This window comes from Gastrolobium bilobum, unplaced genomic scaffold, assembly GCF_033153095.1.
Source record: "Gastrolobium bilobum isolate Gb01-03AN ecotype WA unplaced genomic scaffold, APGP_CSIRO_Gbil_v1 utg10601, whole genome shotgun sequence".
NCBI classification, from domain to species: Eukaryota; Viridiplantae; Streptophyta; class Magnoliopsida; order Fabales; family Fabaceae; genus Gastrolobium; species Gastrolobium bilobum.
The window spans coordinates 57,947-130,035 of NW_026900130.1; the positions used below are offsets into that span (position 1 = coordinate 57,947).

Sequence of the window (72,089 nt, forward strand, 5' to 3'; positions counted from 1 at the left end):
CGATTCACAACCACACAACACCAATCACATGATTTTTACATAATCTTTTCCTTATTTCCCTTGCATGGCCGAATTCTTCATGCTTGTATATCTAGGGATTTCTAATTCATTTCAACACTTTCACACACAATACAATACTATAATTAACTCATACAAATACTCCACAACTCAATTACACAATCCTACCACAATTCCATTTCACAAAGTCTTGCATGCTAACTCAAAATTTGCCTAAAGTTATCAATATTTTCACCAATAATTTTTATGAGTTCAATCATCATAAAACATCATTCTAAGACACTTTTATCTAATACACATTTTCAATTTAAAGTTCCTAACCATATCAATTCATGCATGGAAGCCCTAGGTCTTCAAAATCAAATCCAATGAATCAACCAATAAAATGTGTTGAAACTTACCCACAATCAAGGTCTATGACTCCTCCACACAATACCCAAGCATTGGAGGATCAATCAACTCCAAGACATCAATTTTCCACACAATGGTTGCGGGCATGGGTCCCCTTTTTCTCCCAATCTAGCGAGTTTCATGCCTTGAAAATACCATGGTTGTGTTTAGGAGGTTGTTTACTTAAAGTTTGATGTAGTGGAAGTTGTGTTTTGGTGGAGATTTGGTTGTGTTTTGGTTGAATGAAAATTCAAACCAAAACTTGCACAAATTAGAGGAAGCTGCGAGCTGCAAGGGGAAGGAGGAGAGAAGGAGAAGGTGAATAGGAACTTTGCACATGTGGCATGTTATACTTAAGTGGGGTGGGTCCCTCTGCCACGTCACGTGATTCAAATTAATTTAAAACTCCTGCTTAACCCACTAAACGTCCATTAATTCCTAGACTATTTAGAAACTCCAATTTTTAACATTAACAATTGTTCTTAGTTAGATGAATCCGGAGTTTTCCGGTCGTTCGGTGAAATCACAGTTTTAAGTTGTTATGTGCATTGTGGGCACGCTTCCCCAAAATCCTAATTTCAATTAATTTTCACCAGAAATTATAATTCTTAGTCCTATGTATCATTTTTAACTCATTTCCAAACCTAGAGCTCAAAATTCATTTGGCACGCTTTACGATGTAACTGTACCGCAATATTTTTACCTGGTAAAAATACTATTCATCATTCTTCCAGAAACTTGCTCAACCACTCAATTTTTCATTCTGAATCCATTTCCAGTGTTAGTTTTCCTATTTGAAACCTTCTACTCAAATTTTCTTTCCTAGGATTACGTGTTTGGAAATTACCATTTTACCCTTTTTACATATTTTGGTTCTAAATTCAGGATCTTCACTAATCCTACCCTTTAATCCATATTTTAAATTATAATAATATGTTTTAGAATTACGAGGTGTTATCCATATTTTAAATTATAATAATATGTTTTAGAATTACGAGGTGTTATACCATGGGTGTTCCTTTATAGTGTCTTAGTCTTGCCTCCATGAAAGCTTGCTATTTTCTCACTGAACTTCATCAAGTCTCCATCTTTATCCACTTCTATGCCATGGAATCATCCTCAACCCGCCACAACTTAGGTCTTGTAGAAGAAAAATGTGTCTTTTGAGGTGTTTAATTTCTGTTTGGTGAGGGTGTGAGGGTTGCCACCATTCTTTCTTAGTTAAGAGTAATTCCCTCATTTCTTGGAGCATCAAGGTGCCATCTTGGAGGGGAAAGAACCAAGCTTTCTCCTTGGATTTTCGTGCACCCTTTGGTCAGTGGTTTGGAGCAACTTCAAAACCCTCCAAGTTCCCTTATTTTTCTATTTGGTGAGCCCAATGTATATATCAAACATCCCTCTTGTGTTCATGTGAAAAGAATGACCTTTCATTTGTTCTTCATGATAGAAAGCATGATTTAGGTTAAAATCTGAGTCTTGAAGTTGTTTTGGTGTTTAAAACGTGTTGATATGTTAGTTAAATAACTAAGCAAGTTTGGGAGATCATTGGAGGACAATCATACCTTAAAAACTTAGTTTTCGACATTCTGTGGAAGAAGAATTTGAATACTTTTTGGGCAGTATTCGAATACTTTTTGGAAAAAAAGCAGTAATCGAATACTCGTTGAGGCAGCAGCGATTTAGTTTAGTAAAATCTCGATATCTTGAGCTACAGAGCTCCAAATTTAGTGAGGTTTGGACCTATGTGAAGCTAACACATAAAGCTACAACCCTGTAAAATTGCAGATCCATTGGACAAGTGGATTGATCTCGGTTTGAGTTTGAAATTATTGTTTTGCTGTGCGAAATTCAGTTTGTCACAGTCACTTTGCGAAAAATATAACCAGAGTAATAAAACTCAAATTAAGACATAAAATATGTCCTTGGAAATTTTGTGATGTCTAGTTTAACATAGTAAAATCTTAGAATTTTGGTAAAGAGTTGCAATTGCAATTTTAAAAATGGTAAAGATGGTTTGTGCTTGGGGGCTTTGGGAGAAGCCTGCAGTACGCTAAACGAAAAAGAAAACATGTTCCATTTGACTTGAAATTGTAGGATATGATTATTGATTATGTGTTTGCCATTACACCAGATTATGACTCGCTGGATTGTTTGGTTGTTGGTGACTACATTGATACTGAGTTGGTATTAAATGACTTTACCGATACATGTAAGCTTTTGGTTCTCGCTTTTATCCATTGCTTGTTCCGCCAAACCCCATGGGGGATTGGCTTATGTGCATGGTATGTTTTCTATAAATTATATCTGTTTATGTTATAAGCATTGGATATGCTGTTGAGCTGGATTATAGAATTATATCTGTTTATGTTATGAGTATTGAATATGTTGTTGAGCTAGATTATGATATAGCACATTTTCCATATGTATATGTATTTGGGGTATTCCACGCGAGACGGTAATCCCTGAGCATGTTGGGCCACATGCAAGATGGTAACTCCATGTGTGAAGTACATGGTGGACTCCTTGTACTGTGGGTTGTAGACGTGCGTAATGCCTACATTTTATTCTCTGGCCAGTAGGATACATACACACATGACATGGACATATGCGTCATTGCACATTCATTTGATATATTGCATGGCATGCTATACTACATTGTTTACATCTATAAATGGTCCAATATAGTCATTCTCCTTATCTTGTTATTAGTCTGTTTCTTTATATACTGTTTGCACTATTTTAGAACTTATATTATATATGTAAGTTAGCTTGGGGTGGAGGATCCCCTGAGGACTCCTTGTCTTACTGAAATTTCTGTTAGAAAAAGTTAATCCATCATGAGGATTAGCCTTGTTTATTTATATAAAATAGTATATTGCTTCCACGATTAATTCTTGCAAGCTGTGCTTAAATATCATTTGTGTGTTAATACACCGGCTGCAAACAGGGTGTTACAAGGTTTATATCTTACATCTCCATGTATAAGTAACCTATTGTCGTGCAAGTTTGCTTGAGATGACCAACACCCTTTATTGGTGACTCTAGACTATGAATGGTTTTAGAGTATAGTCATATAGTGAATTTGAGTCCTCATGATCATAATCTTATCATAGATCCTCAAGATACACCTGTACTATTCCAAGACATAACATGAAGTAGATATAATATACTTTAAATGAATAAACGTCAAATATCATAAAATACTCAATAGTATTTAAAATGTCTTCTGACTCTAAGATTGTCTCTAAAACACTTACTAATACTAAAATATATAACTCAAGCTTTTGAATTTAGTAAGATTTTTTTACAAAGGATAATTCGTATGGAAAAATCAAGAGTTCCATTTAATTGCAAACAACTTTATCATTCTCTTTTAAATGGAGGAATTAATTCTTAATTTTAAGTAGAATTTTCTTTTTGTATTTTTGTTTTATTAGAGTATTTCTATCAGTATAAATATCACGATGTTGTCTACTAAATATATATATATATATATGCTGTCATAATAAAATAGTAAGGGCACGTTTGGTTGAAGAGAAATTTTTATGAATCATAGGGAAATATGATTAGTAGAGAATGGTTGGAAAGTGAGTTTGGTAGGAAAATATAAAAACAGTTGTTTGGTAGAAAAAAAATTTACTGAAAAAATTAGGTAACTTTTGTAAAATCTATGTTTGGCTTTTGGTAAAATATAGATGGACACCCAATTTGGTTTTACATAGATAACCGGAAATACCTCCTCAGCAAAGGGTTTTTTTGGCCGGCTATCTGGCTTCAAAATCATGGACAAACTGGTTTGCAAGCAAAGGAATTTAGGTAGGTAAATTATGAACCTCTCTCAACCAAACATGGACATTCAATTTTTCCACTTCACATTTGCCTATCAATCTCCTCAAAAACCTCCAATTGTTTATCTAGAATTATGTGTTCCACCGATATCGTATGACACAGAATACAGTATATCATACGCATCGATATCTTAATTTTAAAAAATATTACATTTTAATATATTAGAACATATTTTGAAATTAAATAATATTTTTAATATAAATAATATAATTTTCATTCGATATACATAATAACCTATAATAAATCATATAATCAATCAAATATTTAAATTACATAATATAAATGTAAAACAAAAATAATTTTTCATGCCTTGTTAAATTTTCATTTCAAATTTTATAACAGAAAATATTTGATTTATAAATTAATTTTTTATGTTAAGTTAAAAAGATAAAATAAAATAAGTTTTGGATTGGAAAAAAAATGTCAGAAAATATTGACCGCCGCGTGTAATTTCCAACACATATTTTTCTTTCCAAATAATGTGTCCGTACTTCCCAGTGTAGAACTACCGTGTATAATTGTTCTGTTCTGTTTTATTTCCTCAATGTTCATCATCGGATTAGATTTTTAGATTTTTTTTATAATAATGTTATTTATTACCGTGTACATTCTATTTTTTCTTTTGTGATTCAATGTATTTAAGACATGAATAATGTGGAACGGTAAAATGCTCATCTCATTAAAGAAAAAAAAAATACTATAACGCGATGATGATTTATTTATCAATTAGCTAATAATTTTTATATTTCTAATTGATTAAAATAGTTTAATTTTAATTAAAAGGCATATACTGAACTTAACAAATTAAAACCTAAACTAAAATATCAAAGGTCTAAAAATTACAAACATCGTATAAACTTACGGGGTATAATCTTTGGGTCCCTCTTTTCTCATGTTGTAAGAGAAAGAATTCTCTTACTATAGACACAATAAGTGATGGGTCTCACCTCTCATTACAAAACAAAAATAAAAAAAGTTGTTGCACACATTTCGATGTCTCTCTAGTAGGAGAAAGAATTCTCATGTAACATGAGAATTCTTTTCCCCATAATCTTTTTAGTTTATGAGATTATATTTTCTTATGCAACAGGAGATATTTATCTCATGTTGTACTCACAATTTTACGTGAATCCCATTGCACGGGAAAAGAGAAAAAAAAATAAAATAAAATGGGACTCATATCTTTTTGAGTGTGTAGGAGATACTTGTTATCTCGTATGATGATATTAATATTTTTCTTAGTTTATTCGTCCTGTGAGATCGTGTACTTCACTTTCACATGCATCATGTGCACATCACGTGACTGAGCAACTTTTTCTTTCTTGGCTAGTGATTTATGGCTGATACCCGAACATTTTGCTTTTGATTCCTTACCAATAATATCAGCCATAACTTCTTTTCTGGTTACTTTTACATGCTTGATCCACTTCCATTATTGGCAATTAAAAATGCATTGTACATTAGATAGTGGATTGTAATGTCTCCCTGCTTCCCACCAAGACAGAATAAACTGTGGAACTACATAACGTATAGAATAAAATAAATTAAATAACAATAAAAATTGGTACCAAACTCAATATTCCCTTTTTGGTTCTCTACAAAATTCCACATGCTGCAAGCTCGAACTTACAAAACTGTATTAACTACACGCACATCAACATCCCATTACATCATTTTCATTCTCTATCCCTAAATTGGATAACTTGTTATCTAGATTCACTTCACTTCAGCATCTCATTAACATGTCTCCATATGTAATCTAGTACATATTTCTCAGTCCCTCTATGTTCTTTTATACATACTGTGGATGAGATGATTTTACAACGGAATAAGTTATATTTTCAATTTTAATTGTTGATTTTAATTATATTTAACTATTTTGATTTATTAGAGTCGTAAGTCGTGAGATGCAAATAAATTAATTACTAAAATTTAATAAATTTCTTATTCTTATACTGGTGTGTAAATAACCCACCTCACACCCACACATAATAGCACGAACTCTCATTTTTCATTACAACCGTTGATTTTCGTATATTTAATAATTATAATTTAGTGAGGTATACTCATAAATTAATTACCGATGCCCAATAAATTGAGTTAAGGGGACGATTGAGAGAATGCAGGTGTGCTTTTAATCTTTAAAGTTCCTTGCAACTTGGCCCTGATCACCTCCACCATGTGCGCTAGATTCTTTGGCACCAATCCGAGGGACGCAATAGAATTATATAAAATTACCACAAGTAAAATGATTATATTAGTCCCTCAAAAATAAAAATTACCACAAATTTTTCAAACATACATTTCGTTAGTCAAATTAGTCTCTGACACCGTTTTGCTCAATAATTTTTTTAATTAAAGGAATGTATGTATTAAAGACATAAGTAATAATTCTCATCTTTCAAGAACTAATATGATATCTTTTAAGAATTAATTAAGAATTTGATGTTTCTCATATTATAAAAGATAAAATTATATGAGAAGAGGGAATGGGTTAGAGTGCGTGCTCAACACACGCGCGCGAAATTATTTCTCTGTTAGGGCAACGCAAAAATGAACGGAACGAATGACAAACACGGTGGATCAAATCTCACTGATACTCTGATGGACTGTATGAGGAAGAGTGTAAAGAGAGCAAAGAACGGGGAGGAGTTTTCCCCTGATTCCTCGAATAGAGGAGCTAGCTTGGGCAATTTGCTGGACCGATTCCCATCGGGTAAACCCAAATCTTTTGCAGAAGCTCTTCGCCAGGAAGGAAGCGTACTAGGGGAGGAAGACTCATGGCATGAAGAGCATGAAGAGGAAGAAGGTGAGCCCCTGGACCCTAAGCTTGGTGTTATAAATGAACTGGGCTTCCAAACCATTTATGGGGAGGATGGATCGGTTCGCTTTCGCTGTACAAAGGAAGCAAAACAGAGACTCAGAGCTCCCTGGAGAAACGCGATTATTGTGAAGCTTCTGGGGAAAAGGGTTGGAGTCATGTACATGAAGACGAAGCTGGGAAATCTATGGGCGAAATCTAGTTCCATTACAGTAGCGGACCTGGGCAACGATTTTTTTTTTCTGTAAAATTCTCAAGTTTAGAGGATCTGAACCTGGCTTTGAACGGAGGTCCATGGGTCCTAATGGGGCATTATTTGGCAATCAGAAAATGGGAGCCTTTCTTCAATCCCCACAAAGCAAATATTCATCGGGTGGCAGCTTGGATTCGGCTTCCAGGTATTCCTCTGGAATTCTGTGTAATTCCTGTTTTGAAGCTTATTGGAAACTCTATTGGTAAAGTCCTAAAGATTGACAAAACTACATCTTTGGGGGATAGAGGGAAATTTGCGAGATTATGTGTTGAATTGGACCTATCTAGTCCGTTGAGAGGAGAATTTATCCTGGAGGAAGAGGTGTTTAAGGTGGAATATGAAGGCCTCTATCTGATCTGTCTTCAATGTGGAAAGTACGGTCATAATTCTGAAACATGCCCGGATGCTGTGGAAATTGATGAGTCCAACAAGACTAAAGAACCGATGACAGAAAAAGAGGTAAATACTGCTAACTATGGCGTGGGACCGTGGATGGTGGTTCAGAATTTTTTTTTTCCAAAGAGTCAACAGAGCAAGAAAGTAGAAGGCAAAACAGATAGAGTCTTTGGAGAGGATATCTCAAATAAAAAAGGTGTTAGTCAAAAGAAAAGAGAGACAGGGAGTGCGTCCGATTCTCTAGGGGTGATGAAGTCAAATATTAAGGTGGCTGAGAGTTCCAAGATTATTGTGAGCAAGGAGAATCAAGGGAATAGTCCTTCCAAAGAAAATCCCAAGCGGGTTAACAGAAAATCCTCATCTGCTCAGAAAAGAGTTGCTGGCAAGGCAACTTACAAACCAAAGATTCCTGAAATCCCAGAATCTTTTATTTTCACATCTGAGGAAAAGTCAGGTGGAAACAGCCCTAAAGCTCTAGAGCTCCCTTCATCCAGTAATTCTTAAACCAGAAACCCCTAAAGCAGGCCCAATCTGTGCCTGTTGGGGACATTGAGACGGTGCCTAAATCCATTGGAACAGAAACAGCGCAATGTGTTCAGAGTTCTGCTTCTAATCTTAATGACAAGACTGAGGAAGTTACTAGTTGTAAGTTGAATGTGGAGGACTGTAAGCCTTCGGATATAGATATTTCCAATTCCATTAGTGAGTTAATGCTGAAACCTGAGGAACCTCCTGATAAAGATTGTGAGGATGAGATGGAGATAGAAGTGAAGATTCCAACCAGTGATGAAGCAGTTCATATGCAAGAGAGTGATCAGGGACTCTGCAACCCTGATAATTCTGATTTAGTTACCCAATGAATTTTCTTGTTTGGAATTGTAGGGGTGCAGCAAAGAAAACCTTCAGAACATCCCTTAGTAATTTCACAAGAAAGCATAAGATTGACTTGGTAGCAATCTTAGAACCTAGAATCAGTGGGGCAACTGCTCAGAAGAAGATCAAGCAACTTGGTTTCAACAGATTCGAGTTAGAGGAAGCTGTGGGTTTTTCAGGTGGAATCTGGATTCTGTGGAAAGATGAATTAGTTGAGATCGAGTTTATTGAAAAAAAAGCCAATTCATTCATATGGCTGTTTCAAATAATGCAGGAAGTAATTTCCTCTTGACAGTGGTCTATGCCAATCCTAGAGAGGATATCCGGGAAGAGCTGTGGCCTAACCTTATGAGAATAAGTAACAATGTGAATGGTCCCTGGGTCACGATGGGGGATTTCAATGAAATAGCTTCGATTAAGGAAAAAAAGGGGGAGCCCCAGTCAATATTGCTAGATGTCTGAAATTCACTGCTTTAATCAGTGATTGTAAGCTTATGGATCTCGGATGTAGAGGGTCTATGTTTACCTGGAGGGGTCCTAAATGGCTTCACCTTGATAGAGTTTTTAAAAGACTGGATAGAGTGTGTGTGAATGCAGACTGGAGAACTGCATTTGAGGACGCTGAAGTGAGAGCTTTGCCCAGGCTCAATTCTGATCATAACCCTTTGCTTCTATCCTTGGCTCCGAAAGAGGTTTTCAATAAAGATAGGCCTTTCAGATTCTTGGTGGCTTGGCTTGAGCATTCGTCGTTCCCTCATTTTCTCCGTTTCATTTGGAAGTCTCATCTTCAAATTAACCAGAGTCTTTAGGAATTGGTTAATCCTTTGAAGTCTTGGAATAAAAGGGTCTTTGGATGTATTCAGCTTAGAAAAGATTTCCTCCTAAAAAAGCTCCAGGAAATTCAAAGGAATACCAATCACCTCTTGGACCACTTTAATTCTGATCTTGATAAGGCTCTGCAAGAGGAATTGAACAGGGTTTTGCTCCAAGAAGAAGCTATTTGGTTCCAAAAAGCGAGGTGCAATTGGATTAAAGATGGAGATCACAATACTAAGTTCTACCATACTACCACCATCATCAGAAGAGCTAGGAATAGAATCCTAGAATTGAAGAATGATGAAGGTCATTTTGTTAGAGAAGAAGAAAATTTGAAGAAGCTCATCCTTGGTTTTTTCAATAACCTTTTTGCAGAAGAGAATGTTCAGAGACCCTGGGTTGACACAAATTTTAATTGGCCTGTTCTTCTTGAAGCTGAAAAGAAGCTGCTCAATGATCCCATCTCGGATATGTTGATTAAAGAGGCATTTTTCTCCATGGGTAGCCTAAAAGCTCCGGGTCCTGACGGTTTTCCAGCTCTTTTCTTTCAGCATAATTGGGAGCTACTGAAGAATCAGGTTGTTATGTGTGTTAACCAGATATGGAATAATCCAACTGATGTGAGAGATCTTAATAAAACCTTCCTTGTCCTTATTCCGAAGTTGAAAAATCCTGAGAAAATTTCCCAATTTCGGCCTATTGCGCTTTGTTCTGTGCTTTATAAGGGCATCAGCAAAATCATTGTGGGGAAGTTGAAACCTGTCCTGACTAAGCTCATATCCCCTCAACAGGTGAGCTTTGTTCCAGGCAGGCACATCCAGGATAACATTGCAATTGCTCAAGAGATGGTTCACTCTATGAACAGGATGAAAGGCAAAAAAGGCTTTTTCACTATAAAGATTGATCTCGAAAAGGCCTATGATCGAATGTCTTGGAGCTTTATTCATAAGGTGCTGATTGAGATCAATCTTCCGGATCAGTTAGTGAATCTTATTATGCAATGCATCTCAACTACTGAGCTGGATATTCTCTGGAATGGAACCAAATCAGGTAGAATATCTCCCAGCAGAGGTCTAAGACAATGGGACCCCATCTCACCCTATATCTTTGTCTTATGTATGGAAAAACTGTCTCATTTAATAGCTGACTGTATAAATGACAACATGTGGAAGCCAATGAAAGCTGGGAAGGGTGGTCCGAGTATCTCTCATCTGCTTTTCGCAGATGACCTCCTTCTTTTTGGTGAAGCTAATATCTCCCAGATTAATACTGTTATGAATTGCCTTTCAAAGTTTAGTGATATGTCTGGCCAAAAGGTAAGCTACCCCAAATCAAATATCTTCTTCTCTAAAAATGTAACACCCCAAATTCTAACAATTTATAATAGCATAAATAATTTCAATAATTTTTGTAAATAACAGCGAAAGTTCAAAATAATCAAATTTGGAAAGTGTTACCGCCGCACTTGTACTATGGACAGGTGCAAGGCTAAATTTATTACATTAAAAATAAAACCAAAGACTAAAGTTTAAATAAAGGAAATATGTCTTATGCATTTATTTAAATCTCATAAAATTTCTAAACTTAGAAACTAGCTAGGAATATAATATCCGAGTCGTGATCCTCGCTGCCCACAGCTAGCCCCATCCTTTGCAACATGCTTCACTGAAAATCTGCTCCCCCGTGAAGGATCATTGCAGTTAAACAAACACAAAAGTCAGCAAAGCTGGTAATCCAAATCCGATATACAAAAATAAATAAATAAATAAATAAACAAAAAGAATATAACTCATGATAATCCAATAAAATAATATAACTCAAAAATTCGAATCAAATGTCAACTTGTTATTAATTATATTAATATTTATTTAATCCATTTAGTCTATTTAGTGGGAAGAGAACCATGGTAGACCCGGGGAACCCTGCCAGTCTACCCTGTGACCCGGGAAACCCTGCCAGTCACAAACAAATCACTTTGGCCATAATCAATTCACATCTTCCTAGTGTGCACACCTCTTCCCAAAGTTGCTACTAGTATCCCGGGGAACCCTGCCAGACACCACTTTGGGAAGAACAGATATAATCATTTTCACATCAGTTTCACATCGGAGGCATAAAGCCCAAAAGTTGTGTTCATCACTTTGGGAGGTACCATCCCAAAGCTATCCTCCCACTATTAATTTTTTTTATACAAACATAACAAAATTCCTCAATTTATTTCAAATATATGTAATATCTATTTTCTGCAACTAACAATTAATTTCTAATTTATCAAAACATATATATATTTTAGTGCCTCAATTTATAAAATAAAGCACAGGATTCAAAAGAAACAATTGTAACTAACAACATATACTGAAAGCATGTATTTGAAATAGGTTGATCACGTAAACCGAGAAAAATATCATTGCAAATATATGCATATAAGCAAAAGTGAAGGACATATTAATTTGCAAATTGAAAGAAACCAATCAGGCATCTAATTTAATGGAAAGTGACGCACAAAAATCGAGAAGGAGAGTTTTGTTTTGTGAACAATGTTTACATATATAAAAGCAACGACAATTTGAATTCAATTTAAAGAATTGCACAGAAACCGAAAGAAATTTGCAACGAAGTGTAACTATGATATATATTTAGGATCATAATTATCCTATCAAAATTCATATAAAATTAACCTAAGACTTCTAAGGATTAGGATTACACATACCAAATTTTACATAAAATAAATATAATCTAAAAATACCTAGGGATTAGGATTACACATACCAAATTTGACATAAAATATAATCTAAAAATACCTAGGGATTAGGATTACCTGGTCTCTGTTTTCGCTAACTTTTAGAAGAAAAGAGTAATTTAGGGCAGAGAACCGGTTGATAAAAAAATATAAAGATTGAAAATAATTAAAATAAACTTTTTGGAGTGAGAAGAGAAAGAGAGTAGCAGAGGAGAGTGAATTGGTTTGGTTAGGCTAGGTCTCTATTTATAGTTGAAGTTTAGGGCTTATACATTACTGACTCAATGCTGACTCATCATATCTAAACAATTTATGTTTGTTGAGTCATCATATCTAAACAATTTATGTTTGTTGACTCATCCTAATCCAATCAAACATTACCAATCAAATAATCAAACATTAAAGCATAATGATCAATCAAATAATAACAATTTATCACCCATTATTATTATTACTAATTTATAATTTATTACTTTTATTAATTTATTGTATTATAAATTACTATTATTTTTCTGGGATATTACAAAAAATGTCTCCCCTGAGCTTGCTAATGCCATTGTTGAGATTAGTGGCTTTGCTCATACGAGGAATATTGGTAGATATCTGGGGTACAGAATGAAACATGGTCGTGTAAGTAAACAGCACTATGGAGAGATCATGGACAGGGTTGATGGCAGGCTGCAAGGTTGGAAAAAAAGCTGCCTGTCAATGGCAGGGAGAATGACACTTGCCAAATCGGTCATCTCTGCTATTCCTAGTTTCCATATGCAGAGTAGCCTCCTCCCAAAAGGAATTTGTGATGATATAGAGAAGATTCAGAGGAGTTTCATTTGGGGGGAGTCTGAGAATCAAAGGAAATTCCATGCTGTTAGTTGGGAGCAACTTAAAATGGGAAAAAGTCAAGGTGGTTTGGGAGTTATCAATCTTAGAAGGCAGAATGAAGCTTTTCTCCATAAGTGTGCCTGGCGGTTAATTAATTCCCCGGACCAGCTGTGGGCTCAAGTTCTTGGGGCCAAATATGGTAGAAGAAAAGATTTGCTGAAAGAGGCTGTCTCGAAACCATATGACTCTCATTTATGGAAGAGTCTGTGCAAAATTTGGCCAGATATGACAAGAAATCTCTCCTGGCAGATTGGCAATGGCAAGCAGGTAGATTTCTGGATGGATGATTGGGTTGGTTGTAAAGCTAGTCTTCTTTCTTTAGCCATCAATCCTCCAACATCTGATACTGTTGACTGCAAAGTAAATCATAGTATGTTTTCCTCAGAAGCGGGTTGGAATGTTCCTTTCCTCATGCACCATTTTGATAGCAGTATAGTAAATCAGATCATGGCTATCCCTCACCCTGATGGTGAAGCGGGAGAGGATTTTGTGTGCTGGAGAAATACGATTCCAGGTCAATCCTTAGTTAAAACTGCTTACAACAACCTTTCTAATTTGAATCCTGGTCTAAGTGTCAATAGTTGGGACCAGATATGGAGCTGGAAAGGTAAAGAGAGAGTTAAAGTGTTTATGTGGAGGATGTACCATGGCAGGATGCTAACCAAAGACTTTATCAGTAAATGGAGTGGATCCTCTAACTGCTGCCCCTCGTGCCCAGAAGATGTAGAAACTAATCTTCATGCTTTCAGAGACTGTGTTAAAGCAAAAAAGGTTTGGTATTTACCTTTATTTCAACCTCTTCCTCTGGGCTTTTTCTCCATGGTTTGTTTCAAAGAGTGGATTTCTCTTAATTTGAATGTGAGGAAGACTAGGGTCCAAGACTGGAGGGATTTGTTCTTTATTGCCTGTAATTTCTTATGGTATTGGAGGAATAAAGAACTCCATGATGGTTCAGCTAAAAGACCTGAGGACCCCTCTCTTGATCTCTTAGAATTAGTAAGGGAATCAGGATGCTGTAGAAAGCTCAAATTACAGTTTGAGAACATGAGCCCCTACATTGAGCCCTCCACTGTTTGGAATGCTCCATCGCAAGCTTTCCTAAAACTGAATGTGGATGTTGCTGTGTCCTTTGAGAAAGCTGCTTGCGGAGGTTTGTTGAGAGATTGGAAAGGAAACTGGATCTGTGGGTTCACTGCCTTCATTGGAAATTGCTCATCTTTACAAGCCGAGCTTTGGGCTATTTTTCACGGTTTGAATTTTGTTTGGAATTCTGGTTGGAAGAATATTATCCTAGAATCAGATTCGTCTCAAGCTATTGGTCTTCTTACCTCTTCTGGTAATGACTCTCGAAAGTTACCTCTGGTAACTAAGATTCGAGCTGCTCTCAATAAGGATTGGTCTGTCTTGTTGAAGCATATTCCCAGGACTTGCAACTCCTGTGCTGATTGGTTAGCAAAGAAAGATTTGGATGATCCTTTTGGTGTCACCACCTTTTCATCCCCTCACTTTGAACTCCTCAATTTGCTTGCTGCTGATATGCTGGACCCGGGTAGCTCAAGGCTTGCTGCTAGTCGTTAACTCTGTTCTGTTTATAGTTTCTATTCTTTTGTTGTCGTTAGTAGTTTTTTCTTTTCTGCTATTTTGTTTTAGTTTCTGCTATCTGTCTTTTATTTTGCTGTTTTCTGTTCGTGGGGTTTTTACCCCATGACTTAACCAAAGAAAAAAAAAAAAGATAAAATTATCTCCTACACACATATAAAAATATGTAAAGTCCATATAGGACTACGTGAAGAGAAAAAAAAGAAAAACATAAAACTCATACCCTTTTATGTGTATGTAAAAGATAATTTTATCAACTATAAAATAAAAAGCATTAAACCCATTAATTAATCTATTTAATCACCTATTACTCCAGTCACATGGTGTAAAATTTGAAAATGAATCCTCTCGTCACATGAACTGAGACGATATTTAATTGATCATAAGTAAATTAATGGTATCAATCAGTCCCAGTGAACTACCAGTGATAAAACCACAACATTCAGAGAAAAGAAGGAACTCTCTCATGAAGATGCTGATTAAGTATTCAATGCAGCAAGAGCCATGCAGAATTACACTGGCCTTAAATCACAAGTCATGTATCCATGACCTTGGCAATGAAGATCTAAATATTTGGTGGAGCAATATTTTCTCCCTTTTGCCTAGCTTGTTTACACCATAGCCTCTGAAAACACCTAATTTACATGCTTCTCGTCCTTCTTCTACAGCTCTTTTCCTCACAGCTTTCAATAAAGCTGAACCTTGAGGAGTTTCCCTGCTTTCAGCTTTTTCAGTTTCACATGCCACCTTGTTTATTTCCTCTGCTCTTTTTTCAAGTTGATTCTTGGCTCCTTCAGGATTGGTGGTGCCTGCACAATCATTATGATCATTACTTCCCCACCATTTGTTTGAAATAGTTGATAAGCCTTCTGATGGAAACCCAAACTTAAATTCATCCATTGTTGTCATTCCTTTGGTCATCCCTAAGTTAGGCGAATTTTGTGCACGCCCACTTTCTACACTCTTGTTTCCTCCTTGCTGATGCGAATTGTGAAGCACTGTAACACCTTGTGCTTTGGCCCTCTCATCATTCGTTTGTTGCAAAACACTGCAGTCAAACATCAGATAAATGTAAACCAGTTATAAAGATTAATAAAACAGGTTAGAGAGTCTATACCTATTATAGTCTATACACAGCATGGATGTTGCCACTGAATACACTACAAGTATAAAGTTCAAATGTATCCATGCTACTGATATAAAAGTTGAAAACATCTCACAATTTAAACTTTTTTTAGATTCAATCACTTCACATTCACACAATAAAACCGGAACAATGAAAATAAGAAAAGCATAACATATGAATAACAAGGAATATATATTGGCTCTTTTATAAAAACAAGAAATTTTATTAGTAATGAGAAAGAAGTATAAGAACAAACGATAAGATAAAAGGCAAACACTGGTTTACAAGGCTCCTTGACTTGCGAGGGTAGGAGTGAGGGTCAATTGATCGTAGCCTTACCCTTGCATTTTGACAAAGAGATTGTTTCCTAAACTCAAACTAGTGACCTTCCGACCAATCTTACTACTATTCCAAGGCTCGCCCTCTAAGAACAAATGATAACATAACCAAGGAAAAAAAAAAAAAACACGAAAGCACAACAGATAAGCAAAGCGCTTTCCTATCTTTGCTTATACAACAAAGAAAGCCCTCCAAAATGACCATTATCTGATTTGTGAACCGCAAAGAAGCCAATAAGACCGCTTTAGCCCATTAAAGAGGCATCCACAAGAAAATATCCTTGAAATTCTAGCATTCTTCTCCAACAAAGGAGCAATAGACATCAGATAACAACATAAATTTCTTATAAAAAAAAGCGTGGCAAGATGATTAAGACATTACGATCAGATCGTGGTGGTAAATATCTGAGCTATGAGTTTCAGGATTATCTGAGAGAAAATAGAATTCTCTCGCAGTTTACTGCACCTTACACACCACACCAAAATGGTGTCTCCGAAAGGAGAAACAGGACCTTGTTAGACATGGTCAGGTCTATGATGAGTGAGACTCAACTTCCAAAATCGTTTTGGGGATATGCCTTAGACACAGCGGCATACCTTCTAAATAGGGTACCGTCTAAATCTGTTCAGACCACACCATATGAGATATGGAATGGTAAGAGACCCAACCTGAGTTACCTCAGGGTATGGGGATCGCCAGCTTATGTCAAAGCGTTGGCATCAGACAAGCTTAGTGCTAAGAATACTAAATGTCTATTTGTGGTGTATCCCAAAGGTACTAAGGGATACTACTTTTACTCCATGGATGAACACAAGGCGTTTGTGTCAAAGAATGCTGAGTTCCTTGAGAAGGATTTGATCTCTCAAGGAGCCAGTGGGAGTAAGATTGATCTTGAAGAAGTTCAAGAACCACATGAACAGATTGAAGAACCCGAGTCTGCTCCGCAGGCGACATTCTCCAATGGAGAAGTAAACACACAACTCCGTAGGTCAACGAGGGTCATCCATCCACCTGAGAGGTTTGGGTTTGTGATTGAGAATCAGCAAACCGTCGAGGATGATGAACCAGGTAACTACGAAGAGGCAGTCAAGGATGTTGACTCTTCTAGATGGCTTGAAGCCATGGAATCTGAAATGGATTCGATGTATCAAAACAAGGTATGGACCTTGGTTCCTAAACCGCAAGGAATAGTTCCTATCGGTAACAAATGGGTCTTTAAAAGAAAGACTGATGCAGATGGCAACGTTCAGACCTACAAAGCTAGGTTGGTTGCGAAAGGGTATCGTCAAAGACAAGGAGTTGACTATGATGAGACTTTCTCGCCTGTTGCCATGATCAAATCTATTAGGATCATGCTTGCAATGGCGGCATATCACGACTATGAAATTTGGCAAATGGATGTCAAGACCGCCTTCTTGAATGGGTTCTTGAAGGAGGAAGTGTACATGACACAACCTGAGGGCTTTGAAAACAAAGATCAGGAGCATATGGTATGCAAACTTCAAAGGTCGATATATGGGCTAAAGCAAGCATCAAGGAGTTGGAATATTCGTTTTGATGAAGTCGTTAAGAGTAACGGTTTTATCAAGAACGAGGATGAACCTTGTGTTTACAAGAAGGTTAGTGGGAGTAATGTCGTCTTCCTGGTACTTTATGTAGATGACATATTGTTAATAGGAAATGACATCCCCACATTACGAATAACGAAAGAGTGGCTTTCAAAAAGCTTCACCATGAAGGATTTGGGAGAAGCGACCTTTATACTTGGTATAAAGATCTATAGAGATAGATCCAAGAGGCTGCTGGGTTTATCTCAATCCACGTATGTTGACAAGATGCTAAAGAGGTTTAGCATGGAAGGGTCGAAAAGGGGTTTTCTTCCCGTCAGTCATGGGGTACATCTTTCAAAGGCTATGTGTCCTAAGTCACAGCCTGAGAAGGATCGCATGAGTGGAATTCCATACGCTTCGGCTATTGGATCCATCATGTATGCCATGATATGTACGAGACCAGATGTCTCATATGCTTTGAGCATTACGAGCAGATACCAGTCGGACCCTGGAGAGGGTCACTGGACAGCAGTCAAGACCATCCTTAAATACTTAAGAAGAACTAAGGATGCGTTTCTGGTCTATGGTGGGGTTGATGAGCTAACAGTGAAAGGGTTCACTGATGCCAGTTTTCAGAGTGACAAAGATGACTGCAAGTCACAGTCAGGGTTCGTATTCACCTTAAATGGTGGGGCAGTATCTTGGAAGAGTTCCAAGCAGGAGACAACAACGGATTCAACGACAGAAGCTGAATATATAGCTGCTTCAGAAGCAACTAAGGAGGCCGTGTGGATCAAGAAGTTCATATCTGAACTTAGGGTGGTTCCAAGCGTGGATGAGCCCATACAGTTGCTTTGCGACAACACTGGAGCCATTGCGCAGTCAAAGGAACCTAGGTCTCATCAAAGATCTAAGCACGTGCTCCGCAGATATCACCTGATTAGAGAAATCATTGATAAGATGGATGTAAAGATGGATTATATTCCCACAGATGATAACCTAGCCGATTCTCTGACAAAGACTGTTTCTCAGAGAAAACATGATAGTCATTATGAGGCTTTGGGTATACGACTTAGGTCTGATTGGCTCTAGGCCAAGTGGGAGCTTGTTAGTATATGGAAGTCCTAGAGACAATCTTTTATTTAGATTAGGACATATGTGGACCTTTGTATTGTCGCAAATAAATAAAAGCACTATTTATCCTGTTTCATATTTTGTCTCAATATTACTGTTAATATTTTATATGAGAAACTGGATAAACCCCTTGGAATAAAATAGGTATCTCTTGAGTATCTGTGATGAGATCACGATCATGAGGATTCAAGGATACTGGATATTTATTCCTAATTTTATGTTCCTAGTCTAGAGACACTGAGAATGGGGATCAGTGATCTCGGGTAAGACTAGCACGACTTATCTACTTGTATTCGGATGCAAGGTAAATACCTCATGAGCTACAGATATGGAGATGTCTTAACTAAAGTCGTGAGTGGACCTATAAGGGTATAGCTCGCACTGAACAGACCCACAAAAGAGACTCTATGAGGAAATCTCACAGAGAGTATCATTAGAGTAGTCTCTTTATATTTGGATATGTCTTTCCTTAGACCAGAAGTTATTACCTAGACTGTGTTCTAGAAGGCATGCTTTGACTGTATACCTTGTCTGACTGAAACATGAAGACTCATAGGTATACTGTTGGGCTTGTCCTGAAAGAGCACAGGGCTAGGGTGATAAGCTGAAGGAATTCGTCAAATCTCTGTGAGAGATTAGGTAATCTGTAAACCGGAGAAATCGGGATGACATTTACAGGGACTCGGGAATCTATGCATAGTAAAAGAGATCATGAGATGATCTGCCTTTAGAGTCAGTAAATTGAAGATTCCCTATTTCGAATAAAGCTTACCCTAAACCGCAAGGGTTGATACGCTTCCTTACCCTAGGTTTTATGGGAAGGTAACCGAGACGAAAAGAAATACATACGGAAACCAAATATGTGTAATAGGATGATCAAGTCATTAATCTAACTAGCTCTGGGGCAACAAAGCATTGCTAGTGCTCTGTGTTGTCATTAAATGGGTTGTGGGCTTGTTGGGCCCGAGCCCATTTATGTCAGTGGCTATGTTGGACCTAATGGGTCACACACTAACACCTTAATGTCATGATGATATAACATTAAAGGTATTGGGCCTAATAATGGTTGTTAGCCCAAGATGAAGTTTGGAAGCCCACCTAAGAGGGAGAGGGCGCATGGTATTGTTAATGGGCTTAGATGGTCCAAGACATTACTAATTAATTTAAGAGTAAACACCCTTTTTAGTCCCTGTCAATATCTACGAAGTCCTTTTTAGTCCCTGGCAATAAAAAAGGACCAAATTGGTCCCTGAAATTACAAAAAAAGGGCCATGTTAGTCCTTATGTCAACTCCCAAATATGTAGAGTGGCCCTTTTCTTGTACTTTCAGGGACCAATTTGGTCCTTTTTTATTGCTAGGGACTGAAAATGACTTCGTAGATATTGTCAGGGACTAAAAAGGGTGTTTACTCTTAATTTATTTAGTTAAATTAATTATCAAATATTTAAATTTTGAATTTGAAATTTGAATTTTGAAATTTGAATTTTGAATTTTCAATTTGAATTTTGAAATTCGAATTTTGAATTTTCAATTTGAAATTTGAAATTTGAATTTGAATTTTGAAATTTGAATTTTGAATTTGAAATTGAATTTAGAATTTAAATGTTTGAACGTTTGAATTTAAATGTTTGAATTCGAATTTGAATTGGCTATGAAAAGTTGTTTCTTAACAAAAGGATAAGATGAGATCTTGTTGAAACAAATCCCTTGTATCAAGAGAAGATCTATAGAGATCTCCAAGGGCTGATTTGGGACGCCATTTTGGTGGGAGATGATTGTCATCTTGTCAAACCAACAAGCTCCAATCAGATTTGGTTGTTGAAAGAATCAGTGAGCTAGTTGGTTCAAACTTGAATGCAACAGCTCAAATGTATCTGGACCCTTTTTGGGCTGAATAGGGGCGCATGAATTGGTGGTCATATGATGACCATTGGTTCAGAATTTTGACTAGATAAAGACCTAGTCTTACGAGGATTCAAAGGGGAGGTTGTTGGGATTTTTGAATTGCAACAACTCCACCTTTGTCTCACTCACTTGTGCGCCACTTTCATTATAAGTAAAAAAAAAATTCTCTCCCTCTCTTGTGTGCCTAGTTGGTGAGTTCCTCCTTAAGGTTTTTCAAAAGAACCTAGCCAATTCTTCTATATACCATTCCCACTCTTGTGAAGTTTTCATGCTGGAGACTTCACTCTTCTAAACACATATACCTAGCCTCCTTCTTCACCTATTGAGCGCATAGCAAGCCTCTCTGTGGTGGTCAATTGGTGGCTTTCAAGAAAGCGTTCTTACATCTTGACTTGGGTGGTGTGGATCAACATTAGAAGGTTTGAACCCTTCAAACCTAACACTGATCATCTTGGAGTTTTGAACTCACAAATAAAGGTAACATCACATGCCATAAAGCATGATTCTTGATTGCATGTGTAATTCCGCATATGAAAAATTTTGTTTTTCCCTCTCACATGCTACGGCCTTCAAGGCAATTTTACTTTCAGACATGTGCATTGTCCACCCTTCAAGCCTAGTAAGCTCTCATGTGAGGGGGCGTGTTAGAGATATATAAAACCATTAAAGAGGCCTTCACTTAATAGCTTAAACTTTTGGGTTGAATTGATTCTTTACATTTTCCATACAGAATTTTTAATAAAATGGAATTATTGAGGAATATATATAAACACACACACATATATGAACTGAAAATGTTTCTGGCATACATACAAAAGTGTTGAGCATAAGCATGTATGCATCTTTGAAAGACAGACCACAGTAGATGCTGTTGGAGGTTAAATTATTAAATGTGTCACTGGACTGAGATATTCCCTATCAGTTTGATTGTACGTAATTTACTGGATAACACCAATAGGTTCGCATAAGAGGGTTAAAATATGAAAATAAATGAAAGAACACAATTGTCAGACAACGTACAAGTCCTCTGATAAAGGAATATTAATATAGTATACTAAAAGAATAGGAGCTGATCCATAATGAAAAATCTGGTTGCAATAAAACAACAGAAACAAAAGAATGAATAAACTTCACTAGACTTGAAAGCTTACCTTTTGTTATTGCCACTTAACAAAACCATTGTCACAGAGTCCAGTTATTAATACAACACTTCAAACCCCACCTACAGCATAAAGATTGAAAATCCATAAAATTTACATGATACTTAAAAAGAAATTTGTCAAAACTGCAATATGTACTAGTTTTCAAAAGTTTGTTGGTGCATCATAGCAATATATCAAATGACTACGCATAACCAACAATTAAGTATATACACTCAGTTATGCTGTGGAGGTAAACAAAAGTAACACAATAATTAGGAGTGAGAAGAGAAAACAAGGAAAATACATAATGTGATGAACATCATCAGTTACAGAAGTGGTAAACAACAATAAGAACGAAATCTGTAACACATGAAGCTTCGCTACAGAATTCTTCTTGCAAGAAATTGTTGTGCACGTGCAGAAAGCAAGCAAACAAAATTATAGGAAAGCATTTTTTTTTTCTCCCTATTTCTTTTTCTTCACCAATTATCTGAACTTTTCTCAGGTAAAATCATCCATGCTTATTTGAATTATTCACCACTCCTAACAAAGAAACACTATCAACAAAAATTTCATCTGATGATATTTTCTTATCAAGTAAAGCTTTCACATTTCACTTCTTGATTCCTAGATTCTCTTCCCAGCTTTTCCATTGCTAATAACAAAAACATTTCTGCTTCAATTCCCACTTCCCTTTTTCTTGTTAAACCAGCTGAATTCTGGAAGACTACAGAACAATTACCAATAGAGATTTAAAAAATAAAAAAAAGACATTTGGGTACATTTTGCTGGTTCTTCTTCCTTTAAGATTTGATGATATTGGGTTCTTTTTGGAAGTTGAAAAGATTATAAACTCAAATTAAAAATGAAAAAAGAAAAAGTAAAATATGGGTAAAAATGAAAACTTTCCAATGACCCAAAAGCAGAAAACTTGGTAATCCTACATACAAGCCCAACCACAAGTTCAACCACGAATAAAAAGAAAGAAAGAATACCTTAACGATTTTGTCCATGAACTAAAATACCATTTTGGAACAAAATTGGAACAACGAGAGCTGGAGTATGTTGTGGATTACCTCAGACTCCGAGTACTTGAAAGTTGAATCGAACTTGTACAATCTATTAGACAAGACAAGCGTGTGTGAATGTGAATTTTGGGGGTCTGTAACTGAAACTCTGAACTGAAGTAAAAGCTAATGTATCCCAAAAGATTATAAAATGTGAAGTTACTATAATGACCTCGAGGCACATAGAATTGGATTTTATTACAAAGAAATGACTTTTTTTATCTGTGCCTAATTTATAATATATTTAAGCGACTATAGCGGTCAGGGCACGAGGGAGGTAATCAAAATAATTAAAATTTCGATTTAAATTTGTATTTTTATTATTTTATGATTTATTTTAATCAAAATGATTTCATCAAATACCAAACATTTTTATGATTTTTTACAATTTTTTTTACATTTTATGAATTTTTATTTTTATTTTGGTTTTAGGTAAAATTTCGATTTTAACTACCGGATGTGACCATGACCTTTAATGTCACCATTTATCAAAATAATAATAATAATAATATATTTTACATTAAATTAACAGTGAATATATTATGATTTGTTTATTCTTTAAGTAAATTCATTTTAAAGGAGTTTTATCCTTTTATTATAAAAATATAAAGTGTTTTATCTTTTCTCTATAGTGAAATAGAGAGTTCAAGATCTCATTCACGCACTTTTACTATCCGCATACTCTACCTCATTCACGAGCATCAAAAGTCCTTGGAAATCTAATAGACTAGTAGACCGACTCCCATAACTTTATTTATTTTTTTTTATTTTTTTTGGGTGGTAAGCGACCAACTCCCTTAACTTAAAAGGCCTAAAGATTGTATCAATATCCTATAGTTTATCTTTTAAAACTCAAATTACAAAGGGACATCTAGCATTATTGAAATAAAACTATCACCTAGAAGGCTAGAACACTATCTTCCCCTAAAACATCTAAACATTTTTAAAATGCTACATTTTTTAATCAATCAATTTGCTGAACAAATATGTAACCATTGTAAAAAACAACTGTCTCTTTTTTTTATAATTATTATTAGAGATTATTGCTGGGGTATATCAAAAAAGAAAAAAGAGAACAACTAACTCCTAACAAGTACATCCCCATATAAGAAAAGATATTTAAAAAAAATTCCTTGAATTGAATTGAATTATAATGAATAATAATTATTTTCTCCTCCGAATCCCTTTCCTATGTTAAAGATGAATAAATAAAGCTGATCACTTAACTCGTACATATACAGTATAAAGTTAGTACAATTTGTTACCAAAAAAAAAAAAGTTAGTACAATTTAGTTTGAAAAGGATAAGGGAATCATCAGAGCTCCCAAAATTTTCTGATATCTAGGAGGTTAATTTCTCTTCAAACAGAAAACTCCCAATTCCTGCCAACATTTGGAAAGATATGGAATCAGTGAGGGAAAGGAAAAAGCATTACTTTCTTTAAAGCATGATACAAAAAAATAACCTTGATGTGTAGTAAATGCAAGATTACCTAGGCAATTTAATAATAATAATGTGTCATTCAGATTTATAAGTGTCTTTCTTTCCAGCAAGAATCATTGAAATCTGGAGCCCCCTACTAAATGCTTGATTGAATAACAACCGGGTTTGGAACTCTGACACAAATGGGAACCATGATAAAACAGCTACTGGCATGAAGATTATTAATCCCATTACGTATTCATATGCTCTTGAAAGCTCTTTCACTGAATCCCATAATCTAGCTCCCTTCAAGCACCCCCTGCATGCTTGTGCAATCTTGATTGCACAAGAAAAAATGGAACATCATTGGTGAAAAAGTGCCTGCAATTTTAGGACCATGCAGAAGTAGAATACATAGTAATTTTTGTTCAATCTTTCCTAAGCCATGTCACACAATAGCAAGTTGGCAAAAAATGCAAAAATTGTTCTTATATTATTAGTGCTTCTGTAATATGCACAAGTTATAACTTACCAGAATAAGGGCCCATCCAGAGGGCATGAAGGCAACAATAGCAGCAAACAAATCTGATACGGTAAGACCACAAACCACAAATAGCACAGTCATGACTGACATGAAACCAAGAAAGAGAAGTGCCTTGAGAATTCGAAACATGAGCTGAAAGTCGGTGCCGAATCTTCGTCTACCCATGGATACCATCTGATAGCCATACACAAACAACAGAAGACAAAATGCATTTACATTTTGGAAACGTGAAATAATTTTATATCAAACAATTAATTAGGCTTCAATTGATGCAAATAATAATGGTTGTATAGGAAGTCACTCTTGATCCCCTGGTAGCATATACATACCTTCAACACAACGAGGATAATTACCAAAACTGCCCAAGAAAGTGCATATACCTACAAGAAAAACTGAAGGTAATAAGATGGTGCCACAAAACTAACAACGATTTATAGGACTAGAGAACACAGAAAATGAGTTGCTTTACCAGCAAGCTTTTGACATGATGAGCTATATCCATGTGGTAGACAATTCCATATTGATATATAAAGAAGCGAAATGCAAGAACTATCTCAAGAATTTTCCCCCTGATATTCGAGTATTTCAGGTGTTCATTTTCTTCATCCCACCAAGATTCCCAGCTTTTATCAGCTGGGATACCAATACCCCCACGATTTCCCATCCACCGCTTCCAATCTGTCCAATCATCAACTGTTTTTTGCCAATCAAAGCCAGAAGGGTTAAACAAGAAAGGAGCAAACAACCAGGAAACAGCCAAAAACCACATTGAGATTGTGATGAATAGATAAAGATGCGAGCTGCGATATGACTCCCCATAGACTTCATAAACAATCAATAGTATGAGTATCTCCAGGCCTTTCACAAAGTGGCTTCGCGAGTACATCCTGTAGTTATCAGCAAACTTTGCATGGAAGACAACAAACCCGCGACCAGTTGGTCTATATTTAGAGCCTCCATGTAAGATTGTTCTTCCAAAATAATGAGCTTTTGTTCCAAGCTGGAAAGTAAAGAACACAGAGGCTAGCTGCAGCTGCATGATGATGAAATCACCCAAGGCGGTGCGAAATCCCTTCTCCAAGCCAATTTCCATTACCATGGGCAGCACCAGCAGTAAGCCCAACTGAACAAGAGACTGGGATGCCAAGGCCTGTTCAAGGGCTTTGCTCTGCTTTATGTTTGGATTTGAAATAATTTCTCTCTCAACTCCACTCAATACCATATATAGACGTCCATATAAGAACACATAGACAGTCAACACAGTTATCTGAAAAATTCATAACATCCAATTACAGGCGTTAGCATAAACCAATTTTACACAACAAAACTAGGATAATGTGCTTTCATACTCAATTATATCATAATTAGCTGTCTAGTTATATCTGTGACTTTATTGTACTTTTACATTTCAAATATTTTATTGTATAGTCATGTAAAGCAGCCTAACTCAAAGGCTAAGTTGATTGTTATAGATAACCTTATTTAGGAATTTATTTCATATAGAATACCCGATTAAACAATGTGATTTTGATAGATGATATGCATTTTGTCTAGCCTCCACTTGAAGGACATCAACAGTGTCTTAAATGACCCGGATTAAACTAAATGAATCATACATATGAAATAAAAATAACTGGAATAAGAGGACCTTATTTCATGTGGTAGCAAATATCTAGACAGCCAACAGAAGAATCAAGTCCTTATAAAAGCAGCCATTTCATGCAAATTTGATCATAGATTTCTATCCACATATCCTTCCCATATCTTGTTTCATTTAAACCATTTTTATCAGTACTCATATCTTCAACAATAATTAAGATTAACATAGCTCAAATCACAGTAGAATCCATTCACCAGTCATATATTAAGACTTTCTATTTTTTTATTTTCTTCTTCATTGTAAAACTAGACAGTGTATATAACCAAAGCTGTTTCCTATATTGAAAGCAAACACCATATACTCCGAATTATGCAAAGTACATTCCCGTAATGTGCTATTAATAATAGCCATTAACTATCAAGATGAGATCCCCAAAAGAAAATTTGATTAATTACCATGCTACTGAAATAGAAACCAACTGTTGTGAAGTAGAATGACAACATTCTGTAGAAGTCAAATCGCCGTCCAAGTCGATAAACATCACGGCTAAGCGTTTGTTCTCCATTTCCATTTGAAACCTTAGCCTCAAAGAGTGATATCTGATTCATACCCACATCACGACCCTTACCTACTTGTATGTACTCATGATGTGTGATAAATCCTTGACGTAGAGTTGAATTGTACCCTATGGATGTTATGCACAATTAGTAAAAAATTTCCATCAATCGGATACACATTTTCTACTCAACCTTAAAGTACCTGCAAATATATCCTCGCTTAAGTTTATAACTTTTGAAGCTTTGCTTATGCCACCTCTTGTTATGTGGAAGATTCTGTCAAATATATCAGGATGACCATAATGAAATCGAACCCTGCAAATTTAGGAATATGGATTACTTAGCTGAAGTTTACAAAAGAGTTTACTTTGCAATGAATAAAACAAGATTGAACTTTGAAAATTCCCTAAAACAATATTTATTTTGGAAGTTTTTCCAACTATATTACCAATTATGTATTTTTACATTATTTTTCTTACAGAACAAAACTCACTGTATAACTGAATAAGAAAGATGCTCAACAAGCAATCAAACTCATAAAAAAAAGAAAGAAACAATTGTTGTGCTCATTCAATCCGTTATTTCTTTTTGTTGTCCTTTTGTGGGTAAAACATAAAAAAAAAGTAATAAAACGAAGGAAAGAAAAGTAATGAACATAAGTAAATTCTTGAACAAAAATATTCCTCTTAGAAGCTCTATTTAGAATACACCAGGGACATGAGGAGCACATTGCCTCAAAGCACGGAAGTGGACCAAACAAAGTGTTAGTGGCAGTCTTTCCCAAACAAAACAACCAAAAAACTGCAAAGGAAGCATTTCAACAGAAAAGATAATCCCTCTTTTTAGTTTTAACTGCCAAGTCTCTAAGAACACCTTGTGCAACCTAATAGAAGACATGGGAACAACCAATATTCCCTCCATCCAAAAGAAACAATAAGACTAACAGAAATAGATAGGTTCAACCAGCACAATCATGATATACAAGCTAAATATGAAGTTATAGCCAAAAACCCTAAGTAGGTTGTAATCTGTAAATTATCGAACTGTGTCAAAGCTTCCAACTCCAACACATAGGTCACATACAATTCCTTCAGTTTTTTTATCCCAATAAGCATAATTAAAATAACTACTAACACCATAAAAAGACAAATAAAATAAAGCAAAATAAAATAAAAGACCATAGATATAAATAAAAAACAACTCCTAGACCTTCTCCTAACAACTTAAGCTCTTAGAATGATTGTTTTCCGGACATGATATTGGAGCCACTTTAACAAACTGGTTAAGGGCCCATGTCTTGTTGCTCCTATTCTTGTATTAAATTCAATTGCATTGCAAAGTAGTGATGAGTGTGTGCTGTTGATGCTTCAAGTGTAATGGGCTCTTAAGTGGGAAAGCAAGTGGATATATAATAAATAGAATCCTTTCTTTTATATTTACTAAGATATTAAGCTTTTACGATGACAAGACTCATAATATGATAACAATAAAAATTAAATCAGGAAGGAAAACGGAATCCAAAGAAGTGATAAGAGAAGGCCAAATATGTACTTGTAACTACTAGTCCCCATTATTCGGATCACCAAATGGAGGATGAAAATCCCAAGGGATATAAAATAATAACTTACATGTAATATCACATTTGAAGGCAGTTCATGACAAACAAATTGGGACTAACCTTAAAGGATTTGCCAAAATTCGTTGGCCAATGGTCACAAAGCTGGTCTCCTGGTTTGACATAAACCAAGCAAGTGATGAAACACTGCAAAATAAGAAACATTTAAGCATAGATAACTGGCACGGATTCATTTTTGATGATAAAAAAGAAAATTTTCTTGGTCATGAAATGATTTGTTCAAATAAAATTTATATACTAGATATTGTCACAGGGCAGACCTTCCGGTAAATATATGCTCCCTTAGACCCAATATGGTGGGTTTCCGTTGCCCCCTACGATCTTTGCGGAATTCTTCTAATACATTTCTCATTTTGAAAGCTTCTTCAAAGTAATTATCCTTAACAAAAAAAAGGTAAATTAAGAGCATTGAATTATACAAAAGGTACTGTCATGAACAAAATACCCCAAAAGCTGTTAGGTGAGAATACACATGAATGATTTTATATTAAATCTCTAACAAGTACTATTTACTGCATATTGAATTGATGTTACCTGATTCATGTCTATGGTTTGTAAGGCTTCACCTCGAGTAAATATAATGGCATGATTTTGGTTTTCAGGTTTTCCTTCACCAATTTCTGTTGGAGGACCAGGAAGCTTGATGCGATATATTTCCTGGCAAAGCAACATAGAACCGTTTGTATTAAAATTTGAGGCTGTTCAATACCCCAAACCAACTCAACCAAATTGAGCAACCCAATGCAATGGTAATACAGAGTAAACAACCCATTCTGTTTAGCACATGCAAATAGTTGCGCATAACATCCTCTCTTTTTTTTGTTACCCTCATAATCTTTAAATCTTGTCAATGATATCGACAGAAGACAGCTAAAAATAGCCACGAAATATGCTAATGCCAAAATAAAGAGATTCTAGAGAAACTTTTACATTTTCCTTTTACAATGACTTATTACGTATTTATCAGATTTCACAGCAGATTTTCCTATAAGGTGAGTGGCTGGTAGATTTTCTAGAAACAAGCCTACAAAAATAAATTTAATTTATACCTTCTTTTCGTAAATATGAATGAAGCAGAAATCACAAAAAAACATCAAACGAAATTTTTTTGTCCATACCTCATCATACTTGTCCCCTCCCTTGACAAGAACAGAGTAATAAAATTTCTGAGTTTTTCCATCCCTTGTCTCTTCGCTTTCATCTATGTAAGCAACACGAAGGCCTGAATGTCTGCATGGAATGTTCCATTTTTCCATTGTCAATCCCATTTGTTATTTTACGATATACAAGATCCTTTATATTGTTCGGAAAATGGTTGTATTGACTCACGTTAACATCAGATTGAGAATATTATTGTAGCAGCTTCTGTCTTTACTATTTTTGGACTTTTTATGAGAACCATACAGTTGACAAGAAACAACATAGGTGAACTTCAAATCAGCCATAGCTTTTGCGTGTAGAAGCTTATCATCGTCATCGAAATCCACTGTCCGGTAGTCGTAAGAGATAGTATCTGGAAGAGACACGATGATAGTTCCTTCGTAAATGAATGGCTTCTGCTATATCTCAGAATTTGAATTTGAAACACAGCATACAGAAGAGAGAACTAACCATTATCTCCAGCAGATTCTATGAAGCACTGAAGAATCAAAGCTTGCCAATAGTACATCATTCCTCTCACTAGACAAAACAAATAGAAAAAGTTGAAAAATAACATTTAATTGGAATACATATACAAATCTAGCAATGAAAACAATATTCACTATGATCAAGACCTGTTCGATAAAGTGTCTGTCCTCTGTAAGATGCCCACTGACGAATAAGCTCCTCCTTATTTTCTTCAAGATCCTCACTTTTTACGCGTTCATGGAAATTAGCCCATTCATCTACACGGCATTAATGTCCGACAGTAAAATAAGTGCACATGTGCTAAAGAGGGGCAAAATAATTGGTAAGCATTCAAAAACATTACTCACCAGGATATATCTTTGTTAGGTAGAATAAAATTGATATTCCATCTTCATTTTCCAAATTGAGTTCTTGAGTAGAATAGAGAACATCTTCTTTGAAATACGGTGTTAGAACACTGAAGCAAAAATCAGATAAGATATCATGGTAGCATGAGGTAAAATTGTTAGAATATTAACATTTACGTTTGAATATTAGCAATATGTTAGAATGTATAGTCAAGTATATTTACGTTGATTAGATTAGAATAATAAATTACTGATTATTAGGACAGAGGCTAGTTTTTACCAGGATAGATTACTCTCTAATTGATTGTAAATAATCGATAAATAACAGAACATGTGTCTAGCTTAACACACAAACTTCTCTCAACAAAAATAAACAGTCATCCATATAATTAGGAAAGTCGATAATCTGTATATACATCCCCGCAGCCACAATAAATGATGTGGCAATTGTTACCAACAATCAAAAGAGCAATGGTAATGAAAAATCAGATTTGATTAATACCATAGTCATTCTTCTCTTTTGCCGAGTATAAAAGTAAGAATAAATTGGCATTTTTAAATGACCTATCAAAAAACAGTAGATCTCCTGTACAGATTGTAATTCATCCATCCATTTTAAAATTTATTATTTGTTAGAGACATAAACCATTTATGGGTCTCTTCCTAACAACTTAAGCTTTTAGGAAAATTGGCCCTTCAACAAATTATTAGAGACTGTATGATTAAGGCGTCAAGAGTTCAATTCTTGCTACCGCCACTGTTCTAACATGAAGTTTAATTTCAACACAAGGTAGAATAGGCGTGTTTGATATAAAACCATTCATGAGTTATATCTTGACATTATTCAATATTCATTCTACCTCTTTTTCTCCTTTCAATATATTAGTCTATCACAATGACTAACCTGAAGGATAACATGTCCCTAACTTTGGGAGCCTTTGGCATATTCATAAACAAAGAATTTGCAAAGAATGTGATACGGCGGCGGGCATCCAGATTTTGGGGCACATTTATGGCTGATTCCTTGACTGTTAAAAGCAAATGAAGCCTAACAACCTACAGAGTAGAAACAGAGACTAATAAGCAACAAGGCATTCAAAAAGAATAATGTGATATGTTTGCAGGAGTGTAGTTGTCAAGATTACCTTCTCCATCACAGATTTATTCTTCGTAAAAGAAATGTCAATGTTAACAAATCTCTGCTGCCCTCTATCTCCTATATATTGCTGAGATTGATGCAGAATTCTGGAGAAAGCAGAACCAAGCCAATATCACAAAGCAGTACTTATTATAGGGTTAAAAGAAATCATAAACCAATATCCCACTTAATGTTTAACACATACTCATGGCCATCAACCATAACATCCTGTATGACAATTTCTACAATATCCTGCAGGACATTGACTATCTGGGGCTTCAATGAATCTTTGACATTGTCAGTTCGCTGCCAATGGAAATAAAAAAAATAAAAAAAATCAATGTTTATGAGACCTGAATAAGTCTACCAAGAAGGAACAGAAATATACTTGAAAAAAGCGAAAAAGGAAGCATGATGGAAAAAAAAAAGCTACCAATAGAGATAAGAATTTCTCCAACTTCTCACTAAGTGAAGGCAAGCCACTCATCTTGAAATTCTTGACAAATGTTTCATGTCTTATACAAGATTCTACTTTACCGCATATAAGGCTTATAATCCTGTCTCAAACATGGCAAAAACCCAATAGTCAAGAGGATTCCAATAAGAAAAAAATTAAATGGGTGAACAGAGGCTATACAGATATTTCTTCCTTACTCCTGATCTTCTCTATCTAGCAGAAGGTTCCCTATGATGTCCTTGAGAGTCTCATAGCATTCGACAACTGCTGAATACATGTAACCATCATTCTTAATCTTTTTAAATAACTCAGCATCATCCTCCTTCTTAAAATCCTTTGCCATGTCAACAGCTATGGGAATCTATCACATATTGAAGAGATTTAGAAAGGAAGCAAAAGACACAGCAATTCTATTATAATAAACCTTTTTCCTTTACAGAGCCACTAAAAAATTTCATACCTTACTAGCAAGCAAGAATGGAGGCCACTGGATGACAGAAATATCATTCGAACTGTATGGGACGAGAAGCAAATCTCTATCCCTGGACAATCAATAGTCAAGAGATATAATCAGAATCTTGAAAATTCAGGCATCTGATGCAAGATGTGTAAGGAAGCAGCAGTTTCGACCTGTTACTGATGAGGTCTTCCTCTCTCATAGAATTTATAAACTCATTCCAAACCTGAGAAAAGTATGCAATATTCCACCGTTCATATGACTCATCCTGCCACAGAAACTCCATTTATAAGACTCCCAATAAATATCTAGCATCTATGTAGTTATATCATTTCTTCACGAACAAGTCCTGAATTTTGAAACATGATATGCAGTACCAAGTCCTCCTGTTTACTATATCTGTCTCTTCCAGTCCAAAAGCGTAAACTGAAAGCTACTGGTACAGATTGAAATCTGGAGCGGAGCATTCCAAGTGTCCTTATCTAAGAGATACAAAATGTTAGGAGATAATCAACAGAAAAGGATTACAAAACTGATAAGGATTTAGTACTATCATTACCACAAGCAAAAAGTCAAATTTTCGAAAAGAAAATCATGTAAAGATGGGTTTTATGAGATAGCTTAGTCACAAATGCTGCAATTTTTTTCCTTGTATGGTAAACAAAGAAATCCCGTAAGAAAGGGGGAAATTACAAACAATCAATATAAAATATTGCAATAAATTTTCCACTAACCTCACCCAAATGGCTGAAGGCTCCAATAATCCCACCAAATATAGTGGCATAAATGGCATACCATATTTGAGTATCCATAAAATACACCTATATATTAATGAAAAATATAAAAATGGAACATATTAAGCCCAAAAATGTGAAAGCCAAAGCAATGGAACAAGGTAAAGTTTTTTACTCCAAAATTCTTTTCTACTAAACTCACCAGGACAATTGGAGCCCATATTGCAATGACAATTAATATATTGTGAGTCTCTGCAGCACTTATATAATGTTAGTTGAAGCAAGCTATGCTTACAAAATATGTAGTAGTGATAGTGAAAAAGGACATAAAGTATTACCGTTTTCTGGAAAGAGCTCGTACCACTGGTAGTTATCTATAGGCATTCCCATGATTAATTTTGTGGGTTCAATAAGGGGAGATATCTATTGAAAAATTAGTTTAGTAAACTGACAAACAAATTTAATGAAGCACAATTTCAAAAATATTTTGGGAGTTTCATACAATCATAACACACAAAAATACAGAAAATACATGAAACATGATTGCTAGAATTCAACAGTTCATTCAGTATATGATATTTTTATTTTCTGCACAAACTTACTGTCGAGACTTAGAGAGAGAGAAAACAGAGAGGCATACAGAAGCTGAAACTGTATTTCAGCTACACAACGGATGCTTTATAATAGGCTTAATATAATTAATACAATGTGTAGGGAACCAATTCAACCTAAAAGCTTAAGCTGGTGGGTGAGGACTTTTAATGGTTTTATACTATTCTCTAACTAGGCTTGAAGGGTGGACAATGCACAGGCCCACCTACCTATGCTAATAAATTCCACAAGAGAAAGTGGGGAGCAGTAAGGATCAAACCCAGAACACCGAGATTCTGATACCATGTAAAAAACAATTCAACGCAAAAGCTTAAGCTGGTGGATGAGGCTACATTAATGGTTATAAGTATCTCTAACACAATGAAACAGTTTCCAAAATATTATATAATTACGTGATTTGGTTATACTATACAATGAATCTAGATGCTATTCACATAACAATGCTATCAGCATTAACTATTGAAGTTCATATTGTTAGCATTAAGCTAGTAAAATTGAAGAAACTGTGGTAGCGTTGGTGATGCATTTTTTTAAAAATTAGGATTAAAATGCTGATGTTTAGTTAAAAAAACCACTACTTATCAATAAAGAAATATAATTTTGTTCCACCCAATATAGTAGTTGAAATTATACGGTTTAAGTAAGAAAGGGGAAAAAGAGAATAGAAATTCAGAATATTAAATTGATATGGTGTATTCTGATTTGATACAAAAGACAAAGCATTGACCTTATTTATACTAGGAATTAAGTACAGTACAAGACATCAAGACTCCTAACTCTACTCAAATAAGGGAATAAATAACTTACTAAAAATAAGATAAAATCCCTCAGAATAATATAAGATTCTAAACAAGATAAGATCCCTAAGAATAAAGTACCACAATTATCTCTAAAATAACATAAATTATCCTTTTATAGTATACATCCTTCTCTTCCTCAAAATATTTTGTAGATATTCTAACAGTTACCCTCAAGCTAAAGCTTACAAATTTTTAGGTATAAAACCATTTGTGTGCTGTAAAAAACCATTTCAACCCAAAAGCTTAAGCTATTAGGTGAGGGCTTTTTTAATAATTTATATTATGGGTTCGTTTTTTCTACTGTAGATAAGTTATCTACATTGAATCCAAAACGACGATGTTTTGAAATTAAGATATTTTTGTAATTATAATCTATTTCAAGGTTATAAGAGTTTTTCTCATTATAATTTTTTAATTTTTCAACGCAAAACGTCTTCGTTTTGGGAGTGAATGTAGACAACTTATCTACATTCAGTGTAGAAACATTAAAGCCTTATATTATACTCTAACACACCCCCTCACAATAGAGCCCATTGGACTTGAAAGGTGAATGATGCATCAGGCCCAGCCTACCTGTGCTAAGAAATTCCACAAAGAAAATGGGAGGCGGCGAGGATCGAACCCGAGACACGAGGCTCTGATACCATGTAAAGAACCATTTCAACCCAAAAGCTTAAGCTATTAGGTAAGAGCCGCTTTAATAATTTATATTATACTCTAACATGTGCCTTCGCCGAGCAATTTAAGCTATCTATACATTTAGTTCTTGACATGATAGCATAGCCTCTATAACCATGTGATCTAAAGTTCATTCCTTCACACCCCTTTACTTGAAAGCTTCAACTTTTTGGATAATTGATTCATTAGACTAAGCTTTATGTTGGTTAGAAATAAAAGTTTTCAAAAAGAAAAACAAAAACAAAAAAAATTAAGTGGGCTCCATTAAACATGGCTGGAAAAACAAGTCAAGGATGCTAGAGATTCTGAAGAGATGATTATTTCCAGAACGATAACTCAACAGGATGGTTGGAATGATCATTAGCCATGACAGAAATTTCTTGGCAAGCAATCAAGCAAGCAAGGTCTAAATTTCTGCAAACAACATTTGGAAGCTTCAAAGAGTAGAAAAATGTTGGGGAGCCAAAAACTCTCAAATTGAAACTAAGGTTGCTGTGCATCACAGCCATGAAAATTAAGATTGAGGCTGGTTTAAATCATAGCCAATAAAGAAACCACCACCATGATAATTCATAGTGGATATAAATCACCCTGAATAGGATTCATGGCAGGTAAAGAAATGACTGCTTGTACGATTGATGGCAGGTAGAGAAATCAACACAGGTATGATTCACGGTGGGTATAGAGATCACTGCTTGTAGGATTCATAATGGCTAGTGAAATCACTACCTTTATGATTCACGGTGGGTAGAGAGGAATCACCACCGATATGATTCACAGTAGGCAGAAAAGTCACCAGTGGTATGATCTTTATTGGGTAAAAAAGTCACTTGCAAAAATGATCATCTGCAAGAAAGATGTCAATGCTGGAATGATCATTGGTGGGCATAGAATTATAAGAGGGGTTTGGGTCATCATTCTCACTTTCACCTCCTCAATGCCATGCTAGCATTGCAAAAGAGTTAAATAGTAGCCAAAACAATGACAAACCTAGTAACAAACAATTGAAACATCATAAAAGAAGCCAGAACAGAACACAACATGCGAGATTATTGCCAAAACACACCAAACCAGCAAACAGCCATGGACAGGAATGGATGCGAGACGTTCTCAAGTATCCATAGACAAATCAACGGTTATCCTTTACTCACTCTCTATCCTAATGTACTCTCTATAACTATTAGTTTGTCTATGGACTGCGGATATCCTCTCACATGACCTCATGTCATATGAGGGGATCCATTCCTCCCATTGACAGAGAGCCATCTAAGGAGGACAATTAGAATAACCATTGTTAGTACATAGCTAAGACTAATATTGCACAACTATATTCTAATAACTCTTAACAGCTGAGCTGAGTAACATCTGTTACTCTAAGCACAACAGCAGGGAATAGCTGTGTACAGTTTTAACAACTGAGTAACATTAGTTACTCTAAACGCAGCAGCAGGAGATAGCTGTGTTGTACCAGTGGTTACTCAAATAAGGATGGATATATGTAGAGGAGGAGAAGACGAGTCAAATGATGCCCACAACCACCGGAGATGTCTCGCTGGATATGCCTTCATCGGAAGGAGAATGGGTAAAGGTTGACTGGAAAGACACACAACAGAAGGGATAGTTGCTTAAACCTTTGTGATGAGGACATAGGAGGTGGCATGACCAAGACAATAAACTTGGAGGACATACAAGGTCTTGGAGGCCCAATGACAAGAGCAAAAGCTAAAAAGGCTAAAGAGGCTCTAAATCTCTTGGTGACCACTTTACTTGAGACAAGCCCAAGTCTAAAGGAAGAAGAGCCCAAAATGATACACTTAATTAAAATTGAAGACCTTGAAGAATAAGCCTCAATGGATATGCATGAAGGCTTTATTTTACTTGGCCCAAATTCTGCACTTAATTTTTTATTTTCTTATATTTAGTTAAACTTTTTGTAATAAGGCTTATTGGGCTGGACTATTGGGTTGTCTATCTTCTTTTATGTGTAAGTACTTTTAGGTTAAACTCAATATGGTTGTTGCCCACTATATAAGGGAACACCATGGCTTTTGAAGACAGATTTGGAATATCAAGTTAACCTATTTTGGTGAGACTAGTTCTCTTGGGTTCTTTTGAGAATCTCTGAACTTATCAAGGGCATCAATCCTTGTGGCGTTCTTGGGCTTATCAATTCTTTCGAATTGTGGCGCCTACCTATAATCCTTAAACTCCAATTTCGTTCTATATTATCTTGGATTCATATCTCTCGAATTCCTTATCCTTTTCCGGTGATTCTTGTGCCAAAATCGTGATTCAGGAAGCCATCTTTCACCTCGTTTTGGAATCACCCAAATCCGAGGTCTGTAGCGTGAGATACGCTCTGTTCTTAACAGGTCGTGTTGGTGGATGAATTTGGGGTTAGAATTCCATTCCTAGTAGATCCATTCCTCCATTCCTATTGGGGATCATATCACTTTGGGTTGAATTGGTTGCTTTACATTGTATCGAAACCTCTGTGATCAAGTGGTCATGAGTTTGATCCTCACCACTCGTCATTCTATTAATAAATGATTAAATATTGTGGAATTTCTTAACATAAGTAGGAAGGGCTTGTGCATTGTCCACCATTCAAGCCCAATGGACTCTTGTGTGAAGGGCTTGTGCTTGGCTCAGCGGTAAGCTTGCTTGCCGTGGTGTGTCAGGTCGCGGGTTCGAATCAGCCTCTCTGCAAAAAGCAGGGGAAAGACTGCCTAGAGTATTCCCTTCCCCAGACACTCACGAAGTGGGTATTTGAACTGGGTCGGCCCTTCTATAGCTCCGTCTAATAGCTTAAACTTTTGAGTTGAATTGGTTGGTTTACACCTTCTACCCTCCTATTTAAGCTTAGCCCATGTCCTTCGACCTTCTCTAATTAACTAATTAATTGTTCTAACTAACTATCAATCCTCTATTGTAACTAACTGTTGATATTTGGGAATCTCGAACAGGTTTAAGCAAGAATGAGCCTAAATTTTTGTAGCAGTGTTTGGTTTATTTTGTTGTCTCATGTGTCTATGGTTGGATCTGAACGTCTCCATTTCCAAGGGTATCTCCTTGACCTTTCAAATTTATGAAACAGAACTGTCTTTATGGCCTCTCTTTGGAACTCTGCTCATGCTTCTTTAAAGGGAGTTTCTCTGTCTGCTAATCAGAGAAATTAAATAGCTTTGTTACAGTCTTGAGACTCTCTAGCTCTCTGTTATAGTTTCTGTGCATAAGAGGAGAACTTATCTTTAGCTCTAGTAGTATTTTCCTTTTTGCTCTCTAATAGAAGTTCTCCTATTATCCAGGAAAAAAATTAAGGACATGTTTGAATTCTGTTTTCAAAAACAGTTTTTTGATTTTCAGAAAAAAAAAAAAAAAAAAAAAAAAACCCGTCTGATAATGCTTGTTTTGTAAAAATAGTTCTAAAAATTGTAACTGTTTATAGTTTTTAGTTTTTAGAATCAAATTTAGAAAACATATATCAGATGTTTTTGTTTTGTGTGTTGACTTTTGACTTTCAAAAAAAGAAAACACATAAAATACCTATTACAAAATAGTTTTAACAATAAAAAAAAATAAAAGAACATAATCAAGCAAGCCCTAAATATTATACTATATCTGCTCCTAATTTCTTATAACTAGAGAACCAGGATTAGCTAACTTAGCTGGGAGAAGAATATGTATTGAATTACAATTTATCCTATATTCGTCCATGTTCATGACCACATTAAGAGAATTTTATGTTACACAGGATTGAATATCATTCTCCCAGCAGAAAGTGGGGATTTCGATATTCAATTCAACAACATCAACTCAATCACTGATCACACACACACACACATATAATATATACATAGCCACACTATCACCTTCATGTGTTTTAGCGTCCTTAAGTTACTGAACTCAGATGTGAAACATAATAAAAATCAAAGCAAAGAATATACAAAGACAATACCTCCACATAGTAGCTGAATGCTAGCTTGCTAATTATCAGCATGATCCAGAAGAGGGTGTATCTGCCACAAAATGTATTTTGAAGCTAAAATATATAAATAGGAGAGGAACTTCATATATGTGCCTATAATTCAATACCCAATCTTTAGTCTGATTTAATTGAAAAAAAAAATTCAAAAATTGACTTCTTGTCTCTAAAATGTATTGGCCAAAAAGTTTCATAAATAATATGATGAAAACTTTAACAGGAAGTTCATAGATATATTCTCCTGTGTGTCTTTAACTAGGAGAGTAAATATTTTACAAAACTTAAATGAATTATGTTGAATATAACAAAAATCCATTAAAAAAAAAAATAAATAACAAAAATCAATTGAAATTCTACATAGTCATGCTTATAAACATCATCCTTCAGAAGAAAAGATTTCCCAAGCACAAATGGAGCCAACTAAAAGCGAAACATGATTGAAGCAAAAGGAAGGTTTCCACCTTGAAATTCCCTTCCCTATATACCATGAAAAAGTAGGTCCTAAAATTAGGAAATTGACCAGAATTTCTCACTTACTTCAGCAAAGAAAACATATTCTCATGCATGCCCCTGCCTACATACAACTTTGGCTGCAGTATAGTCAGAGTTAGATAAAGAACACCAAAAATATATTTCAATTAGAAAGAGATGCAAAGAATAATATACCAAGCATCTGGATACAGGCATTAAAGTGAAAAAAATAAAAGCTTGACCTGAGCCCACCACATCAGAAGGGTAATGATTCGCATATTTGAGCGCTCCAATGTTCTCCGCAGAGGTGGAAGGAAAAATAGTAATGCAGCCACTATGTTTGGTAATAAATATAATACAACAACATAGGTATAAAGTGACTGGTTCCCCCAATCCCCAGCCCAACTGGTGACAAATTTTATGAGCTCTGGTGGATTCTGTACGGATCTAGAATAACAGACTGGCAAAACAACAACCCAAACAGCTGCTGCCACAAATTTCAGAAAATACCGCAACAATTGAGTGAATTTCATATTCTTCAATGCATTGCAGGTAAGAATAATATCAATAGTCACTGCAAATAGAAGATATGAGAAAAAAGTTAGTGACAACAGTAATTGCAATCGACACTACGGAAAAAGGAAAAAAAAAAAAAAAAAACTCCCATTAAATCCCAACAAGTGAAAGTAGGGATGAGAGAAATCTTTGTGCATAGCCTTACCCTTGCTTTGCAAAGGAACCGAATAAATCTACCTTCCTTTTTTAAAAAATAAATAAATATCATCAGTTTTGTTTACCAAGGAACTGAATAAATTACCTCCAACAGAAAGGAGTAGGTTTTTCAGCAAATCTTTCCATTTTGGGATTTGGATTTGTGTGTGAAGAAAATTAGGTAGATCAATAGAGGTTTACAAATACAGCAATGGAGACAGAAGGAACTGAGGTTGATAGGGAGCGCGCTTAGCTGTTACAGCTAGCATTGACAAATATGCAGATTTCAGGTGTCTACAGTTTCTTGGGTTGCAAGAAACTATTAACCCCTTTTCCTATAGATTTTTTTGGCCTGGATATCACCTACACTGTCCAAATAAACCATTATAGGGGCCCTTGGGGGATAGGCCTCTGAGCTTTCCAAACCAGATACCGAATCTATTTCCTAGTATTGTTGACCAATCGATCCTTTCTAAGTTGCAGGCCAAGGTGGGCCTTGTTGATCCAATAAATTGAAATTGTCCCCATCATTGAACTCAAATTACTTTTTCATAGAAACACTTCTTTTAGTATTTAAGTCACAACTCGTCTTAGTCAAACTTGGTTTTCACAGACTTTTTAGGAAGCCGTAGGAAATAATTTGTTGGTGCATAGCCTATCTTATATATCCTGACATTTAAGTGCCACCCTTCCACAGCTCAAAAAGTATTAGTCAATTTTTTCTGTAGTGAGATAGAGGATATTTTATCCTCCCATCTTCTTTTCTCCCCTTTAACCAAATCCTCTTTCTTTGATAAAAGTCAATACAACAAAAAGCTCAGACATATAGGAATAAGTACCTTGAAGAAAATTGAGAATGGCATATGTAATGAATATACTCATAACATTTCTGAAGACATCTTCATCAAACACTCCAACAGGTCCCAAGGAACTCCACGCAATAATAATCATTGCCTGAAAACAAAGACATATGATATAAAATTTGCATGGTGAAAGTCCCCGACTGAACCTTAGGTCTAGGTATTCAGCTAAAGTCAACATAAAGAACAAACCAAGGGACCAAGTATTAAGATTACCTGTAAAGCCAATATAAAGAATATCCACATTCGATCAAAACTCCTATACAGATGCAAAAATGTACGGACTTCAACAAAATTTGTTTTTGGCTTCCTCTTCCCAGCTGCAGCGCTGGCTTGGCTGGGAACCTAAGATTGGCATTTGTACTCCAATAAGTATGTCTAACAATGTAATGTGAGTGCATCTGACAATGTGAGTTTTACATGCAGTACTGCTTATGATCAATGGAACACTTTTTTTATCAGTGAAAAGGAAGATACAAGTAGGCAGTAGCTGTATAAATATGTCCATTGCACCTCAAGGAGCAAGGGAAAAGAAGAACATGAACAAAAAATGAAAACGCAAAATAAACAGCTCTACATCAAAGATCATTTCAACTTGACGACAGAACTAAAGTTTTGTTTTATATATAGATATGTCTCCTCTTCTATAAAGGTCATCCACTTCCAAATCCTATCCAACCAAATAAACTGAATTAAAGCATGAGTCACTTTATGCAAGAGAGTCCATTCTTCTTGTACTTTAACCAGTATTGGAAGTGAGATCCAACAGCTCATGGCAACTTATTTTTATTGTTTATAAAAGAAGACAATTTATTAGAGAAAGAAAGATATAAGTACAAAATGTTGGAGGATAAGAAATCCCCAACAAAGACAAAACAAAAAGAGTAAAACACAAAGACAGAGAAAGGAAACTCTTAAAAACTAATTAGTGTAGAACAACTGTCCAGTCCCTTTGCATATCTGAAATACTAATACCCTTAAAAAGTTCATGTGCTGAACACCTAAGAGAAACCATGAAGATGTGGGTATTAGCACAAGGTACTTGTATTTATAGCACAAGGTACTTGTATTTATAGCACAAGGTACAATAGGCTAATGTATTGCCCGCACTTGTTAGAAATATAAAAGCATTCAAACACCTCCACCTAGCTTCTTAGCTTTTAGGGAAGTTGTTGGTCCTTGAAATCTCTAATAAAATTGAAAAGTATTATTTACCCAAATAGTGCAACCCAATCCAAATTTCTGTTGCAGTGTAATTCAAGTGGTCATGAGTTCTTGCCATAGCTTTTTGTTTCAGTATATCTTATGGTCAAAATAGTATTAAGTTATTAACCAATACAACAATTCTTCGATAAAGGGGAAAAAAAAGATATTACTTGGCACGTTGGCATAGAGGTATAAAATTATGGCATTTAAAAAGCAATGAGAAGTTATTTAAACATGAAGAATAAAGTAGAAGATATGCTCAAATAACATACCAAATATTCATTTTATTTTAGCTACATCTGATGCCTATGTATTGTGACAGAAGCATTTGACAGTTGAAAAATCACACATACAGACAGAATGTACAGGTAAATAGATAGAGACCTGATTTGCTGTTGGTGTCGCATCATGCCTAAAAAAATCTGCGTTGAGATTGATTGGCCATTCTAGCTTAAAACATTTGTCAGACCTGGAAAAGGGCAGATTTGAGCTCCTTGTTATCCCAATGTATACAAAAATAGCTTTTATCACTGTTTTGAGTGTTTTCATTATTCAGAAAAATAGAAGTTTAGTGAAACATTACCAAAAGTATTCATTAAGATCATCATAATTTCTCCAATTGGAATGACTTGCCTTGCCTTTGTTGTTTCTCTTTGCTTCCTTTTTCACCAAATACAGAAACAAGTTTCAGGCACACATATTTGAAAATATGCAGCAAAACTAACCAATTATATCTGTATCATACTTACCTTCAATAAAACTTCATATATAGGGGTTATGATTTCCCTGAGAAAATATTCATCATCGCGTGCTACTATTTGGTATGTGTCCCCACTCACACGAAAGGCATTGTTATACAAAATCCCATAGACATCTTCACACATCTTTGAGGTCAAAAAAAAAAAGCAGAGTTATCAACACAGTATCTATTCCATGTTTCTCAACCTATTGTTTCTATTCTATTGGTTTCCTTTTAATATTTATGTTAAGTTCCTCTGCTAAAACTTGAAGTTGAAATTGAAAATGTTTATAACAACTGGGTCAGGGTCATCAGGCAATAGAGTTCGTACTACTAAAATTAGAAAGAATGATGTTGGAAATAGGTCAGATATAGGGTGGAAACATGAGACAGATGTTCAGAATAAGTCTGATATCGATTCACTGTTTGCTTCATAAGTTGTTGGAATGTTGAATATTAATTATGGATACGCTATTAATTATGTTTAAGCATTAGGATGTTTTAAAAATATTATTTTGAAGTAGGTAAACATTCCTACAAATTTACGGCTTGAATTCACTTCCCATGCACAAGTTTACTAAAGCCCTCAAATTTGACAATGTTGCATGGCCTTCAAAGTTGGGTATAAAGAGTTAATTCTGGCATGATATGTAGTGTTCTCAAAATCAACATCAACATCAACATCAACAGCACCTTTATCCCAAATTAATTGGGATCGGTGGTAGATGAACCCACATGAAAGATACAAAACGGTTGAAAAAAGTAAAAAAAATAAATAAATAAATAAATAAATAAATAAATACATTAATAAATAAATAAATAAAAATACACAAATAAAATAATAAAATAAAATAAAATAAAAATATATGTATATATAAATAAATAAAAGTAAAAAAGAAAGGGACAAGAAGAAGTGGGGGAAATGAAGGGGAAAAGGACTAAAAAGGGACCATCTGGATATGCAGTGTTCTCAAAATGAAGGGCATGATATGTAGTGTTCTCAAAATTAACAGGAAAAATGTCTCTGTACCACAAACTTTCAGAAGAGGGTTTTTTGTCGGATTTTAGATGTTTAGGAACTTTGAGAGAGTGAAGCGTTCCTCTGGGAATGCTTTTTAAAAAGCTATATCAAGCTAACACTTGCAATAATGCACAAAGAGGAAAATAGAATTTTGAGAGGTTTATAGAGGAATAAAAAAAGAATGACTTTTTTTGTACAAAATTAGAATCACTTTATTTGTTGAATCTGATAAAAAAAACATCTATGTTCTATTCATGAAATATCTTTGATAAATTCCAATGGTTCCATTCTTTCTAAGAAGAATGATTCAAGAGATTAAAGATAACAATGAGATAATAGTTAAAGATGGAAGCAATGACAAATTAATGTCACTGATAGTGATAAGAATGACAGTATAATGATAGTTTAAAAGAGATACCACAAGAAACATTTCGTTTAACATAATGAAGCATAAGTTTGTTAAAAATATTAGAGCATGGGCTTATTAAGATGATGAACTCATGGGAACAGCAGAAGAATGAATGCTATATTAATAATGTTTGACAGAAAGTTATAGAAAACTTACACGATGGAAAATATAACAAAGACATTCAGGCATAAAGCGAATATTTGAAGCTTCTCCCCATATTAGAAGATAAAGTGCAATGTAAATAAGCTCTAACTGTTGTGTGTCATGATCATCTGGAAACCTGTAAGTGTTAAAAAAAAATTGCATACACCAAAATGAATCAAAGGGCTCTTGTTATTATACAAATATTATATGAAGTGAAATTTAAGATAAACATCCTTGTCTTTGATTATCTCCCAGTAAAACATTGAATTACCTAAGATTGGATTTACAACGCACATAATTACACCATGATTCATAATTTTTGAAAATTGTAGCCATCAACTTTTGTACAGTTTCTTCATGGAGCTGCAACAAGCTTGTAATTAGTTTTCAATTTGATTGAAGAGTATCACAACGTTATAATGTAGCATTACCCTGTCCATAATACACTAAAAAGAATAGAATAATAGAAGTTTTTACAGGGATAGTAGTTGACCTGATTAGATTCAGGCCTATTTCGCACATTCAGGTTGGCAAGTAATAATATAAGGTGCTCCCTTTGATTTGCTGCATTTCCTTTCTTCGAATCCCAAATGTGATACCAATGAGATATATTTCAACATTAAATGAGATGACTCATCAGAAATGTGCATGACAAATATATATATATATATATATATATATATATATATAGCTGTATTCAATGGTAGATAGCAATAAAAATTGAAAAGTATAACTTTGATACAAATGAGAGCTTCAAATTCACATCTTTGAAGCATATAAGAGGATAAAAATAAAATAAAACAACACTACAATAAAATTCTTTATGTTCTCAACATAACTTTCCGTATGCCGTACTGCTGATATCTGGATCACATTTATGTAATGAGAATTAGTAATCTAAGTATAATTTTGTTTATTTTCCATATCCCAAGTATTTTGACAGTTTTTATAGACACCAGTTGGGATTGTATAGCTATTTTAAAGAGTTCTTTTTTTCTGCAGTCAATGTGGATAGATAAGTTATCTACATTGAGCCCAAAACAACGTCGTTTTGGGATGAAAATCAAGGTATTTTTGTAATTATAATTTGTTTCAGGATTATAATAGTCTTTCTCATTATAATTTTTTAATTTTTCAACTCAAAACGACGTCGTTTTGAGAGTGAATGTAGATAATTTATCTTGTATTGTAAAAAAGGAACTAAATAAGAAAGAAGAGAAGTTGAAAAAGGCGGATAAGAAATCCTCCCAGAACAACCTTAAAAAAAAACAAAATGAAAGCATGAATTATAGAAGGAAGAGAAAAACACATCAGCTCAAAAGAGCTCTCCAATCACTTTATAGATTTATGAACAAAAATCCATCAAAGAAGCCAAAAAAATTAAATTAAATTAGATTGTTCATTTGTCAGGCCTGAAGTTAAAAAACCTATGCCATAGGAATATATCTCCACTGAAAAACACTGGCATTTTGCTCCAGCCAGAAATACACAAACCTGCCAATTATTTCAAAAGCTATAAGCATTGTTCAGATCTATTCTAATTAGTAATTACCAGATAACATTAAAGATTCCTTGTTTAAGAACCCTTCACAAATTTCAACCTAATTTGAAGGTATGGTTCACAGCTTTGAAACAGCCCAAATTTTTTTTCCCTTAAGCAACATCTTGTTCCTTGCAGACTGGCCTAATGCTAAAATAAGTTCAATCAAACCTTCAATCCACCCATTCTAAAACTAATCCTAGCCAATTGAAAACTTGATTCCTTTTTAACAAGAGAAGGTAAAAATAAATCTTGATTCCAGTTCTCCTATGAATTCAACTATCACAAACCATTCATGTGTACATTCTACATCACTTCATCCACCACCATCTAAAACCTAGAACCCAACTCCAATGGGTTAATAATAAATGTGTGTCATAATTATCGCTAACGTTAGTAACCAGGACAACTTCCAATCAAAGTGAAATTAGGAAATAGAAGGGACAGAAAATATTCATTACCTGAAACCCAAAAACTGAGGAAATCCAATCAAGTATATCATTCACATTTTTAGTCCTCTCCATAGGCATTGTAGAATCTTCATTAGAGTCAGCAGGTCTAGAACGAATTATGGGCACTGGAAGATTATCCACCTTACGTAAAGCTGCAATTGCTGCTTTGATCTATAATTTCAAAGCAAAGAAAAACAAGCAGATTAAAAAGTTAAATTTTTAGGAAGATTATATCATTAGCAGAAGCAAAACTCATGTATCCCTGACATACAAACCTCAGGAAGTTCCATGATAGGTGGTTTAACACCAACAGCATACAAGGGAAGGATGTTATAGTGTTCATATTGTCCCCTCTTATTCTCAACATCTGCAGCATATTTTTTTGTCTGGCAATGAAAACAATATCCTCAGTCTGTGTCCCTACTATGTTTTGAAGTATTCTACAAATCTCAGTCATTGCCTAATCAAACAAAACAAACCTTCTCCTCAATAAGAGGTGCAGCTAACATAGCCTTCACCACTTCAAACAAAACAGCGGCAATCTGAACATTTTTAGCCATCTCCTCCCTGCAAGAATGACATAAGAAGAATAAGAGATTGTAAATCACATGATTCACTCAAGTTGCAAGCACAAGTTTAAGATCAAGCCTCACGGTTTTTGGGTAATTTCTCCATCCCGGATTCTGTGCTCATAGAATGATTGGTAGTAGGCCTGCAGCTCCCTAGTATCACTTCTTTTAGTCATTTTTTCAGTAAGCTCCCCTTCCTGCAACCAGGAAATTTTTTAAAATATTTAATATATCAACAACAATGGTCCTTTTTTTTCTTTTATGTAAATGATCAATCTATAGTCCCAAATAATCATTGTCCAGTATTATTTTTTTTCTTGATAAAATGAAGATGTTTATTCAAATGAAAAAGAGAAAATAATATGAAGCTGAGATTTAATATTTAAAATATGAATCCACAGGACATCCATCATTACCAGCTCATAGACACCAATGATAAGTAACAAAATACCACCTTTGAGAACTAAAAGAATTGCAAAAAAGCAAAACTAGACAGGGTACCTTTTCAAGTTTGTGCAACAGGTAAGTCTTGAACTGACGAACACCACGTCCACTTGATGTGAGATCCATATTATGAGCCTTCTCAAACGCATAGAAGCGACCTAATTAAACAAACAATGAAAACTTATTACTGACGTATATTCTTCTGCATATATAAGTGTAAAACACCTTTGACATGCTGAAGGAATGTTTCTATTCTATTTTGTTTTTTGATTTCTCTTTTTTAGATGTTGACATTGAACTAGTGTTTGCTGTCAGAGTAAGAATTCTGCAATCAGAATCTGGTTTCAATATGATAACATTGCAATAAGGGCTTGTTTTGGATATATTTTTATATTTACTAACAGCAGTTTAACAGAAAATCTATCTATTCATGCTACAACATAATAACTAGCTTAGGATCTTTGATATACCATTTCTAAGTGGCACAAGTTTGATTACTACTACTCAAACTACAACTTCATATTCGATAAATTGACTCTCTTAAGCAGAACGCTGACTTGAACACCACTTATGTATTTGAAAGATAGCTACCAATACTCATCACTACTATCATACTAACGTTCTTTTACATGATTCTACATGCATTAAAATGAGCTAAAGCCCTTAAAATTCTAACATGGCCAAATTGTTAAAAGGTGAAATATTAGTATGTGTTTGATAGGTCTGCAGTCATAGGGACAAAACTGGTGGTGAAATACCTTCCAAAGCCTATAAGCTTCCACTGTAAGGGTTTCAATGAGTCACTAAATACAGATGGACGCATTTTTAACTTAATGATTATTGCCTAACTAAAATTCAATTTCATTAATTTCTTAAACAATTGAAGCACTACAAGCCTTTTTTTTTTGTCTACTGCATGTTTTTCATTGAATGATTATTTGGCCATTTTGATTGTTTCATTTCTTTTTCCCTAGAGCTTGGGAAGATATTTTTCCCATCTCCTGCAGGAGACTGTATTGCATCTCATCAGTGATTACTTCCAAATTCTTTTAGAGGTGGTCCTGCACAATAAAGTGGGGCCTTGCACCCTCCCATTTTAAAAACACGTGGACTCTCCATCACTCTTTCATAACCTTTATGATATAGAGTTGAGGGAAGAACGTAGAGTAGAGGGATAGGAAAGCTTTAAATTTCTGAAAACTTATGCGGTAGTCTTTAACTGGTTTTCACATTTTTCAGGGGCCTCTTATTTGTTTGGAGGTTCAGTTAAGCAGTAATATTCCGGCTACATCTTTCTAGGGTCTTGATCAAAAGATTTTCAATCACTTGGATATTTGGAAGGTGCTTCTTTTTCTTCCAAAGTCCTATAGGGGTAGTCCAAAGCTAACTGCTGAATTCAGTTTTATCATTTGGACAGTGTTTTCTCAGCAAGATGAGCACTAAAGATCTGTTGAAAATTCAGAGAACCCGAAAAGCTCTTTCGCATGTGGTTTTAGCTCTTATGCAGTTGCCAACTTATTTCCATGTTGCTCTACAGCCAAATCCTTATGATCATTCAATTTGCGAGGTGAGTGCAGGATGTGCCCTCTCAATTTGGATCAGTTTCTTTTGATCAACTTCACAGGCTTTGGATGAAATAACAAAGAAGAGCTGGATATCTTATCCATCTCTTCTATTATAATCATGTAATATTATGGGATACATGTGATACAAATCTTAGATTTTAAGTGGTTTCTCCCTGGTCATTCATTTTGGCTTTTTGCAACTCTTAATTAGGATATCTTAGCCCTTTCTTTTGCACTCTTCTTTTCTATAATAAAATTTATCCATTTATTTAAAAAAAAAAAAAAAAGACAAATTGCACAAAACAGCCAAGGAAATCCATTTAGTATATATACCCTTTAATACCTTTACTTCCATACTCAACGTATTCATAATACCATTTACAAGTTACAACACAACAACTAACACTATTTTGCAATGATTAAGCAAAAATAAATAAATAAATCAAAATTATAAAAACCAATTGAATAAATACTCACAAAGATAGGCAACTCTGGGATTCTCATCCTCAATTTCAATTGCTGCTCTGAGGATTGGCACAATGACAGCAAGAGAGGAAGGAACAATCTCACTGTCCACACTTCCCTCCTCATTTGGCAACTCCACTGTCTTGGTAGGTGCCCTTATCATCCTCTTTGATGGCTGCCTAGACATCTCATGAAGACCCTTTGTGCCACTGGTGCTAGCCATGTCCCTGGCACCAGCACCACCACCAATGCAAGGTTAGGTTTGTTTCTTCTTCAATGTTCTTCCCCCAGAAAGCACCAGAGCTCTTGGGGTTTGAGTGAAGAGTGAGGGAAGCTAAAGTTTTCATCTTTTTGTATTGGGGTTCAAGAAGGAACCAAAAAGATTGATACTTTGATTGGGAGAGAGGTTTTGGAATTGCTCTGATAGCAAGGAAAATAAAAATAACCAATAAAGAAAAAGAAGGGAACAGAGTGTGCTGCTGCTCTTTCTTTTTACTCAGTGCTTTCTCTTTTTGGTGATAAACAATGGAACAAACCGGGGATGAAGACTCACACGTCACCCTGCTTTTTCTTCTTCTTTCTTTTGAGAAAAGTTGGGCCATTGTAACTGTGATAGAGGAATTGCTCATTACCAAGCAACCTACTAAGATTTGAAGTTTTGGGTTGCCATCAATCATATGTTTCGCAAGAGAGTTTATGAAAAGCATGTCAAAAAAGAGAGGTGAAGACAAGGCATATAGTTTCAGCGTTTTATAAGAGTTATGACGTACTAAAAACGACGGTGTAACGTGATTCGTGCTAAAAAATTTTTTTTTTTCAAAAAGTATGTGTGTAAAAAAGTTTGTTGTGTCATGTTAAATACAAATCTAAATCCCATAGTTTCAACAAATTTTAAAGCAGATTTTCCACAAAGCCGGTTAGTACAATGAAATGGGTTCAACTGTTCAAGCATGTAAAAATGTCATCTTAAGAAAATATTTAAATAAGATTAGTTTCGCTTTTAATGGGGTTACAAAATTACTAATAAGAACAAATTGCCACTTGATAATGTGAGCAATACTTAACGATAACAAATTGTAACCGTTGATTATTAATTCACAATAAATGATAATCGTTGATTGACGGAAATCAACGGTTAAAATATAGTTATAAGATATTGTAAATGAAAATAGATTGTAATTATAACTTTTCCCTATATATATATATATGAGGTAGGATCCTTTGACACCGGTGTCAAACTTTGAAATTTGAGATCAAATCTTAACCGTTGATTTTCGTCAATCAACGATTATCATTTATTGGGAATCAAACTTATTAATTTTCAATAAATAATAACCGTTGATTGGCGAAAATCGACGGTTGAAATTTGGTGTCAAATTTCAAAGTTTGACACCGATGTCAAAGGATTCTGCCCCACGCACACATATATGAGTAAAAAAATTAAATAAATAAAATACAACTTTTATTATTATTATTATTTATTTTATATTTTTATACTTGTAAAAAATAAAACAATTATTTTGAAATGTATATGTGTACGCGGAATGTATGTGGAGGATGAACCATCAATATAAAAATAATAATTCATAATCATTGATCTCATTTATATATAATGACTCACATGATTACTAATTAGACTCGTTCAGTTCAATAATGATCTTCTTCATATATAACTTGATAGGCATAATGTGTAACTTGATAGGCAACCGTGATAGACCTTTACAATGGGGATTAGTTATATATAACAATATATATTATATGCAAAACCCACAAACTAACACATATTGTTGTGTTGTAAATTATTAATTGGGCCTATATTGTTTTAAAGATATCCAACTGTATTGTTCCAATTGCCAGTATTAGTTCAAAAAAGAAACCTTGTATGGCTCAAAAGTGAATTCCATATTTCCTTGAAAAATGAAAAAGAAACTCACTTTGTCACTCTGTCCATACCATTAAGATGTGATAACACTACAAGAGCATAAAGCTAAAGGGAGTTAAAGTAAAAAATAATAATTATCTCATGCTCTCAACCTTCTTCGTCAACAAGCAATAGCCTCACGCACAAGAGAGTAAACAAAATTCCCTTTCTTTGTTTCTCTTTGTTGGGTAAGAAGCGTTTTGTCAGTTAGTGCAGAAGCAAGAAAATATATTTGAAGTCGTTGAACCGAGTGCCCGAAGTCGAAACCAGGAAATTTGAGCGCCGAAAAGCATTCAGATAGAAATTATTCAAAGCTGTCAGAGCAAGCGAACTCAACTCAAAAGTTGGAACAAAAGAACTAAATGCTCAAAAGTTTTACTATGTTGTAAATAATATTGATTTAGTTATTATTTAGTTTTTTATTTAGTCATTTATTGTTGTATTGGGCAAGTCTTTTGTTGTATTGGACCAAGCCCATTAGGTTAAAAGTAGGTCAAATATTCTCTATAAATAGAGAACCCTTTGTACAGATTATTTACAATTCTATAATATATTAGAATACCCTCTTACAAGTTGGTATCAGAGCTCTCGATCTGAGGGCTTTGCTTCCGCACATATTATCTTCTTTTTTAACAAAACCCTAATTTCTTTGCCTCTTGCCGCCATTAGCCGCCACCGGAAAATTTTTCCGGGGACCTTTTGGACCAAGGGGACCATTGTTGACCTTATTTTTCCTCCGATCTATCATTCTACGCTGTGTTCCTCCGCCACAAACAACCGAAACACCTCCGATCGCCTCCAATCAGATCTGTCTTCACCGTTTGGACCACTTTCCGGCGACTTTTCAACCGCGACCACCCACAGACAGGTGTGCGTTCACCGGACGACCACACCAGAAAAATCTCAGCCGGCGAAGCCCATCCACGCGCTCTCACGCGCCGCCCCTTTCTCGGCGAGTGAATCCCACGCGCAGCTCCTTTCTCCGGCGCGTGGAGGCGCGTGCGGCCGTGTTTTTGGACCGGACCACCACCATTCTTCTCGTCTTCTTGTCTTCTGTCTGGATCTGTAATTATTTTTCTGATCAGAGGTCATTTGATATTCTGTTTGGTTGATTTTATCGCTGGTTGTTAACTTTTTTTGTTAAAGAATGGCTGAGCATGATAGTTCTTCGATCTTATCTGGTAAGAGCACACGTTCTATATCTCTTCTTGCTTCTTGCACTGATTTTAAAACCTCATGGATTTTGGATTCTGGTGCAACTGATCATATGGCTTGTCGTACTGAGTTATTTTGTTCTTATCATCCTACTGTTGGTAGTCATACTATATCCGTAGCTGATGGATCCCATAAATCAGTTATTGGTTCTGGTAACATTCAAATTCAACCTTCCTTGTTTCTTAAAAATGTTCTTTATGTTCCTCAGCTTTCTACTAATCTTATCTCCACTCAAAAACTTACAACTGATTTGAATTGTTCTATCACATTTTTTCCTTCTCATTGTCTTATTCAGGATCTTACCACGAAGAAGACAATTGGAGTTGCTAATGAACAGGATGGGTTGTATCATCTCCTTCCAGACCATGCTAGCAAAAATCAGTTATTAATGACACGTCATCCTTCTACTGCAGAGTCTATGATTTGGCTCCATCACAAGCGTCTCGGGCATCCACCATTTAGTCTTTTGAAGTCTATGTTCCCCTCTCTGTTTCTCAATAAGTCGGTTGAGACCTTTCATTGTGATGTTTGTGAATTTGCAAAACACCATCGAGTGTCATTTCCTTCTAGCACTATTAAAAGCAGAGAACCTTTTTCTCTTATCCATTCTGATGTTTGGGGCCCTTCTAAAGTGCATAGTGTTTCAGGTGCTAGGTGGTTTGTTTCTTTTATTGACGATTGTACTCGGATAACATGGATATACTTGATGAAAGACAAGTCTGAAGTACCAGAGATATTTATTCGGTTTCATCACATGGTTGAGACTCAGTTTGGTAAGGGTATTAAAAGACTCAGATCTGATAATGGTACTGAGTACGTCAATCAACGCCTGTCACAATTCATTTCAGACAGAGGTATGATTCATGAGCTCACATGTGTTGATACCCCTCAACAAAACGGGGTTGCTGAAAGGAAAAATCGTCACCTTCTTGAAGTTGCTAGAGCACTACTTTTTCAGACATCTGTTCCTAGTTCTTATTGGGGAGAAGCAGTATTAGCTGCAACTTTTTTGATCAACCGTTTACCTTCACGGGTCCTTAACAATATCAGTCCTATTCATTCCATGACTTCCTTCTTTCCTTCTGTTCCCATATTGCAGAGCCTTCCACCAAGAGTGTTTGGATGTGTTGCCTTTGTCCATGTTCATAAACAACATCGGAGTAAGTTGGATCCTAGGGCTCTTAAGTGTGTCTTCCTTGGTTATAACCCTTATAAAAAAAGGGTACAAGTGTTATCATCCACCAAGTCGGAAATTTTTTGTTTCTATGGATGTCACCTTTCAAGAATCTGAATCTTATTTCTTGGGTCCTCATCGTCAGGGGGAGAATAGTTCTTCAGAAGACTCGTCCCCTTCTTTCTTTGAGTCTGGATCAATCTTCTCTTTTCCTAGTGTGTCTGCTCCTGGTGTGTCAGAACCTTCAAATACACCTGAGATACAACCCATACTGTCTCACCAGCAACCTCAATCGTCTGAACCACTGGTAAGTCCTGAATCTCCTATTTCTTCTGAATCTCCTGTTTCTGATTCTAATATTATTTCCTCTCATGATTTGTCTATTTCTTCTGATATCTCTAATGACTTACCCATTGCTTCTACTTCTGATGACTTACCTATTGCTCTTAGAAAAGGAAAAAGATCTTGTCACAAGAAAACTTGTTCCTCTTGTCCCTCTTGTACTCAATACCCTATCTCCCACTTTGTTTCCTCTGCTAATCTTTCTGTGCAGCACAAAAGCTTTGTTTCAGCACTAGATTCTATTGCAATCCCAAAATCAGTACATGAAGCCTTGAAAGATAAGAATTGGGCTCAAGCCATGCAAGAGGAGATGAATGCTTTGGAGAAAAATAAAACATGGGTGGTTATTGATAGACCCAACGGAAAGAAAGCAGTAGGGTGCAGATGGGTTTATACCCTGAAATATAATTCTGATGGCACTCTTGAGAGATATAAGGCTCGATTAGTGGCCAAAGGTTACACTCAAACCTATGGCATTGATTATGAAGAAACCTTTGCTCCAGTTGCAAAGATGAATACAGTGAGAATCTTGTTATCCCTTGCTGCCCATTACAATTGGGATATAAATCAATTTGATGTGAAAAATGCTTTCCTCAATGGTGAGTTAGAAGAAGAAGTCTACATGGAAATCCCGCCTGGTTTTGATTCTGTGAAGGGGGAAAATAAAGTTTGTAGATTAAAAAAGGCCTTGTATGGATTGAAGCAGTCACCTCGTGCTTGGTTTGGAAGATTTACTAAGGTTATGATGACCTTAAGATACAGACAGAGTCAAGGAGATCACACTCTTTTCTTCAAGCACTCCCAAAATGGGAAGCTTACTGTGCTCCTTGTATATGTTGATGATATTATTATCACAGGTGATGATTTTGTGGAGAGACAGATTCTGCAAACACGGCTTGCCTCTGAGTTTGAAATCAAAGACCTTGGGAAACTGAGATATTTCCTAGGGATAGAAGTAGCTCATTCAAGCAAAGGAATTTTTATCAGCCAGAGGAAATATGTTCTTGATCTTCTCAAAGAAGCAGGAAAGCTCGGGTGTAAACCCTCTAATACTCCTATTGAGCAGAATCACAAGATGGGCTATGAAGAAGAGAGTCCTCCAGTTGATAAAGGACAATATCAACGGCTAGTTGGGAAATTGATATATCTGGCCCATACTAGACCAGACCTAGCTTATGCTGTTAGTGTTGTCAGTCAGTTTATGCACGATCCAAAAGAAAAACACATGCAGGCAGTAGAGAGAATTCTTCAGTATCTTAAAGGTACTCCTGGTAAAGGATTGTTATTCCGACGTGATGGCAATCTATCTTTAGAAGTCTACACAGATGCTGATTATGCTGGATCCGTGACTGACCGTCGTTCTACCACTGGTTATTGCATGTTTCTTTGCGGTAACTTGGTGACATGGAGAAGTAAGAAACAAGATGTGGTTGCCAGATCAAGTGCAGAAGCTGAATTTCGAGCTATGGCTCAAGGCATTTGTGAGTTACTGTGGCTGAAAATTGTTCTTGATGATCTCAAAATAAAATGTGAGGGACCTATGAAGCTGCTATGTGATAATAAGTCCGCTATTTGTATAGCTCATAATCCAGTTCAACATGATCGGACTAAACATATTGAGGTTGACCGCCATTTCATCAAAGAGAAACTTGATAGCGGGTTGATTACCACTCCATACATTCCCACTGGGCGTCAATTGGCTGATCTATTAACAAAGGGGCTTCCTTCAGACAGATTTCAAGAACTTACTAGCAAGCTGGGAATGATAAATATTTATTCCTCAGCTTGAGGGGGAGTGTTGTAAATAATATTGATTTAGTTATTATTTAGTTTTTTATTTGGTCATTTATTGTTGTATTGGGCCAAGCCCTTTGTTGTATTGGGCCAAGCCCATTAGGTTAAAAGTAGGTCAAATATTCTCTATAAATAGAGAACCCTTTGTACAGATTATTTACAATTCTATAATATATTAGAATACCCTTTTACAAGTATTACCCACCCACTCTTACGTACAATGTATTACAAATGATTATCTTTCACAAGAAGGAATACTTTCTCTTCTTAGGAATAGGATTTCTAATTTTCTCTTTGGAGTTATATAGAGTTTGTTTGATTGTGTTTTGATTTTTTTGTTCTTAAAACTGTTTTATAGAATAGTTATAGAAACAGTTATTTTTTGTATTTTTTTTGTTTTGAAAATTAAAAACCAAAACAAAAAATAAAAACAATTCAGACGTGTTCTCTTAATTTGATTTTAAAAACAAAAAAACAGTTATAGTTTTTAAAATATTTTTTCCAAAACAAGCTTTACCAAATGATTTTTTTTGTTTTTTTGTTCTGAAAACTAAAAAACTGTTTTTAAAAACACTAATCAAACAGAGCCATAATAATTCTGATTTCTATTCTAGTTTCACTTAGTCAAAGGGCATATTCGGTGTGATATATAACATCAAATATTATAAGTTTACACTATGTGTTATGATTTTTTAGTTATTTGGTGTGACCATCGTATAGTATAAGCTTATACAATAACACTTAAGGCATGTTTGGTGCATAGTATAGGATAAGGCCTGATAGTATAAGACCTGAGTGTATAAAACCTGATTGTATAAGACCTGATTAAATTTTAATACTATCCAGCATTTGGCAGGGTATTGTATAAAATAATATATTGTATAAGATAATATCATCTAGGGCTTTTTGACCCTTTTGCCCCTCATTAAATAATTAATAACCAATTTACCCCTTCCCCAGAACTATCCACCATCCTGCCCCCATTTAGTCGATTAAGTTGCACTTTTAATCGACTAAATGGCAAAACTCAGAAATCATGAAACGCGAATTTTAGTCGACTAAATACTCACCTTAATCGACTACATTCGTTGCACTTTTAGTCGACTAAGCCCATTATTTAGTCAACTAAATGTCGCGAAAAACCCTATATCCAGACCTCTCTTGGTCTCATTTTCATTATATTCGAAATCAAAACTCCTCTTTCTCTTGTTTGTCAGCTGTGATCCTTCCAATCACCCTTCCATTTCATCCCACCACCTCTAAGGCATAGTAATTGTGAAATCATTGTCATTTCCCTTTATTTCTCAATTGTTTCCCCCAAATCTGAACCCAAACCCTAAAATCCGATTCCTACCCCCAAAATTCGTGTGAAAGATGAGCTCAAGTCCAAACATGTATGTTACCATGATTTACTATGATGGAAAGCATTATGAAGGCCCCAACGGTGTTCAATTTGAAGGAAAAACGAAAATGTTGAAAATCAAACGGGGCACTACGTACAATGAGCTGAAGGGGAGGATTCACCAAAAATTGGGGCTACACGGCAGCCATGGCGTTCAACGGATGATTGTCAGGGTAGAGTCTACAGTTGGTAAGGATGTTATATTCTACATTGGTAATGATATATGTGACGATGAAGATGTGGACTGTGTCATAGATGCATTTGTGGACCGAAAATTTCAAAACTTTATTGAGATATATGTTGAAATAGACTGTGGTCAATCTTCATCTGCACCTGTGCATGGAAGTAGTCAAAGTCAAGAAGACAGAGTGGTCGGTTTATCTGCACCTGCACCTGTCTTAAGTTAGATAACACTGAGGGAAATAGACGAGGATGAGGATGAGCATGACGAGGATATGGACAGTGAAGACGATGGTGAACCCGAGAGTGTTATTCCGCTGGGTGACACCTCAGATACGGACGTAGAAGGGAATTTTGACGCTGATACTAGTTCAGGAAACTTGAGTTCCCAGGTTATGCCACCACTCTGTGTTGACCCTGTTAGCAGTGGTAAGATTGTAAATTAAAGTTTTAATTTTGCATATATATATTTGTGTTTTCTTTTGTACTGACGGATAAGTTTAAATTTGGACGTAGGTTCTGAGATTGAGCCATTTTGGAATGACAGCCCACACTATTCCTTCATTAATTGGGCTCACCCTAATGATGAGACAGAGATATTGTATGGCGACGATGACATCCACGGTGGCTGGCATTTAGGGGATCCATTATATTTGTACCAGGAGTTTCGAACTAAATCTGAAATGCAACATGCAGTCAAATTATATTGTATGAAGTCTCATCGTACTGCTGTGGTGGCAAAAAGTGATGACCATAGATTTGTGATGAAGTGTCAACACCATAATGATGGTTGTCCCTGATACGTGCGGGCTATGTTGCCCAAGAATGAAATAGTTGGGTTGTTAGTAAGTGGGGTAAAAAACACACCTTCCTAAACCAAGGCCTTACTCGGGACCATAGACAGCTGGATTCTGATGTAATCTGTGCAGCCATTATAAGTATGTATTACAGAATTTTTGTTTATGGTTTAATTTTTCGGTATATTTATTGACTGTGTTGACTTCGAATTTTGTATAGGTATGTCAAAAGAAGATCCATCCACGAAACCAGTTCTTATTCAGGAGAGGGTACAAAGTTTGTATGGATACAACATATCTTATAGGAAGGCTTGGAAGGCTAAAATGAAGACCATTGTGAAGTTGTTTGGCGACTGGGAAAAATCATATGCCATCTTACCTGGTTGGCTGACCTACATGACACAGATTAATCCTGGTTTTGTGTTCAAGATTGATACGGACCAGTGTTGTGACGAACGACGTGTCTACACCGATAAGGCTGTCTTTCGCAGGGTATTTTGGACTTTTCACCAGTGCATTGAGGCTTTCAAATATTGTAAACCTATAATCCAAATTGATGGCACGCACCTGTACGGGAAATACAAAGGTACCCTCTTGATTGCTACGTCACAGGATGGTGATGGATTCATTCTGCCTATTGTGTTTGCCATTGTTCCACCGGGTGAGAGATTGGATGATTGGTTGTGGTTTCTTAGCCAGATGCATTTCCATGTCACACGTAGGCGTGGTATATGTCTAATATCCGATCGTCACCCCAGCATCATCAGGGCTGTGAAGGATCATGCCGGTTGGCAGCCTCCATTTGCGTATCACGTGTTTTGTCTTCGTCACATTGGAAGCAACTTTAACACTAAGTTTAGGGACGTGGAACTGAAGAAAACGCTAATGAAACTAGGTAAGCTATTTTCATGAATGTGTACATGTTGTATGTAATGTTGTTTATGTAAAACTCATTCAATTTGGGTTCATTTTTTGCAGGTTACATGTGTTCGAAGATTCACTTTGATTTAAGATTTCAAGAATTTGTTGACAGTAACCCACAAGTAGCCTCATGGATAGATCAGATTCCCAAAGAGAAATGGTGCAGGTCTTATGATGAGGAGGGCCGAAGGTTTGGTCATATGACGACTAACCTATCTGAGTGTATCAATAAGGTCCTACGGGGTGCACGTAATTTTCCAGTAACTGCATTGGTCAAGATGACGCAAAGTAGACTTGTAGAGTATTTTGTGAAGAGGCATGAAAAGATCAAAAAAGCAAAGGACAAAGGCTGGAGAATTGCAAAAAAGGTTGAGGCCTTCTTACAAAAGAATGATCAGTTAACTGTCAGTCTCCGTGTTCGTGTTTTTGATAGAGACTTGCAGTTGTTTGAAGTTGAGGATGCCTACAATCAATCTATTCATGATGTCAGCGACATTATGAGGGTTGACTTGCTAAATCGTAAATGTCAATGTGGACGGTTCACAGCTAGACGATTTCCTTACAGTCATGTGCTAGCGGTGTGCAAGGTTGAAAAATTGAACCACTATGACTATGTCGATCCTGTGTTCTCAATTACACAAATTGAGAAGGTCTATGCTGCACATTGGTTTCCAATGGGTAATGAGTTGTTGATCCCAGAAATAGATGGTCCAACTATTATCCCAAATGCATCTTTGGTTCGTGCACAAGGGAGACCGAAGTCTTCAAGGATACAGAATGAAATGGATTGGGTTGAGTCCCAACCCACAAGCAGTAAAACTAGATGTAGCACTTGCAAGCAAATTGGTCACAATAAACGTACATGTCCTATGAGGATTAGGCAAAGCTGAACCAATGTTGTGCATGTATTTAAGGTCTTTTGTAAGAGTTCATGTAATTCTGTTATGAATTTTTATGTTACTTTGTGTTACTGTATAACTCATTATGTTATTTGACTTTTCATTTCTAAGTCCATTATCTAACATTGGTCCATATTGATAGATTGAAACTCATAACTAATACTAATATTACCCCTAAATGAATTCACCAAGTTTCGGGGAGCGTAAACAAACGGTTTCAAGCAATACGTACCCAATTGCATACGAATCCTGTAGTTCTCAATTTTGTACCTGAAAGTGTGTTCCCCAAGTCATTATATACGTCTACATTAGTATTCGATCAGTTTCGTGCCAAAAAAATGCGTGCAAAACAGAATGGGGTGTCAAAACCACTTATTTAGTCGAGCAACTTGTGCTGGTTTAGTCAACTACACAGTTTAGTCGACTAAACCAATACAGGTTGCTCGACTAAATAAGTGATTTTGACACCCCATTCTGTTTTGCACGCATTTTTTTGGCACGGAACCGATCGAATATCAATGTACACGCATATAATGACTTGGGGAACACACTTTCAGGTACAAAATTATATTGTACAGGTTATAAACCATGAATGTACATGTATTGCATAAATCTTGGTTTAGGGTACCCGAAACTTGTGTTCTTCATTTAACTCTCTTATGAACACCTGTTCTGAATTTCATTGGACATTTTAGACCTGTTGGACTGTGATTAGACACAAATTGAAAACAAGAATGTAAAATTACCATGTTCCTTCATTTGGTAAACAAGAAAAATGACATAATTACGTAAACGGATCACAACATGATGGGAACATTAAATAGTTCAGCTCATAAACATAATATCACATAAACTACAAATGTCAAATATGAAGACCGAAGTCAATTACATTTCAACACACACTACAAACGTAAAGTAAAAAACATAAACCCTAAATCTAATCCTCCTCCTCCTCGGACGCCGTCTACTCGTCATCCTCGTCTGACACATCAGTCCCCTGTCCTGCAACATCCTCAACCTGCTGTTTTCCTCGTCCAAGCTCTAGACGAGCAAGCCTATCTTCAACACCCTTGAACCGTCCCTGTATATGTCTAAATCTTTCATTCCCTTTCTGCACGTGACTCTTCCTCTATTTTTTGTGTTTCAGCGTCATTTTTCCTATTTTCTTCAGCGTGGCGTTTATGCCCTTCATGACATCACGCAATGAAAACCCACCCTCAGGCTCAGCTATCTCCTGCTGGTCACCCTCATCATCATCGTCATCATCATCCTCCACCTCGGGCTCAACCATGTCTACAAGTGGAGCAACATCAGGAACCTCAACATCAGCCGCACCTGTGAACTGCCACACTCCTGTTTGGGGGTTCTTTGTCATCTTACACTGCTCCAGTAGACGTTTTCCAAACTTATGATTATACCCTGTGGTCTTCTTCAAGGTCACATTACCCATGGGAACATCAAAATGCTCCAATATCCTCTGAACAAGACAAGCAAATGGAAGTGCACCCTTGTGTTTGGCCTTATACATCATCCAACAGATGTAGTGCCTCCAGTTCACCGAAGTACCATGTCGGATAGCCCACATGATGGGAATGTCATGCTCCAACACCCTGGAATGATTGAACGCTCGCGGAAACAGAATGTGGGTGATGACATAGTGTAGTATACGAGACTCCACAGTAAGCAACCCCACCGTATAGGCAATGTGTTGCCCACCGACTCTTCTCTGCTCCTGTACGGCATCACCGCGTGTATATCCTGGAAGTATGGTCTCGCTGTCTGCGTCATATTCCACAGTCTGCGCAGAATCAAAGTCATACCCCAGTAACTCCAACCATACCGGAGCCGTCATGATGATCTCCACCCCGCAGACCCTAGACCTCAGCTCACCCTGTACGTAGCTGAGGTTATGGTAGAAGGCCCGTACATGCAACTCAGAATATGAACACGACAGTTCAGCCAAGGTCCTAAGATGTGATTCCTCCAACCACCTCACAATGTTAAAACCTTCTTGTTCAAAAAAGGTTGTATCAAGTGATTTGGCCCCACATATGGGTCGGTTAACAAAGTCACGGACAAATGATTCATGAACCACGGGGTCATTCTCGAACAAGTATCCGAATGGCAGGTCGACAGGAGCGGGCTCTTCCTCTTGTGGCCTTGACGAAGACGGACGGTCTTATCGTAGCTTCTGTCGTCTATCATTTCTAGTGCTAGACGATCTTCTACGGCCAGCCATGAGAACAACTGTACCTACAATGCAAGTGGAAACAATATCAATGAACAATAACAATATCAAAAAATTTAAAATTCAATATAAAAAACAAAACCTAATCCTAAAATAAAACAGAAAACAGAAACCCTAACCCTAACCCTAAAACAGAAACCCTAACCCTAACCCTAGCACATCACAAAAAACCATTCCTAGCCACTAACATAAAAACATCAACCCTAACACTACAACCCAAACAAAACAGCAACATGAACCCTAACCCTAACCCTACCCTAACCCTAACCCTGCCCTAACCCTAAGCCTAAGGTACCACATCAACCCTAACCCTCACCCTCACAAGAAACTTAACACCTTACCCCTAACCTAAATCCACAAAACCGCAAATAGAAATCAAATGCATGGAGAAAAAAAAAACCTAAACCTAAAACCAAATGCAAGTCAGAAAACGTTACCTAAATGTCGATTTCGCAAGTGTGAACCATGGATGCTTCAATCGCACCTTCAAGGGTTGAGATTCGGACTTGGTTGGAGAGAGGGGACGGAATGGAGCGATTTAGTCGATTAGGGTTTGAAAATAACCTCCTTTGCGAAATGTGGGGTTTTTTAAAAACCTGATCTGCGACATTTAGTCGACTAAATAATGGGCTTAGTCAACTAAAAGTGCAACGAATGTAGTCGATTAAGGTGAATATTTAGTCGACTAAAATTCGCGTTTCATGATTTCTGAGTTTTTCCCATTTAGTCGATTAAAAGTGCAACTTAATCGACTAAATGGGGGCAGGATGGTGGATACTTCTGGGGGAGGGGCAAATTGGTTATTAATTATTTAATGAGGGGCAAAAGGGTCAAAAAGCCTATCATCTAGTATTTGGTAATGCACTGTATAATACAATATATGATAAAAATAAATTTTTTAATAAAAATATCCTTTAATAAAGAATTTACATAACTCTTCAAAAAATGTCATATGATATTAATTTTTATAAAAATAATTGATCAGTGTGTCCAAAATATAAATTAATTTTTATAAAAATAAAAATATTCAATATTTTAAAAATTAATATATTGAAAAATTAATTTTTATTTTAATAGATTAATATTAAAATAATATATTAATTTTTGAGAATTACATTGGTCAACAATGTTAATACATCAATCTCTTATCAGGCCTTATCCCTCACCCTTAGGCCGGATTAAGTTATACATCGTTTTGATGTATTAAGGGATTATGATGTATAAGCTTATACTATACGATGGTCACACCTAACAACTGAAAATGCCATAACGTATAGTATAAACTTATATTATCATGCCTTATACGTCACACCAAACAGCCCCTTATTAATATATCAAAATGATGTATAACTTAATCAGGCCTAAAGGGGTTGGATTAGGCCTGATAAATGATTGATGTATTAATATCGCTAACCAGTATAATTTTCAAGAATTAATATATTAAAATAAAATTATTTTAAATATATTAAATTTAAAATATTAGATATTTTTATTTTTTAAAAATTAATATATTTTTTGGACACATTGATCAATAGATTTTTGACATATATGGAAGAATTATATAAATTATTAATTAAAAGATATTTTTATCAAAAATATTTATTTTTATCTTATTTAGTATTAAACAATGCATTACAAAACATTGGACGATATTATTTTATACAATACCATGCCAAACGCTGGATAGTATTAAAAAGTAATCAGGTCTTATACAATCAGGCCTTATACTATCAGGTTTTATACTATCATGTATTATCCTATACTGTGCACCAAACATGCCCTAAGACTCATTCTTCCACTGTCTAGATATTTTTACAATTAACAAGGGGATTTTCAAGACATGGAGACTTGTGTAAGAATCCACACCGATAAATTAGGAATTTAAATAATTTAATTATGAGTTTAGGAAATAACTCCATAATTGACCTTGGATAATTATATAAAGATTAGAATAATTATCGAGAAGGACAAATAATGCTTAAATTGTTGTTCTTATGAAAAGTGCAGATACAGGTTCTGCTTAACAGTATAAATGTGTCTCGGTGAAGTATTCCAAAACATTATAATAAAAATACAAATATTCCTAGAAAAATATCTAGGTTCAGAATATCAAGTTTGGGTAAAAAAATACTGAACAGTGATGTCAGAACTAATACCGGCTATGTATAAAATGCGTACCGGTGAAGTGTTCAAAAAATTATAATGAAAATATGATAATTCCTGAAAAATGTCTAGGTTCAGAATATAAATTTTGGTATAAAATTGATTAGTGAAACTAATTAAACTAATACTGTTAGTTTTAATGTGTGCACCTATAAATAGGAAATACACACAAAATATTTCACTTATCTGTCTCTATTTGACATTGATCGAGCAATATACTCGAGAACATACCCATATACTCGAGTATATGGGTCTATACTCGAGTATATATTCAACATCTGGGTTTTTTTAAACATTTACTCTAGTATATGGGTCTATACTCGAGTATATAGTGACCAAATTTTCTACAAGAATTTTTCTATACGTAGCTCTCGAAAAGATATGTGGAATTAATAAAGCACCTGATTCAGACAACCAGGTTAAAAGTTATGACCTTCCGAAGTTTTGCTCTAAATTTTCTTAAATTTTGTAATGTCAATAGGTTTTGTGATACCCACAAAGCTTCTTCTCAAGTTACCTGAGTCAAGTCCAATATTATGAGTATATGAATATAGAAACTTGTTTAATTCAAAAAATCTCGTTGAAAAATATTTAACCATAAAACTTCAGAAGACCATATTTTTTAAATCAAATAAGTTTTGTGAATATCAAAAAAACCTATTAGCATTACAAAATTTTGGAAATTTTAGAGTAAAACTTCAAATGGCCATAACTTTTGACTCGGAAATTTTCTAGCGTGTAGCTCTCAAAAAGCAATGTGAAATGTCTATAACAATTGACTCGGGAATTTTTAAGTAGCTTCTAACTTAAAAAAGAGAGAATCCAAACGAGGTTTTAACTTATTGGTACGACGATTTTGCTCTCTATAACATTCTAACCACGTAAGCTTTAGAGTTTTTTTGGTTGGCTTTTGTGATTGTAGTTGCTAGGCATTTGTCCGTTTTTACGTGTTTATAATTGATACATTTGGATTATTAATGTGCAATGTCTATATTTTGAGCCCCTGTTTGTGGATTTTAGCCTTGATAGAGATGGTCCAAGGTATGAATTACGGGAACTCTTTTTGTAGTTGTCATTTCAGCATAGTTTTTTTTTTTTTTTTTTTTTTTGGGGGGGGGGGGGGGGGGGGGGGGGGTTTACAATAAGGGGCAAAGCCCTTCATCATTGTTCTTTAAATGTATAAGGGATAGAACATATGCATATGACACCATTATCAATTTACATATGAAGACATCGCTAGTTTGACATATATGTTAATTAGTGGATATGAAAATGCCATGGGATGTGATAAATTGAGATGAGTTGCCAAAGTTTGTTGATGATGGCTTTTTGAGAAGGTTAATGAGTTTGTTTTGGTGTGTGACTGTTTATATGGGCTTAAAATAAAATTATAATAATAATAATACTCTTTTGAATTACTTAGATTTAATGTGTTGTTTGTTAAAATATGTATAGTCTTAGCTTTATAATGCTATTCATTTATCTATGTGTATATATTATCACTGTTAAGTTTTTACTCACAGTATCAATCAAACACATTGCACATTGTTTCATTGAAATCTCAACTAAAAGTTCTGTTTTGAAATAATAATAATATTATTATTTTGACTTCAATGTATAACATATTACAAAATCTTATAAATAAAATAGAGATTATAAAACAAATAAGGATGGTTTTTGTTACAGGAAGGGTTTCAGCAAGGGACAAGCAACCCTATGTCATACTTAGAGACTTTGTGGTTTGAAGTTGCCACGTTATTTTAGCTTGGGGCCTTGTGTCATTTTAGATTGGGCCCACGTCTAATAGTTTATAACTAGAGGCAATTAGACGTGGACACATAAGTAGGAAGTGTTATGTTAGTTATCGGTATTCGCAGTATGTTTAAGTGGTTAGCTCTTGTATAAAAGGGGATTATTGATGTAACAGAGGATTTATCTGAATAAACTTCTTGATAGTTCTTGTTCTCTATCATTTTCTCTCTATGTTAGGTTATAACCTAACAATTGGTGCTTTCATAGATTGAACACCACTAGTTCGTCACAATGCGCATTCAAGATCTCGCCGAAGAGTTTAATATATTCCAGCAACATGTTGATGCTCGCCACGATGATCATCAATCTTAGATGTCTCGAGTTGAAACCAGTTTAGACGATTAGCAGAATCAAGTGGCTTTGATTGTGACTCAATTGCAACAATTGAATAACACTGTTTTGTTGATAGATGCACGTACTCGCGAGCCACATCATTGCAATGCACCTTTTGATGCATCGTCTTCGATGAATACTTTTCACGTAGACTTCCATGACGCTAGGAATTTGTCCAAAGCAATACGTTTGGAGATTCCGTTGTTCTGTGGCGTTGATCCGAAAAGCTGGATTTTTCGCACAGAGCTGTTCTTTATGTTACAATAGATTCCGAAAGAATTCAAGGTGCCACTTGCTAGATTGTGTATGGATGGAATAGTTGCTACATGGTACCAATGGATGTTAATAGTGGCCTGATCCATTCTTGGAGCGATCTTTCGAGATGATTATGTGAAAGGTTTGGAATTTTGGCTTATACGAATTTGAAAGGGGTACTTTCCAAGCTCACTTAATCCGGGTCCTTGCGTGACTACTATAGATACAAGGTATGTTTTGATGATAACAAAATGACAAAAAAAGAAGAGAAGAGCATTAATCAAGAGAAATAAACACCAACCATGTGTGAAGATTGAAGATACATGGTTGGATCAAGAGATATTAAAATGGCAAGAACATAGATGAGATATGAAGAAAGATAGAAATGGATCAAGAGTAACAAGGAAGAATAAGAAGAGCAAAACCAATAACAAAGGAAACAAAACAATGAACAATCTTAAAGAAAAGAAAAGGATCAAAACCAACAAAGTGTCAAATATTGTCATATCTAACAAGTCAAAGCATCAAGTTCAAGCGAGGATCAAGATCCAAGAATCAACATAAGAAACTAAGTCCTCATTCCTATTAGATTACACTTTTAGGACTTAGATATGACTGTAAGGGTATACGGTAGATTGCATTGCATGAGCTTAAAGTTTTTCTCAAAGTAAACGTGTTTTTCAAATTGCATAATTATAACCTTTATATACTTGAAAGAAATTTCAAAACCCATGGAAAAGATCCTTGACATGTTTTATAACTTCAAAACATATTTATCAAGTCAATATCTTTCATGAAAAGTGGTTGGACGCAAGTTAGAACACATTTGAACTTAAAATTTGTTGCATAATTTGATTGCTATCTTCCAAACAATTTTACATATCAAAGACGATGGATTTTAATCTTGTGCATATAAGTTGTATATCTTTCTTTTATCTTTCCAATAAGACTGTAACAACCCGTTATACACCGGTATTGTTAACATTGATTATGATATTAAGCGCAGTTATAATCTCAACAATTCATTTATAAAAATGCGAGTAAACTTTTTTCCTTTTTATTATGCGAGCATTTAAAACAATAATAAAGTGTAACAAATAAAAGCTATGATCGTAACTGTAAAATCTTTGCGGAATAATTATTTAAACTGTCTAAATATCATATAATACTCCTCTCAAGTCACTAAGGGGTTCCCAAAAACCCACTTAGCTAAAATCTCGCTTTTACGTTTTTTACCTATCCGAACATGGTTCGGTATTTTAATTACTACGGATAAACCACTTTCCGCGAACCTCTCATCTTTTAGTATGTTATTCTACACTTAATTACCTTTCTAACAAGCTATCACACGAGTCATAAAGTTCCCTTTTTCTCCAGATATCACCGTTTGAAGTTGGACAAGCAAATCTGCCAGCCAACCTCAAACAGGGTTCCAAACAGCCCTCACTCTATCAACGATTATGGAAAATACATTCAACCACTTGCTCTCAAATTTTCATACAGTAAACTAAACACCTAAAGCTTCAATTTGACCAAGAAACAAAATAGGAATAAATTTCCCAAAAACTGCCAGAGATAGCCCCATGTGCAGGGGCGTTCTGGACAGTCCGTGTTCTCTGGATTCTACAGGGCATCGTGGTTCTCCTTTGGTTCTTAAATTTCAACACAAGGTATTTGACATCTCAAGCTTTACAATGGCACTGGGCACGTCCCTATTGGACTTTTGTGGAGGGAGATCTGCTCTCCCAAAGTTCACCCAAAATCTACCAAAATCTAAAAATTTTGCCAGAGTTTCCTTTGTTTTTCTAATAAATCCCACATTTGAAGGTGTGTTATCGAACCTCAATTTTGTACCTAATAATCATGGGTGGCACACAAGGACCAACAATGCCTTGGTGCTCTTACAACCCTTTACAATATATATCAAATTTGATCCATAATCATAATCCATTCTTACTTTCTCCAAGTTGAACTAATTTCAATCACAATATTCAGTTGCATGCATCGTGAACATAAAACGTAAATCAATCCTAGAATAGGCCTATTGCCCTTTCTTCATATACATATGCTTCCATATTACATCAAGTCTCCATAATACAAATTACAACTCCTTTACAAATATTACACAACCTTGAAGAACAACATCAATATACAACATAAATTCTCCAAATAAAATGTCGTAAACATAAGCTAAACTTAGACAAAACATGGCATGAAAATCGATGATACAATGCATAATAATAACTTTACATACAGTGTTTATGCCCTAAGTCTAGCCTAGGCCCAATGGCCACAAAATACAAAATGGCTCTATGTCCAAGCGCATCCTACGAGCCTCTTGCCCGCCGCTCCAACACCACTGGCACTACATGAAATAAAGTCCCCAAAGTAGGGTGAGATATACGAATATATCTCAGTAACCCAGAGGTTCTAGAGAATACTCCTCCCAATGGCTCACTTCAATGCATATCAATAGCATAATAAAACATTTAAAATAGGATAAAACAAAGGATTTAGTGAAGTAGGGAAGCATAGGGAAATGAAATACAACGAAGCTGGAATGATCAATGCCAAAACCACGCAACGTCTGGCCTATTAGCCTCGGCATATAGCCTACGGGTTCCAAACCAAGGAGTGTTACCAGAACATAAACCAAGGCACCCTCTATCCATATACCCTTGAGACTTCCTAGTGTGCTCCTCTACAGATGACACACCACGACCCCAGGTCAACTGGAACTCCCTCACGAAGACCTATCCAGTGGAAGTCCGTAACGCCCGAAGACAACTGTCTACTGGCTAGAGACTCGGTACATCCTATGTACCACTATACATACAATATGCATAATCATGTTATACTAAATTATTCACATACACCTCCAACCATTACCCTCAACGGGCATGGTGGAGCACACACGGGGATCAAACCCCAATACCAAGGGATTACCTGAATATTCTCTTCCGCTTGATAGCTCCTAATCACAATATCACCAAGCTTGGTTCCACCAAAAATACCTACACATAGGCCATTTCCATCTCAATCTCAACCAACCAAATACATGCAAGTTTATCAAGTATACATGCATAGGTTCAAGAGCACTTACCAAAATCCCTTTAGTCCGGGACCAAAGGCAACCCACCAAGCTCACGGTTCGGAGTTCAATTTCGCGGGAGGCAACCTAAAATGATCACACAAGGATCATCAATACAAAGTGAAATCCACCAAGATTACAAAACATCAAAAATCCTTCCCTACACATGGTAGGTTCGGCCAACATAATATTTTCCTAAATTTTCTTTTTATTTTTCTTTAGCATCCTAAGGCTACCACAACACCATTTTAGATCCCACTTTCCATCCTACACCATCACAACATCATTCAGTGCCTTCTCTGTCTGCTGCGCATTTGTAGTGTACACATGTCCCACCGTAGGAGCAGATGGCAAGGCCTGCAGATTCGTAGCCTGCCCAGTATTACTATAGCACTCCCTGGAAAAATGCCCAACCTTACCACATTTGAAACAAGAATTCAGAGCTGCAGTACAAGGGCCTCGATGGTACCTCTTACACTTATCACATTGCGGAGCAGAATTTTTGTCATTAAAACCACTCCTCTGACCACCACCCCTCTTGAATTAACCAGGAGGCTGCCTTTCCTGCAACCCCCTACCTTTGTTATTATTATGATGGTAGCCACCTCTATTATTATTTCCAGAAGGACCAGATGTCCTCTTACCAAACTTGACCAACTCATTAAACTTGGCCAAATATGCATCAACAGTCATAGTCCCCTGTACCAATTTCTCAAATTCACCCTGCTTGGCTTCTCGGACATCCTTGGGAAAGTACTCTTCATGAAACAATCTTTCAAATAAAGCCCAAGTCAATTCCACTCCCTGAATAGTAAATGGGCGAGATGCGTTCCACCACCACTCGTGGGCATCTCCCTCAAGCATATACACAGAATACATTAGTCTCTAGGGATCCTGACACCTCATTACCTGAAATATTTTATCCATCCCCATCAACCAGGTAGTAACTACCTTCGGGTCCCTTGACCCCTGAAATGCTGGCGGCTTGTGTTTCCTGAAAGATATGAGCCTCTGCTCATCAGTACCAACAACTAACTGCTCACCAACCCCAGAGGACTGAGCAACAACTGTAGGATCAACAGAAGGTTTCTGGAATATATGTAGGATCTACGGTGGGCTGACTAGCCTCACCAGAATGACGACTAGCCCCACTCCCTTCCTGATGAGGTGTAGCAGATGGCGTAGGTGTAGGAGTCACCGTAGCCATATGTGGAGGGGAATCATCCCTCCTATGCCGAGCTCTATCATCCCTCATCTCAGTCATGAAGGCATGCATCATATCCTAATTATTTTTCATCAGGTTCTCGGTCATTGTTCTATTCGCAGCCGTCTCCGCCTGCAGAGCATTTAGAACTGCAGTAATCTGATCTGGTGCTAGAAGACCTGCACCTCGAGTTCCACGGCAACCACGAGCCCTACTCATGATGTCTGTACATGTAACACAAAGGA

The 72,089-nt window shown here is 35.7% G+C and overlaps 3 protein-coding genes across 4 annotated transcripts; 1 reads left to right on the top strand and 2 right to left on the bottom strand.

The window, feature by feature from the left end:
- The first annotated feature begins 7,382 nt into the window (after positions 1-7,382).
- On the top strand, positions 7,383-8,587 carry LOC133295442 (uncharacterized). The gene is made up of 2 exons (XM_061494278.1): positions 7,383-8,220; positions 8,307-8,587. Exons 1-2 carry the CDS (start codon positions 7,383-7,385, stop codon positions 8,585-8,587), a joined length of 1,119 nt encoding a protein of 372 aa, XP_061350262.1.
- Positions 8,588-14,993: 6,406 nt separating this feature from the next.
- Positions 14,994-23,009, bottom strand: LOC133295444 (uncharacterized). Of its 2 annotated transcripts, none has more exons than XM_061494281.1 (3): positions 22,911-23,009; positions 21,844-21,914; positions 14,994-15,685 (listed from the first exon to the last, which is right to left on the bottom strand). In XM_061494281.1, the coding sequence occupies exons 2-3, from the start codon at positions 21,870-21,872 to the stop codon at positions 15,166-15,168; spliced, it is 549 nt and encodes a 182-aa protein (XP_061350265.1). In that variant the 5' UTR covers positions 21,873-21,914; positions 22,911-23,009; the 3' UTR covers positions 14,994-15,165. The 2 variants fall into 2 exon arrangements, with proteins under 2 accessions (XP_061350265.1, XP_061350266.1); XM_061494282.1 differs by having other exon boundaries at positions 22,830-22,962.
- A 1,071-nt stretch (positions 23,010-24,080) lies between these two features.
- Positions 24,081-47,192, bottom strand: LOC133295438 (callose synthase 7-like). The gene is made up of 38 exons (XM_061494275.1): positions 47,060-47,192; positions 45,552-45,635; positions 45,330-45,421; positions 45,071-45,194; positions 43,495-43,629; positions 43,329-43,405; positions 43,130-43,214; positions 41,756-41,884; positions 41,519-41,633; positions 40,211-40,542; positions 40,035-40,087; positions 39,471-39,531; positions 33,761-33,845; positions 33,625-33,674; positions 33,423-33,509; positions 33,066-33,170; positions 32,862-32,956; positions 32,692-32,773; positions 32,429-32,592; positions 32,208-32,331; positions 31,980-32,080; positions 31,782-31,881; positions 31,541-31,692; positions 30,637-30,746; positions 30,436-30,546; positions 30,272-30,340; positions 29,990-30,173; positions 29,779-29,890; positions 29,195-29,317; positions 28,921-29,039; positions 28,703-28,786; positions 27,227-27,339; positions 26,923-27,152; positions 25,337-26,134; positions 25,197-25,247; positions 24,856-25,041; positions 24,394-24,659; positions 24,081-24,283 (listed from the first exon to the last, which is right to left on the bottom strand). Exons 1-37 carry the CDS (start codon positions 47,126-47,128, stop codon positions 24,420-24,422), a joined length of 5,031 nt encoding a protein of 1,676 aa, XP_061350259.1. The 5' UTR covers positions 47,129-47,192; the 3' UTR covers positions 24,081-24,283; positions 24,394-24,419.
- Positions 47,193-72,089: the final 24,897 nt, after the last annotated feature.

Bases quoted from the DNA above. Each gene is read 5' to 3' on its own strand.
- LOC133295442 (XM_061494278.1), top strand. From the start codon at position 7,383: ATGGGGCATTATTTGGCAATCAGAAAATGGGAGCCTTTCTTCAATCCC. The intron at 8,221-8,306 runs GTAATTCTTAAA...CCATTGGAACAG, and splicing joins TCTAGAGCTCCCTTCATCCA to AAACAGCGCAATGTGTTCAG.
- LOC133295444 (XM_061494281.1), bottom strand. From the start codon at position 21,872: ATGGTTTTGTTAAGTGGCAATAACAAAAG. The intron at 15,686-21,843 runs GTAAGCTTTCAA...GTTTGACTGCAG, and splicing joins TTAAGTGGCAATAACAAAAG to TGTTTTGCAACAAACGAATG.
- LOC133295438 (XM_061494275.1), bottom strand. From the start codon at position 47,128: ATGCCTATGGAGAGGACTAAAAATGTGAATGATATACTTGATTGGATT. The intron at 43,215-43,328 runs GTAATGTTTCAC...GCCCTTTTCCAG, and splicing joins GATCTTAATGAATACTTTTG to GTCTGACAAATGTTTTAAGC. The intron at 40,543-41,518 runs GTACTTATTCCT...TTCTATTTGCAG, and splicing joins CATTCTCAATTTTCTTCAAG to TGACTATTGATATTATTCTT.